The 72,089-nt window shown below is 38.2% G+C and overlaps 2 pseudogenes; one reads left to right on the top strand and one right to left on the bottom strand.

The window, feature by feature from the left end:
- Nucleotides 1–36,603: 36,603 nt before the first annotated feature.
- On the bottom strand, nucleotides 36,604–36,990 carry LOC148871779 (small ribosomal subunit protein uS12 pseudogene; annotated as a pseudogene).
- Nucleotides 36,991–48,580: 11,590 nt separating this feature from the next.
- Nucleotides 48,581–51,096, top strand: LOC148871778 (L-type lectin-domain containing receptor kinase V.9 pseudogene; annotated as a pseudogene).
- Nucleotides 51,097–72,089: the final 20,993 nt, after the last annotated feature.

The raw sequence follows: 72,089 nt of genomic DNA, 5'->3' as shown, positions 1-72,089 counted from the left end.
ACAGCAGGCCGACCGAACAGTCGTAGAGGTAGCCTCCGAAAGAGTGGCCGGTTCAGGGCACCATCCACGTGATAGTGGGAGGCTCGATTGTCATGGGTTGTACTTCAATGGCAACTCGGACGTCAGTTCATGAAGCTGCTCGGGTAGAACAGAATCCTACGAAGCGGTCGAAGATAGAAGAGCCAATTTTCTTCATAGAAGACGATGCACGCGGGGTCCACTACCCTCACGACGACGCGCTTGTGATAAAGCTGAGGATCAATGACTTCGAGGTTAGGCGCATACTCGTTGATTCAGGCAGCTCGACAGATATTCTCTTCAAAGCCGCGTTCGACCAGCTTCAGTTGCAGGGAAGTGACTTGAAGCCCGCAAACACTCCTTTGGTGGGCTTTAGTGGAGAAGAAATCAGGCCCCTTGAGAAAGTGATAGTACTTGTGGAAGTCAGCACATGACCCTACGTAGTTAGACTCAACCACGACTTCCTGGTGGTCGCGACCCCCTCCCCATACAATGCCATAATAGGTTGGCCAATCACCCATGTCCTAAGGGTGGTGGTCTCCACTTATCATTTGGCAATGAAGTTCCCTACAGACTTTGGTGTGAGGGTAGCGTGGGGCGACCAGCTCGAGTCCCGCAAGTGCTATGTCGCCGCCCTAAAGAGAAAGACCAAGGTGGTTGATGACCTTGAACTGGAGTGCCCTACAGAGCAAGGCGAAGAACGAGCTGCCCCCACGGAAGAAACAGTCGTTGTTCCGACCTCAGCCACAGACCCAACTCAGACGCTTCAGATCGGTGCTTCCATTCAGGAACCTCTACGATCCGAATTGGTAAGCTTCTTACTTCAAAATTTAGACATTTTTGCATGGTTCGCGGCAGAGATGCCCAGTATAGACCCCGGCCTTATAACTCACAAGCTGAATACTAATCCTGTAGTTAGGCCCGTTAGACAAAAGAAACGCAACCTACCCCTGAAGTGGTGGAAAGCGGTCAATGAGGAGGTTGAGAAGCTCCTCACAGCTGACTTCATAAGAGAAGTCTATTACCTAAGCTGGGTAGCCAACCCCATTCTGGTAAAGAAGGTTAACGGCAAGTGGCGCATGTGCGTCGACTACACCGACCTAAAACAAGCCTGCCTGAAAGATTGCTTCCCGCTCCCCAGAATTGACCGCTTGGTGGATGCAACCTTAGGGCACGAGTTGCTGAGTTTCTTAGACGCCTATTTGGAATATAACCAAAATCAAGATGGACATGGTGGATGAAGAAAAGACTGCCTTCATCACAGAGTTCGGTCTTTACTATTACAAGGTTATGCCCTTCAGGTTGAAAAATGCAGGGGCAACCTTTCAAAGGCTTGTAAATAAGTTGTTTGCACCATTAATTGGCAGAAAAGTAGAATGCTATGTGGATGGCATGGCGTCAAAACTCTATTTTTGCATGAATTAATATAAGACTTGCATTCTGTTTTTGAAATTTTGTGTAAGTTTAATATGAGATTGAACCCAAACAAGTGTATATTCGGTGTGATCTCGGGTAAATTCCTAGGGTACATCGTTAACCGGCTTGGCATTGAGGCCAACCCGGATAAGATCAAGGCCATCTTAGATATGAGACCACCCCGGAAGTTGAATGAGGTTCAGAGGTTAAATTGCCGCATAGCCGCCCTGAGCCACTTCATGTCCAAGTTGGCGGACCGCTGTCTGCCATTCTTTAAGGTTATAAAGAGCAAAGGGTTCAAATGGACCCAAGACTGCCAGCTCACGTTTGACGAGCTCAAGAGATACCTTGCTAGCGTACCGATCTTAAACCGGCCCGAGGAGGAAGATGTTTTAGAACTGTACCTCTCGGCGAATGACGAAGTGGTCAGTTCGGTACTAATAAAGGAAGTAGATCGGGTCCAGTAACCCATCTATTTTGTTAGTAAAGCATTGTAGGGAACAGAGACGAGATATCCGGAGATAGAAAAGCTAGCATATGCTCTGGTAATTGCAGCTCGGAAGCTTCGCCTGTACTTCCAGGCCCACATTGTTATTGTCCTCACCGACAAACCTCTGAGGCAAGTCTTACTTAAGCTCGAGGTCTCTAGTCGGTTGACGAAATGGGCCGTTGAGCTCAGTGAGTACGACCTCCAATACAAGCCACAAACTACAATTAAGGCTCAAGCCTTAGCAGATTTCATCGTCGAATGCACATTCGGCTCTGAAATTCCCAGGCCGATTGAGCATGAGGTCCCTAGTTTGGGTGAGCCCGAAGCTCCCAAGCCAATTGAGTCCGAGCCCCGTGAGGTAGCAGCCAGTGTGGCATCTCTCCTAGTTTGGCCAAGAGCGAGCTGGGATGAGGAGTCCTGGATCCTTCACGTAGATGGCTCCTCGAACCAACAGGGCAGCGAAGCCATAATAGTCGTGCACGGCCCAAGTGGCACAAAACTGGAATACGCGCTACACTTTGAGTTCGCGACATCTAACAATGAAGCAGAGTACGAGGCATTGATAGTTGGACTAGCCTTAGCCAAAGAAGTAAAAGCCAAGCACAACGTTATCTGCAGCGACTCCCAACTCATGGTCAACCAGGTCACTGGCGAGTATGAAGCTCGCGAGGCAACCATGGTCGCCTACTTAGCCAAAGTCAGAGAGGCCTTGCTCAATTTCCAGTCACACTTCATCAGAAAAATCCCTAGGTTGGAGAAAACTGAGGCCGACGCCCTGTCTAGGTTAGCTAGCACCAGCGACATCACCATGAGAATCGTGTACATAGAGAACCTGCCTCGGCCTAGCATTCTCGGGGGGGCAGAGGAGGTCGCTCCCGTTGTTCAAGCAGAACCGAGCTGGATTGACCCGCTCGCGAGATTCTTGTTACACAGGACCCTCCTTGCAGATCGCAATGCAGCCAGAAGGGTGTAGCGCCAGGCAGCCAAATACGTCAGGATAGACGACGAACGGCTATACCGGAGGTCCTACATACTCCCCTACCTGTGTTGCTTGTGACCTACCGAAGCCGAGCTTGTACTCCACGACACTCATGACGGTCTGTGTGGCGAACACTTGGGGGGCAGGGTCCTCGCCCAAAAGGCACTTTGACAGGGGTATTATTGGCCAACAATGAAGGTAAATGCCATTGCACTCGTAAAAAAATGCGACAAATGCCAGAAGCACACCAATATTCACCACCAACCTGCTGCCGATCTCAAGTATCTCACCAGCCCGTGGCCCTTCACACAATGGGGAATCGATCTACTCGGGCCATTCCTGCCAACAATGGGTGGGAGTAAGATCTTAGTAGTAGCAGTGGATTACTTTACCAAGTGGGTAGAGGCTGAACCCCTTGTAATGATCACAACCCAAAACGTCCAAAACTTCTTTTGGAAAAACATCGTGTGCCGCTTCTGGTTACCTCGGGTACTGATTTATGACAACGGCAAGCAGTTCGAAGACATCAAATTCCAAGACTGGTGCCAAGACATGGGGATCCAATAGAACTTTACTTCAGTCGCACACCCTCAAGCAAACGGTCAGGCAGAAGTCACAAACAGAGCCATCCTCCGTGGACTGAAGGTACGGTTAGACCGAGCTAAAGGGTTGTGGGCAGATGAGCTACCCAGTGTCCTATGGGCCTACCGGACCACGGAGAAGACCGCCACAGGGGAAACCCCCTTCAACCTCACCTATGACACCGAAGCAGTTATCCCCGCAGAGATTGAAGTACCTACGCTGCGACTAGAAGCATACAGTGATCAGACGAACGAAGATGAGTTGCGTACCAACCTCGATCTACTCGACGAAGTAAGGGACCTCGTGTACATCAGGACCGTAGCCTACCAGCAGAGAGTAGCTCGGTACTATAACGCCAGGGTCAAGAAGCGGAACCTCCGCGTTGGTGACCTGGTCCTTTGTAAAGTTATGGTACCTGAGCCCGGCGCTAGCAAGCTTGGATCCAACTGGAAATGACCTTACCGAGTGAAACGAGTGCTCGGGGAAGGAATATACGAGCTCGAGACCCTCGAAGGGAAACAAGTACCTCGGGCATGGAATATTGTCAACTTAAGACAATACTATCTGTAACAACTAAGTAGGCTACAAGCCACTCCCAGAGACTAAGGGCCAAAATACCGAGCTAATATGACCTCGGCGCAATAAGATCCAGTCACCTCTATGGCATGGGCAAACTCTAGGGGAATGGATTATAAGCCGCTCCTCTAGCCTAAGGGCTAAAGCGCCGAGCTAACGAAAGACCTCGGCACTATACAAGACCTAGTTGCCTCATCGGCATAGGCTAAGTACTTGCAATGCCTAAGGCACAGGAAGTTCGGGCGAGAACCTTGTGATGGATAGCCCGCCCTGGCATGCAACAAGTTAAACCCGTAGAGGACAACTGATGTCAACTTAACCCGGGTGCAAACAGGTCGGGCATGTACCCTACTATGTCACTCACCTCGGTGTACACAATGCTACCCCTACTAAGTATTGGAATATGGTTCAGGGCCACGACAGTTGAGGAATCCTCACTTCAAGTAATTAGCCTAGTAGCCTAACAGTTTAGATTAAGACGACCACTTTAGCAAGTAAAAGAAAATTGAACAAGTGTTTGGCAAAGTGAATTTTTCATTACATAAGCTCCATTACATAAATTTCATTACCTAAATATATTTAGTACAAAGGAGAAGAAAGTCAAGCTTGCAAGCCCAGAATACAAGGAGCACCTGGCTATTTGGGAGGCTCATTAGCCTTAGTCGGGGATTCTTCAGGGGTCTCCTTGGAAGAATCAGTCAGATCAGTAGCGTCAACCTCCCCGTTGCCACCATCGTCTTCAGAGTCTGGGTCATCCGCGGCCTGGCGTGCCATGTCATCCGTGATGTTGAAAGAAGTGAAGGCACTTATATCCAAGTTGGGGTAGGCATGCCTTATCCACCACTGGCCGAGCTTGAACCCCCTACGGTAGGCCTTTGACATTACATTATCGAACCTCAACGACTTGACGTAGTCAATGACGGACTAAACCTTGGTCTGCTCCAGAGTGTCATCGAAGATCTCCGTCTTCTCCTTGATATTGGCCTTAAGAGACTCCACCTCGTGCTCCAAGGCCTCCTTGGTTTCCTTGAGGGCTTGCATCTCGAGCTGCGAAGCCTTCTGGGCCATTTTGAGGCTTTCCACGTCGAGCTTCAGGGCTTCTTGACCAACTTGGAGCCCGTTCACCTCGGCCTCCAACCTGTCTCGTTCATAGGCTAGCTCCTCTCTCTCTAATGCCACGGTGTCATTCAAGCTCCTCTGAGTGGCGGAAACACTCTCCAACTGATGGACCTTGTCCTATGTTGCCTTCAGCTCGGCATGAGCCACACAGGACAACTCCTCAGCAGCCAAAGCGCGCCTCAGGTGTTTTTCAGATTGGAGAGTCAAGGCGTGCACGACAGTGTTTGCCTAGCAGAAGGAGGCTGGTTAGTACTAAACATATTGGAGAGTCAAGGCGTGCACAGTGTGCATGGCAGTGTTGGCTTATGGAATATGAACTTACCACCATGATGAGGGTTGCAATGCCGCCCCCGAGCTGACTCGGGGAGAGTTTTGCCCAACTCACGACCTTTGCATTGATGATGCCCCTCTTACTTCGGTCAAGGCTGACCTCGGGATCCAAGATGGACTCCTCCTATCCAGCCCCTGATCTAGATGCCACCACATCTACAGCACGGTGAGCTGACTTTTCGGTGGCCTCGGTAGCTGCCCTAGTAGAACTCGGAGCCTCAACGGCAGCCCTGGCTGGCCCGTCCACCAACCCCTCCACGGCCTCAGGCTTTTGGGGTGGAAAATCATCCTCCAGATCTATCACTGGAGGGGCATTGTTGAACTCGGGCTCATTGATGGGAGCCCAGGGATTATTGGGCTTGGAAGAGGGAGCCCTCGGCGGCTCCACACGAGCCTTCTTGGCAGCTTTCTTGGCAGCCCGCTTTTTCCTCTTTCTCATTTGGTTGAGGAGCCTAGGAGTCGTAATCCTCTCTTCTTCGTCCATGGGACCTGCAACAAAGTTGGTGTCAGTAAACCCGAAGACACCAAGCAAATAAAAGAAAAGCACCAAAAGGTAGAAATAGACCTACCCGGGCTCAAACCGGTCTGAAATGAGCTTCTCTTCGGTGATGTACTCCCGATGATCAAGCTTAGCCTGAGCCCACGAATGAAAGGTCTTCCATGTCTGCTGGTTGAGGGCAATGCTAGTAGCCTGGGTAGCCACCCTCCAACTAGTAAGGAAGGGCCACTCCGTGCTAGCCTGGACCACAAAATAGTCCTGCTTCCAGGCTGGGAACTTGCTCTGGAACTTATGCAGCAGCTTGAAGCCTGGGCGAGGAGACAAGTAGTAGACCTGCCCATGCTCGGGGGGAGCGCTAGAGGCACTCTTTTTTATTAGCAGTATGGAGCAGAGTATGTCTGTATCCAAAGAGAACTGCCGTTCGCGACAGAGGGAAATGGTTCCCACCAAATTCCGAATGGAATTGGGGTGAAGCTAATCCAGCGTGATGCTGAAACGCCCAAACACCTCGGGGATAAGGAGGTGAAGAGGGAGATGAAGCCCATCGATGAGTTGTTCACTGAAGGTCACGACCTCATCTGGACCATGCTCCCAGGGGAAATTATCAGTGGGAAGGCTGTAGAAGTACTCTGAAGGAAGATTAAACTGCTGAATGAGGTCTTGGAGCCTTTCCAGCGTCAGAGTAGAAGGACCGAACTGGTTCGGCATCCGACCTCGAAGAGAGGTGGACGCCAGTTTACTCGAAGTTGCCCATGCCTCGTGGGAAGGCCGGGCAACAGCAGGGTCACCATGACCTGAGGTGCCCGCCTCGGGTTCGTCTGAGAAACTGCCCCCACTAGACATAAGGAAGAATGAACTGAGAAAAAAGAAAAAGGGGAAGACTCGAGGGCTCACTAGAAAGAGATGAAACCGAGCTAGAAGACCTGAGCTGGAGACCTCATATGTGAGCTCAAAACGAGAAACACTTAGCAACGAAGGAAAATGGCCAGAATTCGGCTATTTATAGCTGCGGAGCCCGGTAGCCAACGGTCAAGATTGGATCAATCCAACGGACCTCAAAGAAACCGGCTGTAGGACTCTCAAGGCGAATCTGGTTTAGCGCATTTTTTGGCATCTACGCAGCATAAAGTGTGTGACGTCCGTGCGCGAATCGCATGAGACACGGGTTTTTTCCTCCGTGCAAACCGAATGCCCAACTGGTACAGCCACTAAACCGCCCAACATCACGGCGTGAGAACCGAGCCAAATCCACTCGACAAACCATGAACTCCTTGCACTGGAGCCCTGTCCCTAGCACGAGGAGTGGGGGGCAATTGATGGAGGACAATTTGGCCCGACCTCGTAGCACGGGAACACGTAGGCGTGACCTTGCTCAAACGATGACTTAGCGCGACAGTACAATAGGCGCAACCGCAACTCGGAGGGAAGATCCCGCCGAGTTCAGCCCGACAGCTCGATAGAATAGACTACTCATCGGGAGTCGCCTGGCCTGCACCGCCACCCCGGGGGCTAAGGCACCCTGAGCTACCTCCGAGCTCGGGGCCCCCTGACCTTTCCTGATACCCAAGCTCCTCCCAATAGATCTCGGACCACTCCCAGACAGTAACACACCGATCCATCTATAGATACCCCAAGGTAAAGACACCTCGGGCTAGACAGCTCAGCTTAGCTTGCCATAGGCAGCTTGCCGCTTACGAGATAGCCCGACACAGAGTAACTCATGGAAGGGTAGCTCGGCGTATCGTAGGAAGATCTCCTGGCCGACCACCGTACCCGAAAAATCTAGAGGCAACAACTATATCCCTCGTTAGACATCGTCGTGCTTGCCACCTTTAGAGGGTGCCTTACACCTGACAGGCACGTACCATGCAGTGACGGCCCCGCGCGTGCCACCTCAGCCCAGCCAGTAACGGCTGCGACAGACTAACAATGGTGGTTATACGTGCTCTGTCAGAGGTCGGTGGACCTGATACAATGGATTTCTGTTATAAGGAGCTAATATCAAGGGACGGAGGTATCATCTTCTACTCTCATGCTATCTGCACTCTTAGCTTTCATCTTCTCCTTGCTTCTCCTATAGAATACTAACTTAAGCATCGGAGTGTTCCCGCCAGACAAGCCCTCGGGGATTCTTCTTCTTCTCCATCTCAGGTACCTTCTAGGAGCCACGTAAGTGCAAGCTAGGAGTGACCGGATTGCGCACCATCAACTTTATTTTCAATTGTTATATTTATTTCTCTTATGTGTATACCATTTAGTTACTTATATTTTGTCATTGCAATAAAAATTATGTTAATTATTTGATTAATTTAACAGAATGGCATTTTATTCAGCTTTAATTTCTAAGATGAATTTTATTAAAAAGTATTGGGACTTCGAAGGTCTTATAAAAAAATTGGATATCCACACTTTCCAAAAAGATGATAATATTCAAAATGTGTGCAAATTGATATTTGTTGATTCTCAGGTATATTTGTATACCCTTATGTTTACATAACTATAGTTAATATTCATTCAATAAACTTACCATTTTTTATTTTTGCAGGGGATGATATTGAAGTCAAAATGCATGATGCAAAAATTGAACCATTTTGGAATGAGTTAACTGAGGTGTAGTATATTGCATTTCAGGGTTGATGATTGATTGTGCTATTGTATTTGTACATTAACACGTACTGATATAAAATTGTAATTCACTAGAATTACAAAAATTATATGTAGCGTTGACAATTGCATAGAAATCCCCCTATACAAGTACAACTTTGTCACGTTTGATCATATTCCAAAATATGCAAGCAAAAAGGTTTTTATAGGTATGTTTCAGTTTATTCTTTTCTTAAATATATTAAAAAGTATATCTTTTTTTCTAACATTTATATCTAATATAGATGTCATTGGAGCAATCATTTATATGGGTGATACTTCGCTGGTGTATCCAAATTAAAAAAAAAAAAGAAAATTCTTTTATTAGATCAACAATACGCTTATTTAATATGTTTTTGTATAGTGTTTAATATTATTTATTTAAACATTTTTTATTTGTGATGAAATGTATTGTTGATGGTAGATTGGTTTCAATGAGGTTCACTTTATGGGACAAATTTGCAGATATTGTTCATTTTTTGTGTTAAAGAAATAAAAGAATAATTTACAATTGTCATTATAAGTTGTGTGAAAGTAACCCATTATAAAGCTAATATTAAATTTATTTTTATTAAATAATATAAATTCTCTTCTTACATGTTAAACATTACAACAGGATACACGATTTCTACCATGAAGAATACAAGGTTTCCTTTCAACTCCTTCACTATAAAGGAGGAATTGTTTCGATCGTGGTACATAATGATTGATAATTTCTACTTTAAATAAATTAATAAGTATTTTTCTCAATGACTAGAAGTTAATGTATACGAGATTTTTACTTCACAGGTTCGATGATAATGAAGAGGCGGTCAAGATGGTTCAACGTTACTATAATGAGTGTTTATTTTACAACTTATTTACTTGATCAACATTTCATTAATGAGTGTTTGTTTTGCCATTAGGCCCATGACTTTTTATTCCAAAAATACCCTTAACACTTATTTTGTATAGAAAACAAAGTTGACTAAATGTAGCCAATAGAGTGGTTGCTTGTGTCTTATTAAGGGAAAAATGGTATTTTTATTTTTATTTTCTTTTGATTAAATTTATTTAAATGAACATTAGGGTCAACACTATCATTTTCCACTGTCATCGAATGAAAGATTGATTAAATCCATTGCAAATTATAAGTGGTGTTTTAGTAAATGCTAACTATAGGGTAGATTTTAGTAAATCCATAAAACTATGAGTATTTTAGTAAATGACCCTTCCTATTATTTAGCTTTCACTTAATAATTCCCATGCATCGCACGTGTCCCTGCTAGTGTTGTATATATATATGTTAAACAAGGAAGTCTAGAAAATTTCTCCTTTTTTTGAAATTTTTATTTTTTTAATTCTATGTCATTTTTGAAACAACCAATGAGACGCACTTTCCCAATAACCTAAATAAATAAAATTCAAATAAAAAATTTTAAATATTTTATAGATAATTTAAATATTTAAATAACTAAATATTTATCATAACTAGATTTTAAATAGTTAAAATAACGAAATTATGTAATAAATTTAAAAAAAATTCTTGAAAGTAGAAAATTAATTATAAAATAATATTGAAATTAATAATAATTTAATATACTACAAAATTAATAATGAAATTATGTAATAATAGTATAAATTATGATTTTATAGATAATTAAATTCAATAAATAATTAATATTTTAAAATTTAAATATTTTACATATTATTTAAATATTTTAAATAACAAAGTATTTAACATAACTAGATTTTAAATAGTTAAAATAAAGAAATTATGTAATAAATTAAAAAAAATCTAAAAATAGAAAAATAATTAGAACATATAAAATTAATAATAATTTAATATTTTTACATAATATCGTAAATAATTAATTTCTCTTATGTCAAGTAATAATTGGAAAAATAACTTTCAAAACAATAATATTTATTAATAATAATTTTAAAATCTAAATCTGTATTTATTATATAATCATATATATACTAAAACTAATGTTTATTGTTTTTTGTGATAAATATATTTTCAATGAATATGCATAAATTTATTTTGTTTTTTTATTTAGTAGAAAACTTTCAATAATTATTAGAGATTAAATTACTATTATTGAAATTTTTAAATTTAATTTATTATACTTATTGTATTTATTATATTTTTGTTATAAGTTATTGAATAATATTTATTAGAGATTAAACTATTATTTTGGATTATACTATTTATTGACTAAGTTAATATATTTTTCTTACTTATTGTATTTTTTGTAATTTATATAATTATTGTATTTTTCATTATCAATATATATTCAATAATTGTGCATTTTCGCTATAAATTTTCAATAATTGTTGGAGATTAAACTATTTTTATTTATTAGAGATAAGACTATTAATTTAGCTAAAATTATGAGTGTTCATGAGTTGGTTCGGTTCGGTTGTAGGCTGTTTGGCCAACCGAATTGACCTGGTCAGCTGAAACTGACTAACCTTTTGTAAAAATCGACCCACTCGAGTTTTATTGGTTTGGATCGATTTTTTTGGTTTGGTAAGTCAGTTCAAAAAATTTAAACTTAAAAATTTAATTTAATTTGAAAAATTATTGTGCAATTTTTAAAAAATAAAATTAAAAATTAAATTTATGATATGAAACATTTTAGACTAAGAAATATGGGAAAATTCTCACTTTTCATATTAAAAATTATATTTAAAATATAAAATATTTATATATATCCATGGTTAGGTCGTTTTATTTTCGTTGGTTTACAAATGGCCAAAGTAAAATTGATCCAACTTGGTTGAATTGGGAAAATTTTGAACCAAAGCCAACATAAAATACTAGAAAATTGACCAACTCGGGTCAAGTTAATCGAGTTGGTTGATTTCATCAGTTTAATGAATTAGCTTAACTGAAATTAATTATTTTTCTTTTGTATTATAAAAATTTTATTAAAAGTAGTATATGAAATATGAATAATTATTAATTATTTAAAAAGTTGAAAATATAAAAAAAAAATTGTATACTCTTATGTGTTTCTGTTAGGATCATTTACTAGGACACACCTTTAGGGAAGGCAATTTTCTCTATCCCGGATAGGGACCCGACTTCCCCGACCTAATGGGGTTATGGATGGGAATTGTTTTGGTGCGGTGGGGGTAGGGACGGGGATTAATAGGAATCCTTGGTTAGGGTCAGGGTTGGGGTCGAGGATGAGGATTGAGGTCCCTGCCCTGCCCTGACCCCAATTATTTATATATATTAAATGTTATTTATATTAAATTTACTATTATATTATTTATATTATATATATCAAAGCATATTTAAAACATTATTTATAATTTAAAATTTTTATTTATTTTAAATAAATTTAGTTTTTAAAAAAATACTATTATCTAAAAACATTTTGAGGATTCGGATCCCCACAGGGAACCCATCCTTGTCAAGGATCGGGGATGGGGGTTGATTTTAGAATCGGTGTTGGGGATGGGGAATATGATCTCCACCCCGTTGCCATTCTTGCACACCTTGTAGTTTTACATATTTACTTAAACCTACCTTATAGTTTTCATTTTACTAAAACATCTCATATATTGTACAACTTATTTACTTAATAAAACTTTCATTAAGGAGTGTTTGTTTTGCCATTAGGCCCATGATTTTTTATTCCAAAAATACCCTTAGCACTTTTTTGAGGATTCGAATCCCCACGGGGAACCCATCCTTGTCAAGGATCGGGGATGGGGGTTGATTTTAGAATCGGTGTTGGGGATGGGGAATATGATCTCTGCCCCGTTGCCATTCTTGCACACCTTGTAGTTTTACATATTTACTTAAACCTACCTTATAGTTTTCATTTTACTAAAACATCTCATATATTGTACAACTTATTTACTTAATAAAACTTTCATTAAGGAGTGTTTGTTTTGCCATTAGGCCCATGATTTTTTATTCAAAAAATACCCTTAGCACTTTTTTGTATAAAAAAATTGACCAAATATAGCCAATAGAGTGGTTGCCCATGTCTTATTAAGGGCAAAAATGGTATTTTTATTTTCATTTTCTTTTGATTAAATTTATTTAAATGAACATTAGGGTCAACACTGCCATTTTCCACTATCATCTAATGGAAGATTGATTAAATCCATTGCAAATTATAAGTGTTGCAAGTGTAAATCGGGTCGAGCCACGAGCGGCCTGACACGGCATGGCACGAAGGCCCACGGGCAGTGCCAAGCCCAGCACGGAGGTCTGTGCCATGCTGGGCCGGGGGTACAAGGCCCATAGGCCGACACAGCACGGCACGACAACATGTGCCGCCTGCAACTCACGTGTTGGTACGAAGCATGGCCCACCAGGCTTGTAGCGGGCCGCACTCGGCTTGCCCGGGAATATAGCTATTGGGCCCCCCCAAAGGGGCCCAATGACTAGTTTCAGCTTTTTTTTTGGGGGGGGGGTTTACAGAAAATACCCCCTAACAGCTTATAAACAGCCATATTAGGGGGGTATTTGTGTATTTTGCTTATGGGGGTTAAAAAAATGACATAAATGCCCCCCAGTAGCTATATAACAACTAGTTTAGGGGGGCATTTTGTGTAAATTTATAAGTAACTTTGCAATGACCAAAATACCCCTCCTAACAACTAAATAACAGATAGTTTTTTGGGCAATTGAATTATGTTAAATTCCTATAAATAGCCCCATCCTCCACCATTCTCATCACACCAATTCAACAATTCTCTTAATCTCTTCCCTCTCTCTCTCTCTCATACTCGTACATTCTCATTTATCTATAATCTGAGAAATTTTGATTAGCCGATTGCCTGATTCTACATTCTCCAATTCTCAAGTCTCAACTTTATCGAAGTTTCGACTTTCAATAAGAAGAATGCTTGCTCAACCAGCTCAAGTATCTCAATTCGGGAGGCTTGGATGTTGAAAGGCTACAACCGTTGAAATCAAGTTGAGATTTTGAACCGGCAATCCGGGTAAGTTGGATTAGATTTATTTTTATCTTTTTAGAATTAAAAAAATGGCCAGCTCTTCTAAAAACCAATTCCCAAACATTTTCACCATGGATGACATTCAATTGCATCACGATATTGTTAGCACTGATGCGATTGATGTCGATGGAAGTGGAACTCTCACCCTGATAGAGGATATTGATGGGAAGGGGAAAAGGGCCATTTGCCAAAAATGTAGGAAAGACTTTAGTTATTGTAGCAAGGGTGGTATGGGTCATTTGAGCAGACATCTGCTCACACATGAGCAGGAAGAAGATGAAGGGAGAGAAACAATCCAAACACAAATTGGGAGGGGGACTAGTTTTGGTACTTTTAGATATTCACAAGAAAAAATGAGACAAGAACTTGCTAAGTATATTGCACATGCAGAACAACCATTTATATTAGTTGAAGATCCAAAGCTAGAAAAATGGTTGTGTAGTTCTATAAACCCACAATATAAAAAAGTTTCTAGGAATACTATAAGAATTGATGCTTTAAAAATTTTTTATTCATACAAACAAAATTTAATTTCTTTGTTAGCAAATCCTAATTCTAAAGTTGCAATTACTTCGGACGTTTGGACATCCAAATTTGATATTAGTTATATTTGTATAACCGGCCATTTCATTGATGAAAATTGGCTTTTGAATAAAAGAATTTTAAGTTTTACTAGGTTTGAATGGCCTCATAGTGGCCCAACTATTACTGCAAGTGTTTTAAATACTTTGCATGCTTATGGAATAGAAAATAAATTGTTTTTTATTAGTTTTGATAATGCTAGCAATAATGATTCTACAATAAATATTTTAAAATCTCAATTAAAATCATGCTTAAATGGTAAATTATTTCATATTAGATGTGCATGTCACATATTAAATTATGTATTCAAGATGCCTTAAATATGAAATTGTATTTTATATATATATATATATATATATATATATATATATATAAATATAAAGTTCAGGGGCAAGAAAACAATAATTTAAATGTTTATGCCAAAATTATGGTTTAAAATATAAACATTTTATATTAGATGTAAAGCATTGGTGGAATTCTACCTATGCTATGTTAGAAAGTTGTATATCTCATAAACAAATTCTTTGTAATTTTTATAATTTAAAAGTACCTAATGGTATGATATTTGAGGAAGACTGTGAAATGACAGTCTGTATGAGAGATTTTTTAAAACATTTTTATGATGCAAAAACTGAATTATCTGGAATTTATTATGGAAAATAAATTTAAAAAAATATTGGGAGAACATTTCTCCCCTTTATTGTTTAGCTACAATGTTAGACCCTAGGATTAGGAAACATGGTTTAGATATTTTACTTGAAACATATTGTGAAAATATGAATATTGATATAGGAAATAAAAAGAAGAAATTAACAATTTATTATTTGAAATGTACAGTTTGTATGAATCTGAAGTTGTAGGAAATATTCCTACAACTTGTTCATCATCTTCTTCCTCTACTTCTAACCTTGAGCCAAGTAGTAGAAGAAAAATACTTTTTTATTTAATAAGTAGGAGGCAGAAATCTGCTAGTTCTACAAGTTCATTTACTGAACTTAACTTTTATTTACAAGCAAAATTTTCTAAGTTAGTTGAAGTATCAAATAATTTTGATATTTTAGCATGGTAGAGTGAACACTCAAAAAATTATCCGGTTCTCGCAGCCATGGCTCGCGATTTACTAACCCCTCTGGTGTCTATAGTTCCATTAGAGTCTTATTTTAGCCTACATGAACGATGAGAGCATAGAGATGTGCATCTGGTTCAAGGATTTTCTAGATGCAGAAGATAGGTTACAAGACAAGGGAGGGCATGATACAACATCGGATATTTCACCCAAAGTAGATGATGAAAGTCATGAATGATGATTCATGAATTTTGACTACTTTTATAGAATTTTTCATTTTTTCAAATTATTGTAAATCTTTTTAATTTTATTTAATTTATTTGATATATATATATATATATATATATAAATTTTAATTTTTTAACAATGTAATTTTGTATTTTCAATTTGTAATCATATTTTATTTTTTATATTTTATTAATTTATTCCATTTTTATATTTTATTCATCCAAGTATGCAATGATCCAATCATTGTATTTATAATTCATTAATTTGTACCATTCAAATTTAAATGAAATAAAATTCCTATTTTTTCTTCTAATTTGTTATTCCATCATTCTTATTTCAATTTGGTTAAGTATTTTTTTTTCATTTATGTGTTAAATAACTTAGATTTCTCATTTCCTAATTTTTTAAATAGTTTCCAATTCCCAAAGTTCATAGGAAAGTTAAATATTTTAGTTTTACAATTTTACTTATAAAAGAAATCAAAATTTTCAAAAAAAACAAAAAAATGAAAAAAAAACAGTGCATCCCGGTTCGGCCCAGGCCCAACGCACGCCCTGTGGCCCACCCCGGCCCGGCCCAGACGGGCTCGTGCCGTGTCGCCCCCCAAAATTTCCACTGAGGAGGATGGCATAGCCCGTGCCAGCCCGGCATGACCCACTTTACACCTCTTATAAGTGGTGCTTTAGTAAAATGATAACTATAGGGTAGATTTTAATAAATCCATGAAATTATAAGGGGTATTTTAGTAAATGACCCATTCTATTATTTAGCATTTGCTTAATAAATCCCGTGCATTGCACAGGTCCCTGCTAGTGTGTGTGTGTGTGTATATATATATAATGGAATCACTACGCCTCTCCTTGGTTCAAATCCCTGTTCCTAATTTCCTATTTTTTGAATTTTTTATTTTTTTAATTCCACATAATTGCCCATTAAGCCAATAAGAAAATAATATAGGCTTAACTATTTCTAACAACCGTAAAGGAAGAGGGATTTGCTTTTCTAATGTTTACCCAAGTTGCACCACTTTCCCCCACTTTCTCCTAAATTGTCTCTAATTCCTATTTATCTCCTAAATTATCTCTTAAACTATCTCTAATTTAGTAAAGATATCCCTATCTCTAATTCCAATTTATCCTCTCCCCCACTTTTTATCTACATTCTATATTTTTACAAAGTTCATCATGAAATTATATAGTAACAATATATATTATAATTTTATGAATTATTTAATTTAAATGTGATTCAAATAATAAAAAGTTAACATTCAAAATAAAACATTATTTAAATATTTCAATAACTAAATATCTTAAACAACAAAACATTAAAAATAGCTAAATGATTATATAACAAAATATTTATTGTTACATAATAACATTAAAATAAATAAAATTCAAATGATGAAAAATTTTAAATATTTTACATATTACTTAAATATTTAAAAAACGTAATTATGTAATAAATTTAAAAAATTCTTAAAACTATAAAAATAATTATAATAGATTTCATAATATTCATATTAATAATAATTTAATATTCTACAAAATTAGTGACGAACTATGTAATAATAGTACTAATTATAATTTTATGGATTATTAAATTCAATAAATAATTAATATTTTAAAATTTTAAATAACAGTATTATTTAAATAACTAAATAATATTGTAAATAACTAATTTCACTTATATCAATTAATAATTATAGAAAATAACTTTCAGAAAATAATATTTATTAGTAATCATTTTACAATAATAGTGTATATTCATTGTATAGTTATATATATATGTACTAAAATTATTATTTATTTTATTTTCAGTAGTTATTTATTGTATTTTTTGATAAATTTGTTTTTAATAATTATTTATAAATCCGTTTTTGTTTTGTTATTTAACAGTAAATTAAACTGTCAATAATTATTGGAGATTGAACAACTATTATTTAACTTTTGAAATTTAATTTATCATATTTATTGTATTTTTGTCATAAATTTATTTTTAGTAATTATGTATTTTTATAATTTATTGATTAATATTTATTAGAGATTAAACTATTATTTGAGAGTTGAGATTATACTATTTCTTGACTAATTTAATATATTTTCAATATTTATTGTATTTTTGTAATTATTGTATTTTTATTAGATATCTATTGTATTTTCATTATAATTTTATTTTTAATAATTGTATATTTTTGTTATTGTATATTTTCAAAAATTATTTGAAATTAACCTATTGTTATTTATTAGAGATTAGACTATTAATTTAGTTGAAATTAGGAGTGTTGAAGGATTGGTTCAGTTCGGTTGCAAGTTGTTTTGCCAACCCAATTGATCTAGTTAGGTCAGGGGTTTGTCACCCAAAAGTGATTGGCCATTAGTGAAAATCCACCAACTCAAGTTGTATTAGTTTGGGTCTATTTTCGGTTTTGGTTGTTTGTTCAAATGATTTAAACTTAAAAATTTAAATTAAATTTAAATTTAATAAATTACAATGGTATTATTAAAAAATAAATTAAAAAGTTAAATTTATGATATAAAATATTTTAGACTAAGAAATATGGGGATTTTCCCATTTTCATGTATTAAAAAATGATATTTGAAATAAAAAATATTAATATATAGTTATAATTGGCTCAGGTTAATTTTGTTTGATTTGCAAATGGCCAAACCGAAACTAACCTAACTTGGTTGGGTTGGGAAATTATTGAATTGAAGCCAACTGGAAATATTAGAAAATGACCAACTTGAGGCAAGTTAGGTGATCAGTTTGATGAACATCCCTAGATGTTCATTACATAATAGCTTCAAAATATTTATTAAAAACACAAAAAATAATTGTAATAGATTTAATAATCTTCAGATTATCAATAAATTTTTATGAAATTCATAACAAAATTATCTAATAATAGCATACATTACAATTTTATGAATTATTCAATTTTATAAATAAAATATATTTTAAAATTTTAAACAACAAAATCATTTAAATGTTCTTTAAATAATAAAAATTAAAAAATAAAATATTATCCAAATATTTCTATAACAAAACATTTTAAATAACAATATACTAAAATACTAAATAATTATGTAACAAAATATTTAATATTATCTAATCACTTTAAAATAAATAAAATTTAAATAACAAAAAATCTAAATATTTTAAGCATTCTTTAAGTATTTAAATAACTAAATATTTAAAATAATGAAATTTTGTAATAAATTTAATAAATCTTCAAAATGGAAAAATACTTATAATAGATTGCATCATATTTAAATTAATAATAATTTTTTTTTATTTTAAACAACTAACAACTTAATTATGTCATAATAGTATAGATAATAATTTTGTTGATTTTTAAATTTAATATATAATTACTATTTTAAATTTTAAGTAACTAAATAATATTGTAAATAACTAAATTTTATATTTCAAAAAATTAATAGATATTTTATAATAGATATTAAAAAATATAGTAGTAATTGTAATTATTAATGTATTAATAATAAAAACATTATTTCACATATCAATTAATAATTCTAGAAAATAATTTTCAGAAAAAATAATATTCATTAATAATAGTTTTAAAATATTTATCTATGTTTATTATATATTTATATATACGAAAATTAATATTAATTTCATTTTTAGTAATTATTTATTGTATTTTTTGATAAATATATTTTCAATAATAATGTATAAATCTATTTCTGTTTTGTTATTTAACAGTAAATTTTCAATAATTGTTAAAGATTATACTATTGTTATTTAAATTTTTGAAATTTAATTTCTTGTACTTATTGGATTTATTGTTTTTTTGTTATAAATTTATTTTAGGTAATTATTTACTTTTGCTATAATTTATTGATTAATATTTATTAGAGATTAAATTATTATTGGAGATTATACTACTTATTGATTAATTTAATATATTTTCAATATTTATTGTATTTTTGTTATAAATTTATTTCCAACAACTGTATATGTTTGCTATAAATCTTCAATGGTAAAATATAAAAGCCTCCATTGAGATTTCACTGTCATAAATACCTCCCCTATAGTTTACCAAAAACCTGTAGTTACCTCTCTTCCTTCTTTGTTCAGTAATGAAGACTTCAAAGTTACGAAATTAGCCATACAACTTATTAGGAATCTTTCAATATAATTTAAAATGCCAGATTTGCCCTTCTAAACTTCACTAGACCTAACAATTTTATAGAGTAAAATTACTTTATTCTTTTCAATCTATCTCAAAGATCTTTTTTAATTAAAAGTGAAAAAATCTTTTGGGGATATTTTTGTAATTTTTCATGTGAATTGATAGATGTAATAGTAAAATGGTTATTTTTTATAAACTAATGCATTAGACCAACGTTTTCTGTCCATGACAATAAAAAAAGGGAGGTAACTGCAGGATTTTTCAATACCACAAAGGATGTTTTTGTATTTTACCCAATTTTCAATAATTATTGGAGATTGAGCTATCGTTATTTATTAGAGATTAGACTATTAAAAATAATATATAAAAGATAAATAATTATTAATTATTTAAAAAGTTAAAATATAAAAAAAATTGTCTACTTTTATTATATTTCTATTGTTTAATTTTCACTTAACAAAGCCCATGCGTCACACAAGTTACCACTAGTATCTACTAAAATCATCTAATGGAATGGTTCTAGTAGCCACATTAGGACAGAAGGGCAAAGCATGACTCATTGACTCTTGGCAAGTAAGTAGGAGTAGAACTCATCAATATTAGCATGCACGGGAAATTGGTGGGAGCGTAGAAGAACATAAGTAGAGATGAAGGATGTCGTAATTGATGATGCCAGATAGATCTATTCATGCTCGGGGTTTTACTATGTATCAACAGAATACATTTAGGCCTGAGCCCGAGCCCGACCCGACCATCGGGTCTAGGTCTTGAGCCCAAGCCTGACCAGAAATTTGAGAACATTTTTTTTTTCTTTTTTATTCTATAAAAATTTCTTTTATTTATAGTAAAAACCTTCTAAACTCAAAAATAATAAACATCTCACTATTACTTGAAGAGAAGAGAACAAAGAAAAATATATTGTATATATTTTATTATTATTTAATATATAGTATTAAGTCGGGCTTTGGCTCAGGCTCAGGCTGGGCTTTCCAACCCAAAAAAACTCGGGCATGGTGCTTTGGGCCCAAGCCCGAATCCAAGCCTGCGGGCCTAAAATTATGGCCAAGCCCGACTTGTAATGGGCCAGGCTGGGCCGGTCTGTCAGGCTACCTGGCCCATGAACAGGTCAAATGCCAGATAATAGGGTTTCTTCGTCCACCAACACAGGCAACTAGCAAACAAGCTTTATTCAGAAGAGGAAGATGTATAGTTTGTTCCTGTTCGGACCCTACAACTCATATGAGCAATTGGAAAACCTGAGCCATCATTGATAGCAAGATGTAGTTTTCCAAATTAGTAGTCAAATGATGAGAAACCCCATAGTTAGGAAACTAGATATCATTATTACGATTAGTAGAAGTTGCAGCAGCGAAAGCAATAGTAGGAGATCGCTTATTGTTCTTCAGACTTTCAATACGAGCAATTAATTTCTAACAATATTGGTAGAACGATTGTGACCCCACAGATCTAGCATGGATTATTACTGTATATGGATGGTTTAGACAAACCAGATATATAGGGAAGATCCAAATGATTTGTGGAGAAGATGACTTTATATTCTGTCTTTGAAGCAAGGTTAGTAGACATACTAGATCCTGAGGAGTCATGCGATAGAGTAATAAGAGATTGAGTGAGCCATTGCTCATGTGTGTAAGAAGCATACATTGCAATTTGGCAAAGGAAATTTCCTCAGTTTGGGAGAGAATAGCGATGAAAAATGCATCATATTCCAAGCCCAGTCCATTAATAGTGTGATAAATGGGTTGTGAATTTGTGAGAGGTCTGCCCATAGTAGCAAGTTTATCATTGTAAACCTTAATTTTCTACAGATAAGTTGTCATAGAAAGATCCTTCTTATGTAGTGCGGCAAGATCATTGTGAAGACTAGCTGCACTTGCCATTACTCGAGGTGAGTATATTTTCTCAAGTATGCTATAGACATCTTTGCTAGTCTTACTTCCAACAACCTTTGCAAAAGTGCCTTCAGTAGTGAGAGAGACCAAAATCCATCTAAAGATCTAGCGATCTTATTGGACCCATTGTTTTTAGTCATCATTAGAAGATGAAGATGTTGAAGAATCAATCAAAGTAGTCAAATGAGGTGGACAAGGATTGATGAATCCATCCACAAAACCGAGGAGCTCATTGTTCATAAGGGCATTTTCCACTTGAAAATGTCATACAATATTGTTCAACCCATCGATTCGAAAGGAAATAAGTTGTGGAAATTGATTTCCCGAAGAACCAAAATTAAGTTGGCTGATCATAGAGTTTGAGGTTGTGGAATTAATAGTTGACATGGTGAAGTAGGATCAGAATGATACCATATGAGAGTTTGAAAAGAGGACAACATGGTGTATTTGATTGAGTTAGTAATATATATAGGTGTAAATATCTACACAAAGAATTTGAAAAATATAAAATACAATGAATGATGGTTAATGTTTTCTAGTTAATCGGTGTATGGGTCATGTACAATACTAGGATAATGATTACCTTTACAATTTCATTCTGTATGCATGTATTTTAATGTGTACAATTGTTCATATATGAAATTTTTTACAATTATTGGGTCTTCGAGTTCCATCTTCTTCTTGGATATTATTTGAATCTTTCAATAGTATTCTACTGGATGAAGTATCATGTCCTCCTCGATCTTGTACTCTATACTTTGTGTTTAACCAATCTTTGTGACATATACACATTTCCAAAGTTTTATCCATCTTACGCTCATCTAATGCCTTGTTACTAGCACTAAAACAAAACTCTGATGTGATTGTGGATGCCAGAGGGGTTAGTGGATGTTTCATGATGGAAAGCACAAAATATATTTTCATATGCTTTTTATAGGCTAAAATATTAAAAAAAATTGAACTCCTCAAATGTGAAAAAGTTTATAACATCATTTTGTAAATAAAAATAAAGTTTATAAAATAAATTTGAAGAAGGGCTAACCACTGATTGGTGCTTGCTTCTATTTATTAATAATCATGTCATATTAGATGTACTATTACTACTACTACTACTGTTGGAAGGTTAGGATTCATCATATGGATGGTCGAACCATGCTAGATGGTAGGGCAAAATTTCAAAAATTTTCTAATTATTCAGAGAATCGAATTCTCTATATTTTGAAAAAGTACATTTTTCAGGATCGATTTTGCATTGAATCGGACTAGATTTGAAACCAATCAAAGAGGGAGATGTATAGCTGATACGGATACTACAAATGCAGATCCCAAGGTAGAAGTTCATGCCCAAATCAGTCCTAAAACCAGCCTCCACTAAAAATGGCGTAGTGTATTCCTGAAGTCGATTTAGCAACACAATTTTCTACAAAACTGAGATTCAACTGCTTAGATCGAACTGAGAATGGTGAGCCTGATATTCCCTGAATTTTCTTGCAAAAATCAAAGGAGAATTGATCTAAATCAGTCCCAGATAGCTGATGCCAAACTGGGAAAAACTGGGAAGCAAAAGGGTGCAAAGAGAACCAGAAGCTGCAAAAATATGAGTCTTGGACTGGTCCACCCCCTCCTCTTTTATAATCTCTTATGGAGCTATCTCCTAACCTAATTAGGAGATAATCCAGATCTAAATCAGATTTGGACTCTAATTAGAGATATACATTGTCTTCTTATAAGATTAAGTGCTGCATACCCAGATCCAAATTCAGATTCGCCCCATGTCACATAACAACTTAAACTGCCATGTGACAACTTAATTAACCATATTAACTATGGGCCTTAGGCCCATCAGCTATAAGGCTTAGGACCCAAGGGTGTTGCATGTCCAACTTAGGCCTAATTTGTATGGTGTGGGACCCCACAATGAACTCACATAAGACCACATGGGTTCAGCCTAGTCTTTGTGAAAAGGCTTGGTTGAATTCACTACCAAACGCAGTGGACCCCTGAGCACATCACTATAGACTCACTATGGGCCCAACATTTATACTTAAATGATCTTTGAATTCAGCAATTCTATGAAGACCCAAGGATAATGGATTTAAGTAAGATAAATCTCATCAGATAATCGGCCCTTAATGGTCTCTTACACTTAACCTCTCGGCCCATAATGATCACAACATTGCCCGATAGGGAATGACCTCTCCCTTGGTTGCAAGGTATAGTGCCACACTCTTTGCTCGGATGGATCCTAAGAATTAAAACCTTTTGCAAACATTTTTCATAAAACATAATATATATATATATCATATAAATATATTTTGCAAAACCAAATCTCAAACACAATTTAAATCCACTACTAGTAGTTTAGGTTTCCATTAGAGAGAGTGTAAGCCTTATCATTCACTTTGTTCGATAAAGAGGTCGATCCTATCACTATGATCATCAACTCAAATGAATTCTTAGACTGCCCCAGCATACCCAGGTTTTGACCGTTGATGGATATCACTTATTGCCATATCAAAGACAACCCAATTCAACACCTAGTGTAGTACCATAATCAAGTCTAGGGGTTATGTGTAACTTTCCAATTTTGCCTATCAAATTCCAAAGTCCAGGGCATAATTGGAAAATGGTCTAGGTTCAATGTTTCAACCAAACACACATTGCATGTGCTTTGGGTCTAACCCTAGCAGGTGAGACAAGCTGCCCCAACTTCTTTGGTAGTACATCAGTGTCAGCCTTGGTAGAATAAACTCCCCAAGTCTATCCAATGGCTAAGAACATTCTAATCTAACCGAGTATCATAATTGTCCAATTTAAGGGGTAATTTCATAAAAACATACAAATATCAACATGAAACAATAATGTACTTTTATTCATGTACATCAATCTAATTGGAGCTAAGCGCCTACACTATCTAACAACAACAACAACTACTACTACTACTACTACCAATTGGTGGCACTAGACAAGTCTTATCATTTCCATATTGTGATTCATATAAACTATACATTTGAAATTATAAATAATTAATTTCATTTTTTCTTTAAATGTCACTTTGCAAAATTTCATGGTAAGAATCAAGTAAAACATTTATACCTTGCTTAATCCTAGGGTCTAATATTGTAGATAAATAATACAAAGGAGAAACATTTTCCCAATATTTTTTAAATTTATTTTCCATTACTTCAACAATATTCTCAAAATATAATTCTATCTCTATGTTGTGAAAAAAAGAAACTAATTTCACATTATTGGTTAAGTAATGCACAAAAGTTGAGTAACAAATACCAACCTTCTAATCATCATTTGTTATTATGTCATTGGGCATTTTTTTATTATAAAACATGGTAAGAACTTCCTTATATGGGGTGCAACTTTTTGACGTAAAAAAGGTGGAGTTCCACGAATGTTTAACATCTAACATAAATTTAAAATCCATTTTGAAATAATGATCAAATCATCTTAAACACATGAATTTAAAATATGACATGCACATCTAATATAAAACATTTGTTTCTCAAAAAATAGGTCATATTTGAGATTTAAAAATAACGCCATAATTTCTAGCAATACCAAAACTTATAGAACAAAATTATTCTCAATACTATATGAACATATAGTGTTTAAAATTATACAAGAAATTTTTGGGCCAGTATGTAGCCTTCAAGTTATATAAAACTTAAAATTCTTCTTTGTAACAACCATTGATCATCAATGAAAATTCCAATGACACAAATGTAATTAATATTAAATTTGGAAGTCCAAATATCTAAAGTAAGTGAAGCTTTAGAAGTAAGACTCAAAAAGATGGAAAGTAAATTTTGTTTATATAAAAGAAAAAATTTATATGCATTCGTTATTGCAAATCTAAAATCCTTTTTTGAAATAGTGATTTATAGATTATTCTAAAATTGTTTCTTCAAAAAATATAAATGGTTGTTATACGTGTACAATATACTTAGCAAGTGTTTGTCTCATTTTTCGATGTGAATATTGAAAATTTTCAAAAAGACTGGAAGTGTGTGCAATTTATGTTTGTTTTGAGTCATGTTGTTGATTATCTTTTTGCTTGTATCTTCTTAAATTCTAGTACCACTGTTGGATCGGCAACTAAAATATTATTTTTTTTTCATTTAAATGGCTCTAATAACCTTTCCATCAACTTCTTTCCCTATAAAGTAAGTTCGTACATACTAGTTTTTCTTTTGGTTCCTGGTTTCCTAGGTTCATTAGGGCCAACATCGTTCAATGCTATCATATTGTGACTAAGAGCATGCATCATCAAAGCCATGGCTATAGGGAAAGGGTGTTTGGAAAAAAACTGACCATTTCAATAAATGTAAAAATACTAAAACACTAAAGATTAGAAAAAGAGAAAATTAATTGCTCCTTACTCGGTAGTCTAGTCTTGTATCCCAACTTGATTTCAATAGATGCCTCTTAGCCACCCAAATTGCTATCTTGAGAAACTTGCAAGCCTCCTTGTTGAGAAAAAGTTGAGAACTTGAGAATTGAAATTGATTATAAAGATTAGAGAGTAAGGGAGATTAACTGTAATATGGGAGTCTGAAAGAGATTGATTGTTGTTGTTATGGAAATGAATAAGGGTATGGGTATTTATATGGGTTGAAAAATATTGAACTGACCAGAATAACCTCCTAAACTAGCTATAGTTGTTGGGAGGGTATTGTGATCTGCATGGAGTTTCTTTATAAAAGTTTCTTTATCACTTAACCAAAATTCCCCCAAACTAGTTGTTTTTAGTTGTTGTGGGCATTTTGAGGATTTAGAGCATTCTAATGGCTTAAGTACATAATATCATTCTGGCTCACTCAGGACTCTTTCCCCCTTTTTTATTAGTCTTATTTATTTGGTAAACATCCTATTCACAATGGGACAAATCCCGACAAATCGAAATCGTGACCAACATCTCTCTAGGATCATAAATCAATGACATCAAACAACTAAATGAACTCAACATTCTATTCCTAGTCTTAAGAGAATAGACTAGGCGGCCATTGAATCCGAATTACAAAACAAGGATTTGAAACATTCTATTCCCACTCTATGCTAACATTAGTTTTCAAACATAGCAAATGTAGCAAATTATAAACCGATAGAATCATTGAGAGAAAGGGAATTATTCATTAGGATTTGAAACTTATTAGTTCTCTTGTTCCAAATTGAACTTCAATCTTCGCAGAAAGGGAAAAGCCATTGGCACAAAATGAATGACACTTGCAGTGGCAATATCAGATAAGGAAAACATAATAAAAAAATTAAAGAGACAATCATCTATTCATCGAAACTCATTGTAGATGGGAGAAAAACAAAACACAAGAAAACAACTAAATTAAAAAAATAAAATAAAATAAATTTACAACTAGATCAGGATTAATTGGGTTGCATGTCAGCATGAACTCGATGATGCAGTACAATATCAGAACTGTTTCTTTAAATGGCAATGGTAATTGGGGGTGAATGAAAGAGAGTAATAATGGGGAAATGAGAGGAGAAATGTGAAAGAGAGTTTTAAGGGAAGAAACTTCGCCGCTGTGTCTCGCGTGCCGCTCTAGTGGTTGTTCCTCTGCTACCTGTTTTTTGTGCCGAGATGTTAAAAGACGAGTTATGGATTATGGGGGATGAAAAGAGCAATAAAAAATGGCAAGAGATCACTGAAAATCGTTGCCGCTCCCCTAGTTCGCCGTCGCTGCTCACCACTCTACCACAGTGTGTCTAAGGGAGGAAGAAGAGAGTGACTAGTCAATTTCTGTGACTTTGGTCAATTCGATGGAGGAATAAGGAGAATGAGAGAGATTGAGAGAGAGAGTGATTGGAAGTGGAAGATCGGCTCTGGATACTGCCGAGAGGAGGGGAAAGGTGAACAATGTATTCGAGGGGGAGTAAATGGAGAAACTTTATGGGTAGGTGTTTTGGTGTGCCTGTAGTTTAATGGTGTGGTTTGATTGATTTGAATGTATCAAGGTCAAGTGGATTTGGATTGTGGGTGTCTTGGGTAGCTAGCGAGAGGGCTAAAAAGGGAATCTTGGTTTGATGAAAGGGTAAACAAAGGAATCTTTAGTTCAAATTTTATGGGGAGGTGTTTTGGGAGGTCTTGGGTCTGATGGTTGTGTCGGATCTAGTAGTCGAGGTGTTGGTAGGGATTGATTAAGGCCATCAGACTGGTATCGGAGAGATTTAGTGGTGGATTTGGGAGCTTTAGGCTAAAAGTTGGGATTTTTGGGTTTTTGAGTGTTTTAGAGACATCAAGAATGTTTGATCGAATGTTCGAGGTAAATTGGAGGTTTAAACGATGAACCAAACAAAAATTGGATACTAACAGCAACAATACAATGAAATAGCAATACGCCAGTGTGAAATCACATCGTAGTTGTTAACAAACCTACAATGTATTCGTTTCTTAGTCTTTGTCCCAACATCATTTTTTATAACATATCACATCACAACTCCCTGTCGTAGTCTTGTGTCACACTCTCCCATCGCAACCTTACAACCTCGTTTCATTGCTGTCTTTCAATAAATCTCTCAACTCACATATCATGCATGTATACTTGACTTTTTCACTGCATCTCCTTATGGCAGTTTTCATAATGACAAACTCCATGATATCATGTATTACAATTTTGTCCTAGGAACATGTATTGCAATTTTACCATAGCTTTACATCACTCATCACACAAACAAGTTAACATTTAAGCATTCTTAAGTTAAGACTTTCCCTAGTGTAGGCACACTAGAGAAATAGCAATGCTCATGCTTACGTGCACACATCGAGAAAAAAATGAGAACATAAGTACTAAGGTAACCACATGGACATGTGGCAAAACTCCAACTATTCCATGTATTCATAGTTCATCCTTGCATAATATCTGCTTCTCTGAAAATTGAGAACCTTGTTCTTTTGACATTCAACTTCCTTCTTAGATCTCAGATCTTAGAATGGAGAAACTTCCTCTTACAACCTCTTTCTCTCTCTCTCTCTCTCCTTCTCTCTCTTTCAACCTCCTTGAAACCACTTTCATAGAGCCATCTATCATCTTTTAGGTGGACTTTTGTAGTTCATTTCCCTATACTTACATTTAGAATCTTTGGTTAGTTCCTTGATCACAGAGATGGCATCAAAGAAGATGAAAACCTTTGAAGGAAACCTAACTCCCATCCATGAGGATCTAGTGGAGAATCAACAATAAATAATATATAGAGATGACAAAAAACTAAAGATTCTTGCCTATAAAATCAACAACCTCACTGATCATGTGGTTAGAATTGAGAGCAAAATAGAAGGAATAACCAGAAGGTGGAGTAGATGGTTCAATTGGAGCAACAATACAATGAAAATAGGGAAATGCTTATCCATATTCTCTAGTGCCCCCAGCCTTAGACTTAGCCATCATCATATCTATTCTACCAAACTCAATTAACTGTTTAATAGGAATTCTACACTAAACTGCCATAGACTTCCCAACCAATAGTTTTAGAAACTTCTTATCTAGCATTCTAGACACTAGATACCTTTAAATCTATATTTTTTATGTGAAATACAACTCAAACTACCATATCCACACCACCACCACCAATAATTGTTAGAATAGTAGGGAGATCGGGGCGGTCTGATGGAGGTGCCACTCAGCCATGTAGAGTTGCATGACTATGTGTAGGGGCTGATCAAAGCCAATTAGGGGAGGTCTCGTGCCACTACCGTACTATAGAAATTGAACACTAACCAGACCCTTGAGAAATTGTGTTAGGTAGGCTACACCCTCCATAACAATGGTGCCTACATGATGGACAATCTAGAAGCCTGCAAGAGTATGTCAGTAAATTTGAAGATTCACTAAGCCCCTTCACACTAGATAGAGACCTTAAGGTGTGTGAATTTACTAAACTCCAACTTATTCTTAGTTTGTGAACTTGGCTACAAGGAATATGGACTGGTGGAGAAAATTGTCATGAAGTGGTGTTGGAAGAGTTCAAAACTCTTAGACGTCTGTGATATTTGGATTTAACTATCCTATGAAAAACCAAGAATAATGGACTTATATAAGATAAAACCCATCAGGTTATAATCCCTTTAATGGTCTCTTTCCCCCTTAACCTTTCAACCCATAATAATGAAAACACTACTTACAAGGACCTCTTCCTTGACTACAAAGTGTAGTGTCACACTCTATTATCAGATAGATCTTGGGATTAAAACCTTTTGCAAACATTTTTTTTGAAAGTAATAATATAAGGTATAAGTACATTTTGCAAATCAGATTTCAAATATAGTTGAAATTCACTATCGGTAGTTTAGGTTTCCATTAAAGAAAGTACAAACCTCAATACTCACTTTTCTTAACAAAGGGGTTAATCCTATCACTATGATCACCCATTCAGGTAGTTCGCTAAACTACTCGAACATGCTTAGATATTTGACCCTTGATGGATCTCATTGATTGGCATATTAAAAGCAACTTAGTCTAAGACTTAATATAGTATCATAATCAAGTTTGGGGTTAAGTGCAACTTTCCAATTTTTCCCATATGTCTCCAAGGTCCAAGGGATAATTAGAAATTGGTTCATGTTTTTTCTTTTTTCCAAACACCATTTGATTGTGCTTAGAGTCTAACTCTGATAGCTATGACAAGCTGTTGCACCAATTTAGTAATGCACCAATGTCAATTTTGTTAGGATAAATTCCCTAAGTCTATCCAATGGATAAGAACATTTAAAACTAATACAAGTCTTATATGCATCCATTTTAAGGAATTATTCATAGAAACACATCAATTTGAACATAAAACAATAACATACTTTATTTATATAGAAATGTTTATTTACATCAATCTAATTAGAGACAAGGGCATACATTGTTTAATGGCTTCCACTTGTGCTTAGGTCAAATCAGGTATAAGCCTCTGCCCTATACTGCTCACATGTCCCTCAAACACTTTCTATGTTAGTGGCTTAATCAATGGGTCTGCAACATTATCCACTGATGTTACTTTTTGAATCTGGATGCCCCCTTTACCGACAATCTCTCGTAGGATTTGATATTTCCTCTCAATGTGCTTTGACTTTGAAGCTCTTTACTCTTTAGCTTGAGAAATGGCTCTAATGTTGTCACACAACAATGGAATGTAGGATGTGATGTATGATACAATTCCTAATTTTTGGTCAAATTTTTTCATCCAAACTTTTTCTTTTGTAGCCATACTTATTGCAGTAATGTACTTGGCCTTGATCGTAGAGTCAACTATGGACCCTTGTTTGCTACTTCTCTAACTGGTAACACAAGATTCTAACATAATGATGTATCCAAGTGTAGATTTTCTATCATCTAAGTTAGATTAAAAATCTCCAACATCTTTCATGGAGAATTACTATGAGAGTCATACCTTTACTGTTGTTCACATCTCTACATCATTCCCAATGAGCATAATATCATCTATATGTAGAACTAAGAATGCAACATTGTCTCCCACTATTTTTCTGTAAACAAATGGTTCATTTAGATTTTGCTCAAAATAAAGTTGTTCGACTATTAAGTCAAGCCAAATGTTCCAACATGCTTTAATCCATATATGGATCTGTTAAGTGTATACACCATGCGTTCCTAACTTTTGGCTGCAAAGCCTTCTGGCTGTTGCATATAAATATCTTTAGTAAGATATCCATTTAGCAATACTTAACATTCATTTTTCAAATCTCATAACCATAGTGTGCAGTTATAGCCAACAATATCTTAAGCATCACCATAGGCGAGAAAGTTTTCTCATAGTCGATTCCTTCTTTTAAGTATAACCTTCTGCTATAAGTTGAGATTTGTAGGTCTCAACCTTCCCATTAAGACCCTTCTTCTTCTTGTAGATCCATTTGTAATCAATTGTTTTTACCCCAAGAGGTTGTTCTACAAGAGTCTAGACTATGTCTAACATAGATTCCATATAAGTTGGGAGATCTTTACTGTCCATGATTTTCATTAAGTAACTTTCTTGGTCATAACCAAAATGAACAAGATGCCTAGACACCCGAGTAAATCTTCTAAGTTGGGTATTGGTATTTAAAACTTATGAGTTATCTCCCACTACCCTTGAACCATTCTCATCAAGAATAATTTCTTGATGATGATTTCTTAGGATGTAGTCCTCTTCTAAGAAGTAGGTATTCTGACTAATAAATACTCTTTGTTCATTTAGGTCATAGAAGAGATACCTAATATAGTCCTTAGGGTGGCATTTAAATAGGCAACGACTAGTTTTGGATTCTAATTTTTTCTCACTTGTTTTTTTGACATGCGCTAGACAACTCCATACCTTAAAGTGTTTTACACTTATTTTCTTGTCAGTCTAAAGCTCATATGGAGTCTTAGAAACTGACTTAGTCAGAACCCAATTGAGCACATAAATCACAATTTCTAGTACGTTCTCCAAAAGGATATGTGTAACTCTAAGTAGACAAGGAATGATCAAACCATATACAATATAGTTTAATTATTTCTTCTCTCTGATACACCAATTAATTGTGGTGTATCAAAAATAGACAATTGTAATATAACCTCATTATCCTTTAATTTGTGTTATTAACTGTTTCTTGACTCTATGTCTGAATTCTTTGAACATTTCAAAAGATTCAGATTTATATTTTATTAGGTACACATACTCATACTGAGAATAATCATCGATAAAGGTTATAAAGTATGAATGTGAATTACATGTCCTAACATTTGAGGGACCACATAGATTTATATGTATAAGGTCAAGTGTGCTTGTACTTCTTTTAGGCTTACCTATAAATGGTTTTTTAGTTGTCTTGCCTTATAGGCAAAGTTCACAAGTTGGCAGATGAGATTAACAAGTTCCTGTGTTCTTTTCATGGGGTTGTGTTCTGGAGTTGTTTTAGTCACATTTGTTTGTAGAAAATGGTGGAGTACAAATAGAACATTTTCAAGTTCTCCATAGGAAATGAACTTGTTATTCAATTTAATTGTAATATTATTACTAAATAAAATGGAATAACCATCCTTACAAATCTTAGAAACTGAAATCATTTTTTTCTAAGTTGTGGAACACAAAGACAATCTTTAAGACTAATGACCTTCCCTAAAAACTAAATCTGTCATTCCTATACCAACAGTTACAACTATTGAAGGTGTACACATGTAGAGAATGACCTCATCCACAATCAACCTTCTGCTTTCCTTAAGCCCTTGTAGTGTATTACATACATGAGTTGAAGTATCAAAGTAAATACACCAGGAGGTAGAAGTAACCAACATAGTGGTTTCTATTACCTGAGTTTCAAAATTGTTTTCTTTCTTCTTCTTGAGGGATTCTAGATACTGAGAATAGTTCCTCTTTTAGTACCTGATCTTGTAAAAGTGACACTCATATGACAAATTATCTTTTATGCTTCTTTGGTTTACTATCATTCTTCTAAGGCCTCTTCTTTCCCTTATGTTACTCCTTGCCAGATTTGCCTCTTTCAGTAAGCATAACAACTAGTTTGTCCTTTATAATTAGTTCCTTGACCCATTCCAACAAATTATTGAGCTTTTGTAAGTTAGCTTTAGCTTGTTCATGTTGTAGTTAAGGACAAGCTGATTGAAGGATATGGGTAGAGAGTTCAAGATGACATAAATTTTTGTTTCAACATCTAATTTGGAGCCAAGAGCCTCCAATTCATTTATAAACTCTATCATCTTCATGACATGGTCATGACTTGATTGGTTCTCAAACATCCTGGTGGTCATCAATAATTTGAGGATCTTTTGTCATGCAAAACAATTATACTCATCATACATGGCCTTAAGACTACCAAGGATTTCTTTGTAAAATGTTATTATATTGAACTGTCTTCAGATATAATTGTCTAGTGAGGCGATGGTGTAAAAATGGGAAAAAGAGTTCTTATCTTCCCATTTCACTAGGACACTCTGGTGCTTTCCAGTTAAAAATTTCGTCTAATTTCTTGGATGTGAGCATTAGATTAAGGTTGTCTATCCAATCCATATAGTTGTTTTATTTTATCTTATTATCATTTAGTAATTTAGTGAATGGTCCGTGTGTCATTTTAATAAATTACACAAATGAGTAATTAGTCCATTACCTTTATTATTTTATCTCTTTAAATATAGAATAGATTTTTATCTATGTTCAATTTCCATGTCTTCATCTTTGAGACTTCCTTTAATCTCAGGAATGGAGACATTGTTCATGTATCTAGAAATGTGAGGAATCACCTAGGTGAATAGGGTCAACTATTTCAGCTGTATAATCCCATCACTTTTGTGAAAGATCACAAATCCACTCATGTCTCATGAGTTTTCCTTTTGGTCCATCAGACAAGGTTCATATCCATTTTATGTTAAACCTCTCTAAGTGGTAAGTGTTGATCCATCATATTAGGAGCCCTAAGATATTGTGAGAAGGTCTTTCATTTTAGAATAGGCCCATCCCACTAGTGTATGATGCCCCTATCAATGTATGAGACAATTCAACTAACTGTCTTGGTGAATTTTTATTCAAGTAGTGTATGATGCCCCTATCCCATCAATGTATGATGCCCCTATCACTGTATTAGACAATGTATGAGACAAGGGTTTATCCATTTTCTTTCTATTTCTTTTGTTTTTATGTTAGAATTTTTATTCAAGTAATTTGATGTTTTTATTCTTTTGTTTTGATGATTATACTTTGATTAATAAAAATAGTATTGTTAATATTTTTGCGAAGGTTGATAATCGATGGCAGATCTTATTTTGTGTCGATGTTTTTATCTTCATTGGAATCTGAATTGAATAGGTGGTGAGTAGGTGCTTGTTTTTTATGTGCAAGTTAGTGGATTATTAGCTTTTTCTTTATTTGATTAATTGATTGCTATTATTATTTGCCCTCAGTTTCCCATGTGGGTCCCACTTTTGGATCCAGGAGAGGGGTGCCTAACCCCTTTCCTCTTCCATCTGAGACTTACTCGGACTGGTTGGACCAGCTAGTTCCTTGGGCTACGGGAGTCACTATTGTGACAAAATTATTTTGATGCCATTCTCAGAGGTCCCATCACCTCCATTTCTTAAATTGATGGGTGGCGACTCCATTTTTAGCTCGAGAGGCAAGTGAAATGGATTTTTCCAATATTGACACTAGGTCAAATCAACTAGTTTTAGCCGATTTGATTATTACTACAAATTAGGTCAAGTTTAACGTAAGAATTGAAACTAGTGCGCTGATACATTGTTGGAAGAGTTTGAAACTTAATTAGACATGGTTGTAATTGTTACGATTCTAGCAAAATTAGATTTAGATTAGGACTTATCAATGTTTAGACAAGCACATTGTAGACACCCCATTTCTGCGCTCTTCACTCTCTTTATCGCACTTCAAGTTTCAAGCATGTTTCGAGTAATCTCTCAATTGACCTAGGGGCATTTTTTAAATTTTATAAAATTTGGGCCCCAAGGATCCGAGACCATAGGTAAGATAGAGCCCAAAAATCCAAATCTGATGACACCAAGATCATCCAAATCTGACACCATTTACCCATTCATCTTAAGACCCAAAGTGGGAATCGATTTTGATTGTTCGATTACAATCATTTAGATCCTGAACCTCATCTCACATCAAATCAGAAATCCAACACCATAAGTACGTAGAGCATAAAAATCCAAATCCGATGACACCAAGATCATCCAAATCTAACAATATTTATCCCTTCATCTCAAGACCCAAAGTTGGAACTGATTTCGATCATCCAATTGGGATCATTTTTATCCTGAACCATATCCATATGAAATCTGAAATCCAACCTTCTATATGGATAGAGCTCGAAACTCCTAATCCAATGGTACCAAGATTGTCCAATTCTGACATCGTTAACCCCTCCATCTTGAGACCTGAAATTAGACTCGATTCAAGTCCTCCGTTTAGAATCCTCTTCACTACAACTTCGAACCTAGGGACCCTCATGGCTAGATCTTTCTCTTATCCTCTAGAACCATCTTAAAATTTAAATGTAACCAGTTAAGGAGCCTCCAATCAATCAAGCAGTCACCTAAACATGAAATGCTCAATTTAGGCAACTTATAAAAATTTCCTATAATTGTCTTCAATGATTGAGAGGATTTCTCCTAAAGCTATCATGACAGCCCCTTCTCTCGTTCAATTTCCTTCCAAAAAACCCTTTAAACCTCATCCATTTATTTCCTTAGTCTCTTTATCTCAGCCCTCCATTCCCTTCTAAAATCCTTCCCAAAAATCTATAAATACCCCCTTCTCATACACAAGTACACGCAATCTAACCTAGAGGGAGAGAACTCTACCCCAATTAGCCTAGAAGATACCCCCTTCACGTCCCAAGCAGCTCCAACCTTCACCCGCTCACGTCCAAGGCCTTCCCCACTCACTCTCCAACATTCCTGGAGTCCTCTCATACTGATATTATAGTCAAAGAATCCCCAGGTTGTGTTTATGTCCATGAAGTGAAGCATGAAGTACTCTTGAAGTAATGGTAGCATAGTAGAAAAGTTCCAGTCACCCAGCATGCTCCCCACCACTTTGGCCACATCCCATCACACTGAAATGACTCTAGATCTCTTGAAGATTGAATTAAGGAGCTGGTTCCAGTGTGCATTAAATCAAAGTGAGGAACTAGAGAGATTATGAGGTCCAAAGTTTGTTGAAATGGACGATGAAGAATTCAATGGCGTTCTACACCTATGGGCTGCATAATTCAGGCCATTTCTCTTTTTTTTTTTTTTGGCAACATAAAAAATGAAGCTGATCTTATCCATCGGTTTGTTTTTTTTTTTTGGTAAAAATCCATCAGTTGAAAACTAGAAACAATAGATATAAAGGCATCAAAAGGAAGAAGACGACCAAGAGGGATTGTATCTGAGAGAACTACGACAGAGAAAACATATTGTTCACAAAATCCAAACTATTATCTCCATCAAGCATTTCTAAAAAGAGCTGAGGGAAGGAATAAAATTTTTCATTAATCCTACAACTCAATATCTAAAGATCATTTTCACCTTCGCTTAGGACCTTGGCTTCTCCTTTTTCTCTTTGAAAAGAGCTAAGAGAGACACTCCAAATACCTTAACAACCTTGAATCGAACTCCTGAAATATATCCCACAGCATGCCCCTTACATCCAAATCCAACCATCAATACTTCATAATTCTCTTCTATGAAGTTTAAGTAACCGTCATTGGGCACAATGGCAAAAATCTTTTTCCCATTATTTATCAACTGAACTAGACCACACTTTCTGATAGCAAAGTTTGGCTGCTTAAATCCAATTCCAAATGGCTTCTTCCACTTGTTGCCAAGGTGGGATTTCTTATATACTTTATCAGCCCACCTTTGCCTCCTACGATGGGACTTGAGCTTGTGACCAGCTCCCATTCCCTGAGTTTTCCCCATGGTGGTTGGAAGATGGCAAAGGCTAGAGTGCTTCAAAGATCGCCGAAGGAACTCAAGTCTGTTCTCATCCCCATCCCCTTTTATAAATCATGTTAGTTCCCTCTTTTGGTTTTGAAGTAATATCTTTTTCGTCTATGAATTGATTGCATGATCGACAATAATCTCTGTTTTAGCATGTACATGTAATTTGGTATATGGTAGTGGGAACATGTTTGATATATCGTTGAATACACTACATTTCTTTCTCTCCTAATATGTAATTATTTTAATCTTTTTTTTTATCATTACATGTTTGATTTTTTGTGTAGTTTTTCTTTTAATTTACATTTATTATGAGGTTTATTGTCTCTCTTTTTCCTATTAAATGATTTTTGTTCTCTTTTTCTTATTTATTCCCCTGAAGTAGTCTAGTAGGATTGGCTTAATGGCCATTCGAAAGATGAATAGCATTTTATTTTATCTTACATATGCATTTCTAGCAGTACTATTTTCCTTTCACTTTATAGAATAATAATCACTCTACTAATTCTCTTATACAACATTTATTCTAGATTCATTCACTTGCAGTCCACTCTTTCATAGTTTTGGTTATTAGTTGTAGCACTGGTCATTTAGTTGCATATTTTAGGTTCACCTCTTTCATTAATGTGGTCAAGTAAGATGCATTTAATAGATGCCATTAAAACTCTAGCACCCAAGGTAGCATTTTTTGATAGGTGTATGCCCTAAGAGCTGGTCTAGCATTTCCCTATAATACCTAAGCCATTTTGACAACAATAAAATTTGTGTGTATTTCCATCTTCATTGATTCCACATTAGTTGGTCTCATATTTTGCATAATCAAGTCAAAGAAATTTCTCCCTTTATATCAAGGACAAGTGCCAACCAATTTTCTTTCAAAAGAAATAATGGAAAAGTCTTTCTTATAGTCTTCTAATTTTAGGACTCTCATTTAAAATAGTTAAAAATCTAGGATTCTTCAGTTCCTATTTTTATGTCTAGGTGTAACTCATTTAATTCGTTAGAAATTCATTCATTATTTAGTGTTAACTTTTGCTTGTGTAGTCTATGCTCTCTTGCTTTGTTATTGAATTAAATAGTTAGAATTTTAGCATTTGATTATGATCTCTTGTTAGTTTAGTGGGTGTGTGTTAATTTCCGTATAATAATTCAAACCTAAAATTGTTAAAATCATCCTTAGAACATTAGTGAAGTAGAGGTCGATTTAACTGATTGTCTGCGGGGTGCCTAGCACCTTCTTACAACATACCTTGGTCCCCAGACCCTAAGAATCTCAATCCCCATTGGGCAATGAGTCACAAAGAAAAAAACATTTGTTTTCCTTGAAAAATCCCATGTTTTCCTAAATTCACATTTCCCAAGAAATTAGGCGGTGACTCCTTACTCCACTCAATCCATATTCCTCCATCCCCCTCTGTGTCGAGTAGCCACACACATTATCTTTTTAAGAGAATGGGTGCTCCATATCCATATCCATACCCATATTCGATCCATGTTAAGTTGTCATGTGATTACCTAAACTAATCTTATTAGTAATGAGCCTAAGGCCCATATTCTTAATGGTTCATTTCTCTAGGTGTTGCATGGCCTTTTAGGCCTAAATATTGTGTGGTGTGGAATCTACAAATGTCTCACACAAGTCCACAATGGTTCAGCCCCTCCCTTATAAAACAGTAGGCTGAATAACTACCTAAGGGTAATGAACCCCTGAGCCAATCAACTTGGGCTCAATTGGGCCCAACACTTAGACATAAGTGATCCTTGCATTCAACCACCTTATGAAGACCCATGGGTAATGGACTTATGTAGGATAAGTCCCATCAGGTTATCAGCCCTCTAATGACTCTTGCCCTTAACCTCTCAACCCATAATAAGCAAAACACTGCTCATAAAGGACATCTTCCCTGACTATAAAATGCAGTGTCATTCTCTTCTCAGATAGATCTCGGGATTAAAACATTTTGCAAATCTTTTTTTTTAATAATAATAGAATATATAAATTCATTTTTCAAATAAGATTTTAAACACAGTTGAAATCTACTATTGGCCAACAATTTAGGTTTCCATTAGAGAGAGTGCAAACCCTGTTGTTCACTATGATCACCCACTCAAATACTTCCCTAAATTGCTCCAACATGCCCAAATATTTGACCCTTGATGAATCTTACTGGTTAGCATATAAAAAATAGCTTAGTTTAAGACCTAGTGTAGTATAATAATCAAATCTAGGTTTAAGTGCAACTTTCCAATTTTGCCCACCTGTCTCTAAGGTCCAGTCTATAACTATGAAATTGGTCCAAGTTCAGTGTTTCTTCCAAATACTCACTGATTGTGCTGGGAGTCTAAACCTAGCAACTGAGACAAGATAAGCTCCCCAAGCCTATCCAATGGATAGGAACATTTTAAACTAGCACAAGTCTCATAAGTGTATAGTTTAAGAAGTAATTCATAGAAACATACCAATTTAACATGGAACAATAATGTGTTTTATTCATATACAAATGGACCTTATCAATCTAAACTAACATTGTTTAACACGTGGACCTTACACCTGGCTATTGGCCTAAGGATGAAGAGGCAATGAGCCACCCCACCCTTTCCACTAACTATTAGATGTAGTAATAACAATGTTTTCTTAATAATAAATAAGTTATCCAAAGATGTAGTGATTGAATTGCCACCACCACCACCCAATATCAACCTTAATAGAGATAGACATGAAGGGCATTGGTGCGATTTACACTAGTCCACTACTCATGATTTGATAGAATGCTTCACCTCATGGAGGATATTTGTAGCCAAGGTGAAGCTTGATATGTTCTTGAAAAGAGACCAATAAAAGCATACAAAAATCACCTCCTACACCACTTATAGCGGGAAGTATCTATGTAGTTAGTGTTGTGAATTAACCTCGACATCCCTAGACATACTAACTTTGCTATTCCAGTAGTGTGATAAGCTGAATCAATTTTCACGAAGCATGGAGCCAATAATGCAATGCAAAAGATAGCAGTAAGAGCACTAGTAGAGCTTTTCAGATATTTGACCCAATATACAATAACACCAGGGGTACAATCAAATTATCTTTAGATGATATGTTGGGAAATGACCTAAATCACAATAGACCCTTGAATGTCATAGCCAAGGTTAGGGGCAAGGATAAAAATATCAGTATCAAGTATTGCATTAGACAACTTGGATGTGGATATGGATATGGATACGGGATACGCTTTGGAAATGCATGGATACAAACAAAAAATATGGAAACACTTGGATACACTAGGAAATGCATACAAATTTCATATACATTAATAATACTAAGTTTAAGATCAAATAGCCATAAATAATTAATAAATATATAAGAAGTATATACATTTAAATAGTGCACATGAGAACATATATTACAATTAATATAGTAGAACACTAGATATTACACAATGCATTAATTAAGAGTCCAAGACACAAACCATGTAGACCTATTATATTTATCCTAATTATTCTGCCAATTACTTTCAATCTATTATTTTTAATTTTTAACATTAAAAAAGTAAACCAAATATTAAATTCTCAAAATATAAATTAAATTATCATTTAAGATTTTATAAATGTATATAACTTTAACTTAAAATATGTCAAATCTGTTAAAATTTTTAGAATATATAATATGATTTAATTAATAAAATAATTATTCATTATTAAAATTTTTATTTCTATAGATATTTTGAAATTAAAAACAATTTTTTCATATAAATGTAAATTAGCAGATTTGATAAATTCAATTTAATATTATATTCTTTAATATTTTTTGTAAACAAATTAAAAACAATTTTTGAATGCAGATATGTGGTTATGTGAGCTAAAAATATAAAACACATTTTTTTCCTAAAGAAATGACCATTGAATTTGATGTCACTGCACTAAAAATGGACCCTTTCCTCGTATTGGTTTATTTCGTTGGAAGGAAAAAATCATATTTGTTTATAAGTTTATTGTTTGAGTTCTTTTATTTTTGTTATGCAAGAAGACCATTGCACGTTAGTTTGGTAAAAGATCTAGGGATTTTTTTATCTCTTGTTGGTTTGATGAGTTGATCCTTATGGCTAGTTAGCAAGATCATATTCATTTTGAGCCAAAAGGAAGGAATTTTAGTTCCATATGTACAATTTGCATCCTCTTCTTTTTTTTTGCATTACAACTTGTCCCATAAGAAGCGTGTTGCCCATTGCTTAACTAATGAGTCCACTAAACAGCTTGCACTGTGCAAATCTATTTATCCAAGTATAGTAGCCTTAAGTTCCTTAGCAAGAAGCTGACATCGATCATAGTACGCTAGTGCTACTACATCCCTTGATTTTCTCCTCTTCCAAGCTATCACTACCCATGGATCCCCTCCAATCCTCCATTATGATCTTTCTCAGCCCAAGGATCCTCCCCAACCTTAGTCCTTGCAATACAACTAACAGTTTTTCACTATATAGGTACTATGTATAGGTATTGTGTAGTGATAGTGGATGCAGTGAGTAAGAATAAAATAAAGAGGAAAATAATAAAATATTGCAATACAACTAGCAGTTTTGTATGCCCTTAGCTTCAATCAAAATGATGTACTTTATGAGTTTATTGTAAATGAATAAAAGTGCATATTTGATTCATGTTCCCTTGGTATGTTTCTGCATAATACCCTTAAACTGGACACTTTATGAGACTCGTGTTAGTTTAGAATGTTCACAGCTGGTGGATCGGTCTGGGGAGACCTATCCTGACAAGGTTGATACTGTGGTGCCACCAAGTCGGTTGGGGTGGCCTGTCTCAGCTGCCAGGGTGAGACCCTAGGCACATACAATGTAGGATTAATTGAATCTTTGAACTGGACCAGATTTTCAATATTGCCCTGGACCTTGGAGATTGATGGGCAAAACTGAAAAGTTACACCCGACCCCTAGACTCGATTATGATACTGCACTAGGTGTCGGATTGGGTTGTCTTTGATATAACAATCAGTGAGATTCTTAGCGGGGGTCAAAACCTGGGTATGTTGGCACAGTATGAGAATTCATCTGAGTGGGTGATCATAGTGATAGGATCAGCCCCTTTGTCAGACAAAGGTAATGATCGGGGATGCACTCTCATCGATGAAAACCAAGACTACCGGTAGCTGATTTCAATCGTTGAGATTTGTTTTGCAAAATATATTTTATATGAGATATGAAAGTATATATATCATGGTTTTGAAATGATTTGCAAAAGGTTTTAATTCTCGGGATCCATATAAGCAGAGAGTGCAACACTGTTCCTTGCAGCCGAGGGAGAGGTCCTCTCTTGCCGGGCAGTGTATGATCATTATGGGCTGAGAGGTTAAGTGTAAGACCATTGAGGATAATACCTGATGGGCTAATCTTGCATCTGCCCACAGTCCCTGGGTGTTACAAGGTGGTTTGGCCCAGGGACCACTTAGGGTAAGTGTTGGGCCCATAGAGCCCATGAGATGGATCTCAGGGGGTGCACTATCCATAACAGTGTATTTGGCCAGGCCTTGTAACAAAGGTTGGGCCAAACCCATGTGGCTGATGTGTAGATCAATGTTTGGGTCCCACACCATACAAGGAAGCCCAACTAGGTAACAGTATGGAAGGCTAAGTGAATACATAACCTTAAATGGGACTTAAGCCCATTTCGAACTAGGCTGATTTGATTAGTCACTTAAAGGGGCGAATTCTGAGATGGATCAGCTGATAGGATTGGGCCCAGACCCTATCCACTTAGAGAGTCCAAGATTTAGATCTAGAAGCCTCCTAATCAGATTAGGAGATGGCTGATCTAATCTGCAGATAAGATAAGGGTTATCCCTTATCACTTAAAGGGACTTCTTATCCAAATATGATTTGGATTAGCAACTCCTAATGGGATTAGGAGTTGATCCCTTTAAGATTATAAAAGGAGGAGGGGGCGGCAGCCTTTAGACATGCAATACACAACTCTTGTCTTCAGAGCTGAAATCACAAGAAGAGAGAATTCTGCTCCCTGCGAATACTCTCTTGCCGCCTCCTTCCTGCAGCCGCTGCCTCCAGCAGTTCGATCTCCTCCTCTCTACAGGAGTAATCAAGATTCGATCTTGATTTGGAGCTGTATTCACAAGTCATCTAGTTGATTTTTGCGAAGGGTCAAATTCTTTTGGAAGAACACTACTGATTCTGCTCCATCCTACACTACGCCATTTTCAGTGGGAGCAGATTTTGGATCCTTCCTTGGGCATGAACACCTCCATTGGGAGATACTGTTTCTCCGTATCAGGTATAATCCCTCCCTACTCCTTTTGGTTCAGATCTGGTTTAGTTTATGATTCAAGAATGATCCTTGAAAATATGATTTTCTAAATAGGGAATTCGATTCTCAATTGAAGGGAGAGAAAATTTTTTTTGAAATTCGCCCCTTTATTCCACAATCTTTGGGCTTCCATGTGATGGATATCCTATCCCTTCAGAATATACATCAAATGAAAAATATTAGCATCATCATCAAATGAATATACCTCTTATTGATCAACTTGTAACAAATCACTTTTTTCCAAGAAGTGATAAAGATGGTCTTCTACATGTTGCCAAACCATCTGAATTTGCTTTCTCTCATTTTATACATCACTAGTGGATGGCCCGTGTGATGCATGGGATATTTGATATTGATGGTGATATTTGACTATGCTTTTATATATTGGGTATATATTTTGTAATTTATGTTATTTTCTTCAATTTTTATATTTTTTATTTTTATAATTTTTTTATGAATTCCTTGGTTTTTTTATAAATTATATTATTTTCTTCATTTTATGTGTTTTTCATAATCATTTTGCAATAACATATATATAATGGGAAAAATAGAAAGTTTATGGTAAAGTTGGAAAGTAAAATCAGAGTGTTTTGACCAAACCAATTGCACCATTCTCATTATATATAAGTTAATATGATTTTCTACACTTTTTGTATATTTTCAATGTATTTCTTTGTTCTTTGTAATTTATATTGTTTTCTTCATTTTATGTTTTTCATAATTATTTTGTAGTGACAATATATATAATGAAAAAAATAGAAAGTTGAGGGTAAAGTTGGAAAGTAAAATCAAGGTGTTTTGACCAAACCAATTGCAACATTCTCATTTTTTAGTATATAAGGTATAAGGTATACATGGTATAGAAATTTTTATGATTTTCTATATTTTTTTGTAAATTTTTTGTGTATGTCACATTCTCATTTTTTTAGCATGGTATAGAAATTTTTATGATTTTCTATTTTTTTGTAAATGCTTGTGTATTTCTTTGTTCTTTTTTTTTGTAATTTATATTATTTTCTTTATTTTGAAGAGAAAGGTGCATAGGATAAAGAGACACCATCTTTATTTCCTCCTTCCTATTTGTGAAGTAGGGGGAATGGATAAGATATACACTATACAGAGAGGGGTTTAAAGGAGAGAAATGGGATTTTAGAATTTATTTCTTCGCTTCATGTGTGAATGATAATATTTGGCATTTTGCCTTATGTCATTCTACTTGTCAATGGTGGGGCTGTTATTTGCATATCTAATGGCTAGCATTTGGATATAGGTTGATCTTGATTTGTTTATATTCAGATTTGAATTGAACACCCGTCCAATTTTTGTAGAAGAGTCTGGATCTCCTACCAACAAAATACATTCCAAACCCTACAACCCTACCAAGTACCAAACCCCTACAGTATTACGTTGGTAGGGTGTTAGATTATTGGACTAGCCTGATGATTATCGAAGAAAAAAACACCCTAAAACAAATCAATATAATGAACCTGAAATCATTTCTCGATCCAATACAACTTATTATGTTAACGGAGACAATCAAAATAGAGGGGAAATGGGAAAAAATACCTGAAAAAATAGGGAGAAAACAAAAAAATGCTTCATTTAATCATCTAATTGATTGTTCGATGATGAAAATAGAGAGGTTGAAAAAATACATTCTTCCCTTCAATTTGAATTCGTAGGTTTTGGGCAAATCATCTGATACTTGACACATGTTGGCTTTAATCAATGAAGCGGTTCATCAGGTAGGCTTGACGGGAGTAGGCCTGTCAATAATACCCAAAAATCTGAACCTAATTCATCCAATCTGATTATTTTGGATTCAGATTACATATTTATGTAATTGGATAAGATTCGAATGTTACAATATACATCCAATTAATAATCAAACTGGATTTGGATTTGACCCAATATGATTTGATTAAAATTTGAATATGATTATATTATAATATTTATTAATTTTAATATATAAATTCTATATAATTATATTAAAATTTATAAAAATATATAATAAATATTATATTATATATGAATTTATATATAATAAATTTAGTATGTTATATTTATATTAATTTATTATATATAAAAGTTAAAAAATATATATATTTTTTAATTTTGCTGGTATTTTAGAGAATTTAAAGTGGAGTCGGATTAGATATGAGTTTGTTAAGATTCAAATTTGAATTTGAGTCTCTACATCCAATCGAATTTTTGATCAAATTTGAAGGTAGGTTCTTAATATTCAGATCGGATGCGGATTTTGCTTCATCCAATAAGAACCCGATCCGATTGCAGCCCTATTGGGGAGAAGATCAAATAAGGCCTAAGGGGAGAGAGAGGAGTAGGTTCCATAGCAGTTTTATTATTATTTTATTTGTTACAAGCGTGAACCGTTAACTAAATAAAATTGGAAAAATAAAAAACTATTATTATTTTACTTGTTTTATCCAATTATAAGTGTTAACCATTAATTAAATGAAATTAGAAAACTAGAAAGGGTAAAAATGGAAAGTGAAAGTCAGGCTTTTACATGAAACATTGTCACCATCCTCATTTTTATAAATGGTACAGACAACATTCTTATTTTTTAGTATGGTATAAAAATTTTTATGATTTTCTATATTTTTGTAATTTTTTTGCGTATTTCTTTATTTTTTCTGTAATTTATATTGTTTTCTTCATTTTGAGGAAAAAGATGCATAGGATAAGAGAGATGCCATTTCTGCTTCCTCCTTCCTACTGTAAAGTAGGGGGAGTGGATAAGATATACACTATGCAGAGAAGGGTTTAAAGGAAAGAATTGGGGTTTTAGGATTAATGTCTTCGCTTCATGTGTGAATGATGACATTTGGCCTTTTGCCTCTTGTCATTCTGCTCACCAATGGTGGGCCGTTATTTGCATATCTAATGCTTAGCATTATGATATAGGTTATTCCTGATTCATTTATATTCAGATTTGAATCGAACATCTATTCAATTTATATAGAAGAATCTGGATCTCCAGCCAACAAAATGCATTCCAAACCCCTACGTCCCTACCAAGTACAATCCCTACGATATTACGCTGGTAGGGTGTTAGATTACCGAATTGGTCTGATGATTATCAAGAAAAAACACCTAAAATGAATCAATATAGTATATGTTTGGCATCGATGTTGTAGTTGCAGCACTGATGTGTGGCTTGGAGCACCGTTTTCTTAGAAAAATGGTGCCTTTTTTGTTTGGAATCATTGCTGCCAGGTAGGATGTTTCCTAGAGCAACAACTTTTTCTGTTTGGTACCAATGCTCTAGGAAACATTTTCTGCACTTCTACCCATTATCCACTACCACATCACTGCCCTTTTGGCAACAACGAGCTGCAATCTAGGAAATGCCAAATTTGGTGTTGCTCCAAGCCATGCCTTCATGATTTCCAAGGCATGGCTTGGGGCACCATTTTCTATGGAAAAACGGTTCCAAATAGATGGTTGTTCCCTAGATTACCGTTTTTTCCTACATGGCGCTGATGTGGCACCATTTTTCTTGAGCAACAACAACGATTCCAAATAGATGAATAATGAACTTAAGAGCATTTTCTGATTCAATACAACTTATTACGTTAAGAGAGACAACTGAAAAAAATAAGGAGAAAAAAAAGATTCATTTAATCATCTGATTGTCCCTGATGAAAAGAGAAAGGTTGAAATAATCTATTCTTCCCTTCAATTCAAATTTGTTGTTTGGGCAAACCATTTGATACTTGACACGTGTTAGCTCTAATTAATGAAGAGGTTCATTAATTAAGTAGGTGCTTCGGGAGAAAATTAGATAAGGTGAGGAATAGGTTCTACAGTAGTCTTATTGTTATTTTATTTGTTTTATCCAATTACAAGTGTTAACCGTTAATTAAATAAAATTGAAAAATAAAAAATATAACAAAGAGTAAAAATGGAAAGTGAAAATCAAGCTTTAAAATAAATATATATATATATATATGATAAAGGGTAAAAATGGAAAATAAAAATTAGCCTTTTTGACAAAACATTGTCACCATTCTCATTTTTTATAAATGATGAGATACATAAATTATCCAATTACAAGTGTTAACTGTTAATTAAATAAAATTAGAAAAAAAAACATAATAAAGGATAAAAATGAAAAGTAAAAAATAAACTTTTTCACCAAACATTATCACCATCATATATATATATATATATATATATTTATATATTTCAGGCATTTTAAGAGAGAGTAGGATTGGAAATATATTAGAAATATAAAATCAGAGTGGGGTAAAATTAAAAATATAAAATCAGGGTGTTGGACGATGGACAAATATAAATGGGTAAGAAATGACAAATATAAATAGAATAAACTTTTGAATGGGGAAACCATTCTGGGGTCATGCCGGATAGGAGTGGATTACATGATCCTATAGGTTGGTCGGTATTCCTGTTGTACTTTATATTGGGTTGGGTTAGCCTCGAACTTCGCGGTGTGTTCTGTTCAGGATTTAGCCAAACAACCCATAACATATAAATTGTCCATTTGACATTGACATCCATGTGCCTCAATTCTTGAAAATGTTATAATTCAATCCACGCCGTATAGGTGGGATAAATCGTGATCCTGTATCGATGCCAAATTCAGGAGGCTATTCATAGATTAATAGGGGCTGTCATTTCAGATTGGACAGTGTACTTATCCCCAAAAAAAATTCAAACTTCTCTTTTTCTGGAAACGTCTTTCAACATTCAGGCTTTGAAAGCTAAAAACTTTCAATTTTCATGTTACGTGAAGTTTGACTTCAGAGTGCATATGATAATATAAGCCTCAAATTACACTTTCTGGAAAAGAGTTACTTTAGTAGGCAAATTTGTTCTGTAAGCCTTGCAAGTCCATCTTATACCACTCGTCCGGAATATCTTCTACGTAGAACCATTTATTCCAACAGTTGGATCACCACTTGAGATGCACGGCTCATGCTGCTTTTCTAAGAGTTAAAAGCATTGCCCTCTCTGCGCAAATCTCCAGGAAGCAGACACCAACTCAACTCGCTTACTCAAAGAATAAGAAGAAAAAGAAGAAAGTCAAAGAAGTCCAGAGATTCTACTGTCCACGATGATTGCTACCAGAAACATGTTCCACGTTTGCGTCTATCAGTAATCAATTTACCAAATTTCAGTATAACAGGAGGGAGGAAGCTCTGTCCATCCAATTCCCATATCCTTCCATTTGTTTCAACCAACTACAGATATAGCTCAATAAGCTCTTCCAAATTCAAACTCGAGAGAAAGTGATCAGAGTTTCGTCCTGATCACACTTAGCCATGTCTTACATGATCTTGGTGTTTTTCCTACTCCACCTAAAGCTCGCACAATCCAGTACTACTGCTAGCGATGATTTCATCTTTTACGGATACAGCAACAAATCCTTAGAGCTGCATGGCGATGCTAGGGCCCGGGCCGAAGGCTTTATTAAGCTGACCGATGATGGTCTTAACCAGGAAGGCTATCTCTTCTACTCCCAACCTCTCCGGTTCAAGAACGCAAACAATAGTGCTTTCTCCTTCTCTACTTCTTTCCTCTTCACAATAATCTCTCACGATCAATCACTAAGTGGCCATGGAATTGCCTTTGTCATTTCACCTTCAAAATCATTCCCCGGAGCCCTACCCAATCACTATTTTGGGCTATTCAATGACACCAACAACGGAAATCAGTTCAATCATATTGTTGCAGTTGAGCTAGACACCATCAGAAGTCCCCAGTTCATGGATATCAACAATAACCATGTTGGGATCGACATCAACGGCTTAGAGTCCATTAATTCCAGTCGAGCAGGTTATTACACAGACGGAGTTGCAGTTGCAGATGGGTTTAGAGATCTAAGGCTGGTAAGTGGAGATCCAATGCAAGTGTGGGTGGAATATGATGGTGTAGCTAAACAACTTAATGTTACAGTAGCTCCTTTCAACATGACTAAACCCCATTTTCCTCTCCTGTCCTTAGCACTTGATCTTTCACCATACATCTTGGAGAATATGTATGTAGGTTTTTCATCATCTACTGGTTCTGTTCCTGCAACTCATTATTTACTGGGTTGGAGCTTCAAGATGAACGGGCAAGCTCAATCTTTTAATCTTTCACTCCTTCCTGATGATCTCCCTCGAAATGATAAGATTCCTACAAGTGTACAAGCAGAGGAAAAACACAAGAAGAAGCCGAAGGTTTTGGCTTGGCTGCTGCCGTTGACTGCAGTTCTCTTTCTGCTGGCAGCCATGGCCAGTGGCCTTTTGACTTATCGAAGGAAGATAAAATTCAGTGAAGTACTCGAAGATTGGGAGGTCCAGTACGGGCCTCACAGATTCAGGTACAAGGACCTGTTTGTTGCCACCAAAGGCTTCAAAGAGAAAGAGCTTCTTGGGAGAGGAGGTTTCGGTGAGGTCTATCGTGGGGTATTACCCAGTTCAAGGGTCCAAGTAGCAGTGAAGAAAGTTGCTCATGATTCAGCACAAGGAATGAAAGAGTTCATTGCAGAGATTGCGACGATCGGCAGGCTCAGGCACCCAAACTTGGTACGCCTACTGGGCTATTGCAGGCGCAAAAGAGAGCTCCTCCTGGTTTACGACTTCATGCCCAACGGGAGCCTCAACAAGTTCATCTTTGATCAACCCAAGATGATACTGAGTTGGGAACAAAGGTTTAAGATCATCAAGGACGTCGCTTCTGGGCTTCTCTACTTGCATCATCAATGGATGAATGTGATCATTCACAGAGATATCAAGGCTAGCAATGTCTTACTAGACAGCGAGATGAATGGACGGTTGGGGGATTTTGGGCTAGCCAGATTATGCGACCATGGAATTGACCCTCAAACCACCCACCTAGCAGGCACTCTGGGTTATATTGCACCAGAGCTTGCAAGAACAGGGAAGGCCAATACAAGAACAGACTTGTTTGCGTTTGGTGCATTTCTGCTCTCTGTCGCTTGTGGGAGAAGACCAGTACAACGAGAAGCGGCACCGGAGAGGATACTTCTGGTGGACTGGGTGACAGAGAGCTGGCGGAGGGGAACCATTTTGGAGACAGTGGATCCAAAGTTAGGCATGGAATATGTGGTGGAAGAAGCTGAATTGGTGTTGAAGCTTGGGTTGCTTTGTTCACATCCTGTGGCCGAAGCTAGACCGAGCATGTCTTGTGTGCTGAAATATTTGGAAGGTGATGCTCCGCTACCAGAGGATTTCAGTGCAGATGTTCTTGTGCGGGGGGGAGAGGAGGTTGTCTATGAAACGGCCTCATCGTCTGCTTCCACGCTAGAGAAATATTCTGTCCCCTCATTAACAATCACAGAACAATTCATCTCTGGAGGCCGTTGACCCATGGCCACAGCCTGTGGCTCTTTAGCTAAGGATCTCTTGTTTCAGGATTTTGTGGCAAGTCCGGATGATCAATTGCTCTGAATCTAATTATTTCAGTTAAGCAATTGATGACACCTTCAGTAAGGAGAACATATAGGTTATGTATTTCTTTTGGGGTTTGGTTAGAGCGAATATGGATCTGATTGAATTATCTGTGTGGAATTCATGTAATTTTTGGTGTTTCATTCACTAATCAACTCCATTTGCATTTTAATTAGACTGGATTGGACTTGATTTGTATGGATTTGTACTGAATAATTGGGTTAGGTCCATTTGTAAATGAGCCTACATCGAATTAGACCAAATCCGGTCCAATTGACAGCCCTACAGCCATATGTCTCTTAGTCTTCCTTATCCAGACAGCACCTATTTCTGTCAAGTGGAGTCCACAAGATTCTTTGAATTCGCCATGTGTCTACTTTCCTCATCTATGTCACTCCATGCACTATCTCTTGTCGGGGTTTTCACCAAATAGTATTAGCCATCTGTCCAAGCGCTTAGATCAAACAGTCATAAGTGCTCTGGGACTGAAACTTGTCTTATGATCATAGAGAATTTTATGAAAAAGAAAATCCAGTTAATTTAAACTTCTTCCATAAATGTATTGACTGGTAAATCCATTCCCATATATGAATCAAGAAAGCAAGCAAGAATTGTAGTGACAAAGGAAAATTTATAAGATATATGACCCTCTTCTTGAATCTCAGATCAAGGTCTCACCAATCTCCAACCGGCATGTCACCATTAAGATATAGGCTGACCATCACACATTCAGGTACTCTTGAGGAAAGAACCTCTTAAAAATATGGTGTACGACTTCTCAAGCTAAACTAGAAATTAGGACTACACCTGAACCACTAATTATATAATGATAATAAGAAAAGACTTGTTTCAAGCTCTTCCTATCATCACTATATATAACTTGGAAAGCAAGAAATACTTCCTTTCTTGAAGTGATCAGATGTTATCTAATTGGAAAAAGAAATGATGAACACACAAATCGAGTTAGGATCTGCGGCCCATTGACTACATATGAGAACCAATTGTTCCATATGGCCGGGCTCGGACATAGCTTTTTGTCAAAATTGGAATGGACCTGACTCAAAGCCCAAACCAAAGCAGTGTAAAATGTTCATTGACTGTAAAACCCCGCCCATGAACAGTTCTATACATAATTGAATCAGAAAGGAACTTTGGGGAATGAGATTGCTTCAATTCCCTTCTATGGAAGGAATAAAGAGGATTCTACTTTTATAAGTGAGGAACAAATTAAAATCACCAGCTTGTACCTGCTTTACAAGGGCAAGTACATTTGTTAGTTGGGTTATTTGGACTTTGGATTGGAGGAGTTCAAATCAGCCCCCCACAACATCCCACAGCACATCTTCGTCGTGTATTGGAAACATTTCCCAATGATGACATCATCATTTTTTATATTATCATCGAGAGATGTTCCCAATACACGGCGAGAATGTACTGTGGGACATTGTAGGGGACAATCCTGTGGGGGGCTGATTTGATCTCGAATTAGAGAGGTCTAAACTCGAAAAACCCTAGGAATTTTCAGTGTGGGTGTGGAGAGATGGTTTTTCCTCTAATTATTGGGATCAATTTCAGCCCATAACCCTTGCGACCTATTAGAATTTAGAATGAGTACATGTATTTGTGGGAAAATTTAAAGTTAACCAAAAGGAAAAAAATAAGGCCTTGGAATTCGGATTGCTCACATGGAGCTTGGGTAGACATGGACGTGAGCCCATCTAGTCCCAACCAAAGCTTGTACATGGCCTGGAAAGTAGGGCTTGTCCTCCAGTCCTAGGCATTGAATATCGTAGGACCAGGAGAACCCAACCCAATTAACTGTGTTATTGATTCAAGTTTCATAAAAATTAATTTTAAGTTATTTTATTCATGACACATTTTAGTTCATTTCGTTAATAATATATGCTATTCTGTTCTTATTTCTATTTATTAATGGTATTCAATATGCTGCAAGTCCGATTAGATACAATGGATAAGATCCGATTCTAATTCAAATACTAAGGGGGCATTCTTTTTCTGGATTTTGAGAGGGGGAAAATTTGGTCAATGGGATTTTGACTCCTCTTAACAAAGAATCCCATGTTCTTTTTTCATATTTATGTGGGGATCAGGGAAAGTTTGTTTTCCTGGGTATTCCTAGGGGGGTAAATAACTTTCCCACCTTGGGGGAAAGTTGCCAACACCTGAATGGGACAAAAATGCCACTTGTAATAATGGATTCTTATGGCTAAAATGGTTATTGTCTTGTTTGCATGGGAAATAAAAGAACATGGGTAAATGCACTTACCCGGGTAAGTCTTTCCTGGGAAACACTTACCTGGGTAAGTGCATTTACCTGGATAAGTAACTTACCAAAAAGCAAACGGGGCCTAATAATTTATTTTGGATCTAGACATCTGATTCGATCCAATCCATTTATAACACTATTTGGGAGGGTAGAGCATTCTTTCAAGAAAAAGAGAGAAAGAGAGAGAAAGAGAGAGAAAGAGAGAGAGAGAGAGAGAGAGAGAGAGAGAGAGAGAGTGGCAGAATCTCTTGTATGGGCCAATTGATTGGGCTCCTAAGCATCCAAGAAAGATACTAGGCCTTTAGAGTGAACAAAACGATGTCCGCAGACAAGTGGTTCTCTTTCAAATACATGGTAGCCTTAAGGGTTAAATAAGTTTTAATTCAAAAAAGTAAAAAATTGTATGTTTATTGTTTAATTGTTTTGGGGGCGAATTCCACTCCGGCTCACAAATTGTATTATTTCTTACGCTCAGTTTGGAAGGAGTACAAATGCAAAAATACATACAATTTAATACAAAATACATAGTTTTGCACTCTACATATTTGTATTCGTACTCTTAGGCTCAGTTTGCAAATATGTAGAGTGCAAAACTATGTATTTTGTATTAATTTGCATGTATTTACACTCTACATATTTGCATTTGTACTCCTTCCAAACTGAGCCTAAGAAACAATACAATTTGTGAGTCGGAGTGCAATTTGCCCCCAAAGCAATTAAACAATAGAGATACAATTTTGTACTTTTTTGAATTAAAACTTATTTAACCCTTAAGGCTACCATGTATTTGAAAGAGAACCACTTGTCTGAGGACATCGTTTTATTCACTCCAAAGGCCTAGTATCTTTCTTGGATGCTTAGGAGCCCAATCAATTGGCCCATTTAAGGCCCATACAAGAGATTCTGTCATACTCTCTCTCTCTCTCTCTCTCTCTCTTGAAAGAATGCCCTACCCTCCCAAATAGTGTTGTAAATGGATTGGATCGAATCAGATGTCTAGATCCAAAATAAATTCTTAGGCCCCGTTTGCTTTTTGGTAAGTTACTTATCCGGGTAAATGCACTTACCCAGGTAAGTGTTTCCTAGGAAAGACTTACCCGGATAAGTGCATTTACCCATGTTCTTTAAATGAAAATACATACAAAATACAAGGTTTTGCACTCTACATATTTGTATTTATACTCCTTCCAAACTGAGCCAAGGGGTACAAATCAGATTACCCAAGTTGAGAAGTCTCAACTACATTGAACTTGGATTTGGGCTCAGACCTATTCAAAACTTAACAAAAGTTGCACCCTTATTGTTTCCTAACCCGAGTAAGAAAGTTAGCTCATATCTCTTACTAACGAACCAAATTCAATTTGAGTATCCTAACTTACAAAAGATAAATAAATAAGTTTCAAGGCTTTAAAGACATTGCATTGATATAATTAAGCAAATACAAATGTTGTCATTTTCATGAACACTTCATGTTTGTTTTAATATAATTAAGCTTAAATGCTTTCACATTTAATTCTAAATAGTGCGTCCCAAACAAAACAATTGCAGCGTAAGTTTCCCCAAATGGTTCAAAGTTTTGATACACATGCTCATATAATATAAGAGGGATTAGAATGTTTTAAACAACTATTAAATCCCTGAAAATTTTGGTGGGTTTAAATCCATATACACATTGTACATATACATCAATACATTGTGATAATATGAAACCTAATTAAGTGGGAAATGGGATCTCTATCCACCTCGCTTAGGGGTGCAGCTTGGACAAGATCAGGTTGGGCTTTTGTCAAAATTTGAATGAGCCCAGCCCGAGAACCCAAGCTCAAACCAGTGTGAAATACTAACATGGACCAACCCGAATTACCTCTAATCTCACCACAAGACTGGGGCCCACATGTGTGTGGACAGGTCATGTTAGAATGGATTTTTGTTAAGAGGAGATCTGGACTTATTAAGTGCAGGGTGATTCACTATTATTATAATAGAAGGGATTCTTCATAATATAGCACAATGGTAATATATTCATCAACTTGCTGATGCAATCAGCAGAAAATCTTTGAAATCACCCAAACCAATGAACGTGATTCATACCCACATCAAAGTTTCAAAAGCTTGGTGACTGTTATCCATGCTTATGAAACTTTGCTTTCAAAAGCAATAAAAAAATTATTGCAAACCAATTCACATCAATAGAAAAGGAGTGGATCAATATCTCGTTTTATGAAAGTAATAAAACAGACAAGAAGTTTTCCTTTCCAATGCTATCTCCACATCTCAATGCCAACAAATTCAATAATCATAACACCAACTATTGTACTACAGAAAGAAAATATGTTGGCAAGTTGAAACCCTAAATGGATATTGACTAAAGGAATAACAGCGGATACATGAGATGTATAAAAAAAGGATAGAATTGTGATAATAACCATTAGAATAATAAAACTGAAACCTGAGAAATATTTTTTGAAGTTACAATGAAATTCTAAATCAGAAGAAAGAATGTATATATGACAAATTAACCCAGCTTCCATGAGGAGAAAATTAACAAGGGTCATTTTGCTTTGTTTGGTTTTGAAATCTCAGGCTGACAAGTATTTGGACATGGATTTGTGCTTATATTACTAGAGATTTGGCCTGTATCAAATTCACCCAAGACCCTAGATAGCAGCAGGAACCAGCATAGGATAATAGTATCTATGATCTAATCTCTAAAATCACAGTATCAGTACAAATAATAGTAAAACTATAATACGTATATAATGCCATATATTGAAAACTGCTGATTAATAGAACTCCACCAAGCCTTAGCACAAAGTTCTTTATTTATTTATTTACTTACTTTTTTTATTTGTATGCCCAAGGGCAGTATATGCTCTTAAATTGTTATTAATTGATGAAACTGGAGAGAGATTACATGGAATTTAAATTTATGAACAAATACCTTATAATTTAGAAACACGAGTTTTTAAAATATTTGAGACAAGCAAAGGAATGCAAAATTTGATGATAATAGGAATACTCATCATGATACATATTAACCTGGAAAAGAAAGAGAAAGAAACAAAAGAGAAACATAAAAGAGAGAGGACAGAAAGAAAAAGAAAAGAGAGATCAGATAGATTGAGAGGCAAAAGTTATGTTGGCGTTCCATGCTCTAATTAAGAAATATATAGTAAAAAGACAATAGTACCCTTGTGGCACTATATTTACAAAAGTTAATACCTTTAGCACTCTTCAAGTTGGGACATAGAAATCAATCATGTCCAATTTGTCACATAAATCATTATGTCGCAAGTAACGTAAGTCCTTCGTGAAGATATTTGCAAGTAAGTCTTTCTTGAAGATATTTACAAGTTGCTCTTCAGAACTAATATAGAGAGTGCAAATTTCCCCACTTACAAATTTCTCTCTCTCTCTCTCTCTCTCTCTTAAAAACCAGAAGGAGCTACACTAGATGGGGGGTAGTACATTTCCTCAAATCACTAGAAAAGATAAAAACTAGATGCCAAGGAAGATTATCAAGATTAAGATAAACAAAACCTTGAACATTTGAAAGGGCTCTCTGGGCCAACCTGTTTGTGGCCTGGGTTACTTCGTAAAAAACATGCTTGTAGATAGCTCCTCTCGAGAGAGAGACTCCCTCAGCTCCAATCAATCTTGAATGACGTTTCTGAGACACTATGGCGGATCGATCATAAGAAGACAAGAGATCACCAGCTTAGGATTGCCCTTGATGATGATCATGCGATGATCTCTAAAATTCAAAGCTAGGTTATGAACTTCCCACACTGCCCAAGCTTCCGCCAAGTTGACGGTTGTAGTTCCTAAGAAATAAGATTTAAAGTCCACCATCTCTCCCAAATGATTTCTCGCAATGCATACCACCGAAAAAAGGTTACCATTGATGCAAGATGTGTTGAAATTGATCTTCATAGATCCAAATTTAGGGGGGGTGTCAAGATATTAGCTGGCACGACTTAATAGTTTTACTTGGCCCTTGACTATTATTATATTTATAATTCTCTAGAAAGGAATTTACTAACCTTTCTAGAATAATTTGTGGGGAGGTCGAGGAGTTGTTAAAAACCTTGTTGAAGAGTCGCTAAAAACCCTTACAAGCTAGGTTCTCTTTGATAAAGTGTTTGTCCACCTCTATGTTTTATTCTATTTGTTAGATAGTTTATGCCCTTAGCTCCAATCAGATTAATGTATATAAACATTTATTAATAAATGAATAACGCATATTATTGTTTTATGTTTAAATTGGTTTGTTTCTATGAATTAATCTTTAAACTAGACACTTATGAAACTCGTGTTAGTTTAGAATATTCTCAGCCATTGGATAAACTTGGAGAGTTTATCTTGACAAAATTGACACTTGTGTGTTGTCGAATTGGTGGAGCAGCCTGTATTAGCTGTTAGGGTTGGACCCTAATCATAGTCAATGGGTGTTTAGAAGAAACACTGAACTAGGACCAACTTCTAATTATGCCCTTGACCTTAGAGATAGATGGGCAAAACTAAAAAGTTGCACTTAATTTTGATACTGCCCTAGGTTTTAGACTGAACTGTCTTTGATATGCCAACCAGTGAGATCTATCAAGTGCATTCTTAGTCATTTCAAGCATCATCAGGAGCAAGAAAAACACCACATATACTCAAGCTCGTCCAGATCAAGTACATTTTTAGCCTCCAACTACGAAAGGCCAACCACCCGCCTTATGACAAGGTCCGGGGATTCACAATTGGTTGCACCTCTCGCTTTCTATGGAACTCAAGGGGTTCCTTCAAAAGTCCGAAATGCCAAAAGGAGACCTTCAAGGTTGCTGATGGTAAAAGACGCTAATACAAAAGGGCATCCAATATTTCTAAGACATCCAAGTGGAGGAATGCCCATGTCAGATGTGGAATCAAGTATCGGCTCAAGGTCCGGCTCCCATCCCAACTCTCCTAAGACTAAGGGTCTAATTACATGCAAACTCACTCTTACACTTCAGTAGCACCCGTCATGATGGCGGGAGCTACTACGGTGGAAGAACAACTTGTTGAGATGCCCATGGCCATCGCTAAGTTAACAAAGATAGTTTTAGAGAAGGACCACGATACTTAGTTGACATTCATAAAAAGCCATACACTGAGCACATTGATCATATGCCTATGTTGTTAGGGTACCAGTCCCCAAAGTTTCAACCATTTGATGGCAAAGGTAACCCCATGCAACATATTATGCACTTCGTGGAGACATGCAACAATGCCAAGACCTATGATGATTTGATGGTAAAGAAATTTATACAATCTCTACGAGAAAATGCTTTTGATTAATACACTGACCTCCCTTCTGGATTAATTGATAGTTGGGATCAATTAGAAAGAGAGTTCTCGGATCGCTTCTACAGTACTTGACGTACTGTAAGCATGTAAGAACTCACTATCACAAAATAGAGAAAAGAAGAACCAGTCATTAACTATATTGACAGGTGGAGAAATCTCTACCTCCTGAGTATGAGTATAAACTATTCAACTTCTAAAGTAACTCAAATATGCTCCCGGATACGAGCATAAACTATTTACAATAATCTTGAGTACGAGAACTTCTAAAGTAACTCAAATTTGCTCCTGAATACAAACATAAACTGTATACAAGATTCCTGAGTATGAGTATAAACTATTCAACTTCCAAAATAACTCAAAGTTTGCTCCTGAATGCGAGCATAAACTATCTATGAGACTCCTAAGTATGAGTAAAAATTATTCAACTTCCAAAATAACTTAAAATTTGCTCCTGGATACGAGCATAAACTGTTTACAAAACTCTTGAGTATGACTATAAACTATTCAATTTCCCAAATAACTCAAAATCTTCTCTCAGATACGTGCATATACCATTTGCAAGACTCCCGAGTATGAGTATAAATTATTCATCTTCTAAAGTAACTCAAACGTGCTCCTAAATACGAGCATAAACTTTATGCAAAGCTCTAAGAGTATGAGTATAAACTACTTGTCATTTTAAAACCACTCAAAATTTGCTGCAAAACTCCCAAGTATGAGTACAATTTGTTCACCTAATAAACAATTCAAATGCACTCCTGGACACGAGCCTAAACTATCCACTAAGCGTTCCTAGATAAAAGTCTAAATTATCTACAAAGCCCCAAATCGCAAATACAAATCACTTTGTGAACTACGTCATGACGTGATCCCTTTAACGGTACATAGGCAACCTGAAAGGTACACTTACAAAATAAATTATTTGTATTACTCCTGGCCTACATGAGTATAAACTGTGAACAACCAAAATCAAAAAAAAAAAAATCATACTTGTAACCTACAACAGTATGAACTACTAATGGCACAAAAAAAAAGAGAAAATTCTTTACTCCTATGTTACAAGAGTATAAAATTTACAAGTCGATGGTTGCATTGCCAATTACAAAAACAACCACCAACTTGGGGGCATTTGTTGGAATGTAAGCTTTTTGGCCCAAGAAGTTAAGTAGGGCCCAATATGAAATAAAATCGAAAGGGGTTGTTGGGCCCACTAAGAAGAGAGATTTTTTAAGAAGTTAAGTAGGGCCCAATATGAAATAAAATCGAAAGGGGTTGTTGGGCCCACTAAGAGGAGAGATTTTTTTAGGTGGAACCCTATGTGTTGGCCTATTAGCCCAAGGAGATACTAGTAGCGTCTAATAGAAAGGCTAATTACAGAAAGTGAATTAATCACTTGATTTCCAAGAGCACCGGTCTTATACAAAGATCAAATTGGAAAGAAAATCACAAATTGGAACTTGTTACTAAATGATAGATTAACAAAATTTTAATTATGATTTGGTAGATCCCATTTAAAATGAAACTAGAATTTGATATGGGCTTAATTGATCCAATATAGAAGGAAATAATGGCCGGTTAATAGAATCAATGATACGTGGGCCCAACCCCTTTTGCCAAATGGCACTTGATCCCAAGTATTGGGATTTTAGTCAAACCCACTTACCTTAATAAGGCATGTTGGGGATTAGTAAATCGATCACCAAATCACCAAAATTGGTGGGTCCCATGTCAATCAACCTTTAGCATGGAAATTTAAATCAATTTGAATTAATTGGGTGGATTCATTTAACAGGGAAAACATTATAAATTAAAGAGTATAAGGAAAAGTCCCTCCTTCGGCTCTCTCCCTTGGAGCTCCCCTTCGTCCACCCAATTCTTCCCCTTTACTTCCGCTGCTTTTGACAAAGAAGAAGAAGAGACGGGCTGCACCAAGATCAGGGGAAGAAGAATCAGAGTTTCGGTTCCTCAATTATTCAAGCTTCGAAACCATTACAGCTCCGTGCAATGTCGGCTGAAGGATTCCGGTTTTTGAGTTGCTGCAATCAAAAGTTTCATCAAATTACTACAAGTTGTCAAGTTTTTTGGATCGTGTCCGTGACAAGCTACAAGTACAAGTTCGGGTTGTGTTCATGACAAGAGAATCAGAGGGTTTTCTTTGCCCAAAAAAAAAAAAAAAGAATTTATATCGCACTTACATTTCTGCAAAAAAGAATTAAATTTTTTTAAATTTGTCCACATTTTTTGTGCTCCATATTTAGCGCAAAATTTATAATAACACAGTAGTAGACATGGTGAAGAAGAATTATAAAAAACTAAGGTGGACATTCTGTTGTTTCCCTTTATTCCCCTTACCATTTTGCCAGAACAATTAACCTGAAACGTACTTGCTCGAATCCATAGGGTTCTTCCAAGAAACATTGTCTTTGTTTTCTCTTCTCACTTTAATTAGATCCTTTGTTCTTCATTTTGTTCACTTTACCACCTAGAATCTGACATAGGCAACTCATCAAACGGAGAATCCCCAATTCCCAGAGATCGATTTGTGAGATTCTCCCAAAAATGTATTTTACATGAGATACCTCTAGATGCTAAGTGTAGTCCAGTTTTTCACGTTGAAGAGGACAAGACAATCTGATTGAAATCGACATTTCTTCCATCGGAAATGATGCTGTGCAATCTCGCTGCTCCCTGTCGGAGGTGATCTGACTTCCAAGCGAACGACGGACTAAGTTGATCTACAAGAGAAGGATCAGAGAACCCGGGGTTGCTAACCCGGTGAAGTCGTTTCATTGCTTAAGTTAGTATACTTGTTGTGAGCTGAAATAGCTTAAGAATGCAGAGAGCTAGAAAGCATAGAAATCACGCGTACCTTGAACCTCCGGGGGTAGAGCCTTTATATAGTCGAGTCCTCACGGGTGTCGCAGATTAGTTCTGGGACCTTCATCACGATAAGACCCGTTTCTGCGTTAGTTGGAAGATAATGCTGCCAACCAAAAAAATTCATCACTTCCACCCGAATCGGTAGGGGAGATAATGCTAGCTGTTACGCGACGTGGTCCCGTGAGGCCCGGGATCCATTGGAGGGGTTTTTGGTACCACCACGTAATGGCATATCGGTATCCCCAAGCTGATGTCTTTAAGTCCCAAATTTGGTTGAGTGCCGAAGTGCCTTGGCATCGAGGTGTTCTTGTTGCGATCTGGTACCGAGGCGATCTCATCTCAAGGTAGCCTTGTCCCAATGTCACTTTAGCTCGGGGTGGTTGGGTACCCGAGCTCTCAGACTGGTTACATTAAGCTGAGTTGTCATCTCTTTGTCAGGTCATGTTCACGTGTCCCCTTTTTATTAGGTCGGGCCAAATCACCCTTCATCAGCAAATGATGGTTTTTTTCTAGTTAGTGTGAAATTCAATTAACACGGGTTAATTAAATATAGAAATGATTATTTGAATTTCCAACTTTTCTTCATAAAGCAAGGATAGACGAAGAAAGTTTTCAGAATGGACGATTTCAATTAATGTTAGAACACCTAGATCAAATTGGACGATCAGGCTGTAAGACATGAGAACTAGAGACCATTCTAGTTTTTTAGAACCAACCCCAAGTTTCAAATTTCTAAAAAGTTATTAGAACTAATCAAAACCCACTAAAACATTGAAAACCAATTGGTTTTTTATCATAATGCAACTAGTTTTAACGCCCCACCCGAGTCAATAAAAGTCAATAAATGCTCCAAAAGCTTAAAATATCTATATCATGAAATTCAAACTCAGCATCTTGGTAGTTGTTGTGGTCAAATATTATATATATATTTTATATATATATATATATATAAGTAGTAGGTAGGCTCTATGAGCGAGATTTGTAAAAGGGATCCATGTCACCATGTATGTCCGCTCATCCGTTGGAGACGTTTCTTATAGTCGAGCAACAATGGACATTGGATCTCTGCGAGTACTAATAGTAGTTGAATTGGAGCAATTGCCTGGAATGTTTAGTCTCACCCTATAGGTGGTATGATTCTTGACCGTGGATTGATGTCAAACCCATACAAAGGATGCGATATATAGGGGGGCTACTAATAAACTATGGATGGAAGGTTGTAATTTTAGAATTCTGCAGGGATACAATGTATTTGTCCATTTAATAAGCAAATCAGTTATGATGATACGTTCTCAAACTACTACGTATAAATTTGTTAACAATACATTTTAGGGAGAATGACGATTCAGCCCAGGGTCAGAATTCTTAGGCCCAAAATACAGTTGGGGAAGGTGCCAGTTCGGAATTGATGCCAATTCATGAGTAGGCATTGATAATTGATGAAGGAAGATTTGGCCCGACCTCACAGTTATGCGACGCATGGCAGGAACAACAGTTCGGCAAAAGGGCCAAGCCTAAGGCGTGAACAAGGGGACACCAGCGGACCGAACTCCCTACAGGGGCCCAAACTCACCCTTGGCCCAAAACCAGAGTAATCCGAACTGGCCAACCTTGTAACAATTCGGGATATACCTCGCCGAACTGGCCGACCTTGTAACAGCTCGGGATATACTCCGCTGAACTGGCCAACCTTGTAACAGCTCGAGATATACCTCGCCGAACTGGCCAACCTTGTAACAGCTCGGGATATACCTCGCCGAACTGGCCAACCTTGTAACAGCTCGGGATATACCTCACCGAACTGGCCAACCTTGTAACAGTTCGGGATACACCTCACCGAACTGACCTGCCCTATAGATACCTCCGAACTCAAGACTTCGCCTCGCTCACCACTCCGCATCACCTCCTAGGCACCAAAACCAAACAAGTCGTACCATGCCTGACACTGAGGAAGTCCGTGCCCGAGGGCGCCGCACCTGACTGACTTGGGATCTGATGCTTGGCGGCCGCACTCTAAACGGCCACCTGCCACTACCACTGACACCGCCATCTCCAGTTAGAGAGACGGTTAGGCAGTGATGGTAACCATACCCGACCTGACAAGCGCAAGGGTAACCATACCCGACCTGACAAGGTCCTCGGAGCGAGTGCGCGAAGTGATTATAAGAGCCCCCTACCCCCCAACAAAGAAGGTATGCAAAATTTTGCGCTATCTGGTGTTATCTTGCTTTTGAAGGATTCTAACTTGAGCTTCGAAGCCGTTACACCGGGTTCCCCCCCGGAGCTTCCTCATCTCCTCCGTTTCAGGTTCCCTGCTACCCCGTTCAGAAGCAAGGTCATTGACAGCTAAGACCGGTCGGATCGCGCTTCATCAATTGGCGCCGTCTGTGGGAAACGCTTCAAAAAGACTCCCTCCAAACTTCCATAACCCCCTTATCTTCAAAAAACCCAACACTCATGGCCTCCTCTAGCAACGTCGGACGTGGCACGGAGACAAACACCACCGGGGAACAACTTCAAGTCCCCATGGTGTGCGTTGGACAGTTCACCATCCCCCTTTCGGTGGATGGGATCCCCAGCTTGAACACACCACAAGCAGTGGCGCCCGTAAACATTCCTACCACAAGCATCCCCTTTCCTCCCCCTACTGAGACAACCTTTACTGAACCAACTACCGTCCCCTGGCAGCCAGCCAAAACCGATTAGACGACCTGATGCAGTGCATGCGGGCAATGCAAGCCCAAATGCAACAGTTCCAGCAACACCAGCTTCACCAGCACCAAGTACTACACAACATCTCCCAGTATCACTATCAACAGCAGTTCCCCCAACTGCCGTTGAACCAACCACTACTTCCACCTCGCCACCCCGCTCCGAGGCCGGTCAAGGCCTCCCCGCAGGATGGACGCCCCCACCAGGCGAAGGCCTCCCGGCCCCAAAACCACCCTAACAACCAGGCTTCGTCCCCAGGCCGAAGAGAGAAAAATATCATCCCCGCCTCGCAACTCGCAAACGGGTCGGGAACCTCGCCCGCGAGGTTGGCATCCCGGCGCTCCAAGCCCGAGTTCCCGCTCACGGAAAACCGATTCGGCGGCAGACTACCAGCATTCCGGGCCCATCGAGCTCGGTAACACGGAGGCCAGCAACGCCAGCACAAGGCCCACTCAACAACGAAGGCGCCGGCGAAGTCGCCAAACCGCCACCCGTGTCTTGTCAGAGCTCAGAGGCAAAGAGACGAGCTCGGATGAGGTAGGAGCTGCCCCGATTCTCTCGGTTCCTTCCCCCCTCGCATCAGAACTCCTGGCGGTCCCCTTACCCAGAAATTTCAAGCTCCCACCTCTGGACAAGTACGACGGGTCCTTCGACCCCAACGACCACGTTGACGCTTTCCAGTCCCAAATGCACCTCGCCAGGGCCAGCGAATCGTGCATGTGCGTGGCCTTCACCACCACCCTCAGGGGAGTAACCCGCACTTGGTACAGGAACCTGGCCCCCGGGTCGATAAAGTGCTGGGCTTAGTTCGTGCTGGTCTTTACCGCACACTTTGTCACCAGCCAACGGTGCCCCAGAACAGAGGAAAGCATCTTCGGAGTAGTCCAAAGGGAAGGAGAATCCATCCGGGGCTACATCAAGCGATTCAATGAAGCATGCTTGCAGATACCACAATTGGACCCCGCAGTGCAGCTCGCGGCGGCCAAAAGAGGGGTAACGCACAAAGAATTCAAATGGCACATGGGGGCTAACCAACCCGCAACCGTGGCCGAATTCCTCAAGCTCGCGGACAAGTTCATGAGGACAGAGGAAGAAATCAACCAACGAACCGAAGGCGGGAACGAGAAAAGAAAGAGGGAAGGCAAGCTCTCCAACCCGGTCGACAGAAAAAACCCGCCCCGGGAGCCGAAGCCGAACCAGTCGTTTCGAGCTCCCCTAGCAGTTCGGACGGATTACACGCCGTTAAACACAAGGCGGACCGAGATCTTAATGACGATCAAAGACGCCCCGTACGTGAAGTGGCCACCTCGCCTAAAGGGAAATCCGAACGAGAGAAATAAGAATTTGTATTGTAGTTTCCATAGAGACCATGGTCATAGTACTGAGCAGTGTAATAACCTCCGGGACGAGATAGAGGGGCTCATCCGTCGCGGATACTTGAGAAACTTTGTACAGCACAACAATAATAACAATAAGGCAGGTCGGCAAGGGGAGCACGAAAAGGATGCCCCCGAGTCTAGCAGCAGACCTGCCGAACCGTTGCAGCGACAGCCTCCGGAAGAGAGGTCAGTTCGGGGAGCCATCCATGTAATTGTGGGAGGTTCGGCGGTAGCGGGGTGTACCTCGACAGCGGCCCAGACTTCAGTTCGTGAAGCGACCCTCGAAGAACGGAACCCCCCAAAGAGACTAAAGACCGAAGAACCAATCTTCTTCACGGAGGACGACGCGCGAGGGGTCCGCTACCCCCATGATGACGCGCTTGTCATTAAACTAAGGATCAGCGACTTCGAGGTCATACGCGTACTCGTAGATTCAGGCAACTCAGCGGACATCCTCTTTAAATCAGCATTTGACCAGCTACAGTTATAGAGGAGCAAGCTAAAGCCCGCGAACACTCCCCTGGTGGGTTTCAGCGGAGAGGAAGTCAGGCCCCTCGGAAAAATAACAGTACCTGTGGAAGTCGGCACATGGCCTTTCTGCGGTCAGACTCAACCATGATTTCCTGGTGGTCGCGACCCCCTCCCCATACAATGCCATAATAGGGCGGCCGATCACGCATATCCTACGGGCGGTGGTCTCCACCTACTATCTGGCCATGAAGTTCCCTACGGACTACGGTGTGGGGGTAGCGCGGGGCAACCAGCTCGAGTCCTGCAAGTGTTATGTTGCCGCCCTGAAGGGAAAAACCAAGGCGGCCGACGACCTCGAACTGGAGTGGCCTGTGGAGCAAGGTGAGGAACGAGTTTCGCCCACAGAGGAAACGGTCACAATCCCGACTTCGGCTACGGACCCAGCACGCACACTTCAGATCGGAGCTTCCGTCGAGGAACCCCTACGAACCGAACTGGTGAGTTTTTTACTTCAAAATTTAGATATTTTTGCCTGGTCCGCGGCTAACATGCCCGGCATTAGCCCCGGTCTGATAACTCACAAACTTAATACTGACCCTGTAGTCAGACCCATTAGACAGAAGAAATGCAACTTAGCCCTAGAACGCTGGAGGGTGGTCGACGAGGAGGTCGAGAAGCTCCTCGCAGCGAACTTTATAAGGGAAGTCTATTACCCGAGCTGGGTGGCCAACCTGGTGTTGGTGAAAAAGGCAAACGACAAGTGGCACATGTGCGTCGACAACACCGACCTGAACTGAGCTTGCCCGAAAGATTGCTTCCCCCTCCCCAAAATTGACCACCTAGTGGACACGACCTCGGGAAATGAGTTGCTAAACTTCCTGGACGTCTACTCGGGCTACAACCAAATCCGGATGGACCCATCTAATGAGGAAAAAACCAGCTTCATAACCGAGTTCGGCCTATATTGCTACAAGGTCATGCCCTTCGGATTAAAAAATGCCGGGGCGACTTTCCAAAGACTTGTAAATAGGCTGTTTCGGCCCCTGATTGGCATGAAGATAGAATGCTATGTAGACGACATGGTCGTCAAGACTCAGTTTTCACAAGAATTAATACAAGACTTAGATTCTGTCTTCCAAATCCTGCGTCAGTTAAGCATGAAATTGAACCCCAACAAATGTGTCTTCGGCGTCACCTCGGGCAAATTCCTAGGGTACATTGTCAATCGGCGTGGTATTGAGGCCAACCCGGACAAGATAAAATCCATTCTAGATATGAGACCACCTCGGAAAGTAAAAGAAGTTTAGAGGCTAAACGGCCGCATAGCCGCTCTAAGCCGCTTCATGTCCAAATCAGCAGACCGCTGCCTACCTTTCTTCAAAGCAATCAAAGGCAAAGGGTTCAAGTGGACCTAGGACTGCCAGCTCGCGTTTGGCAAGCTAAAAGGTTACCTCGCTAGTGTGCCAACCTTAGCCCAACCCAAGGAGGGCGAGGTCTTAGAACTGTACCTCTCGGCAAGCGACGAGGTGGTAAGTTCGGTACTAATAAAAGAAACAGACCGGGTCCAGCGACCCATCTATTATGTTAGTAAAATTTTGCAGGGAGCAGAGAGAAGGTACCCGCAGATAGAAAAGCTAGCCTACGCACTAGTTACAGCAGCTCGGAAACTCCGCCCATACTTCTAGGCTCACCCCGTCATTGTCCTGATTGACAAACCTCTGAGACAAGTTTTACTCAAACTCGAGGTTTCCGGTCGACTGACGAAATGGGCCATCGAACTCAGCGAGTACGACCTCCAGTACAAGCCAAGAACCGCTATTAGGCCCAAGCTTTGGCAGATTTTATCCCCGAGTGCACTTTCAGCCACGAAGCCCCATAGGTCGAGCCCGAGGTCCCCAGTTCGGGTGAACCCGGAGCTCCCGAGCCAATAGAGTCTGAACCCCGTGAAGTAGCAGCCAGTGTGGCATCTCTCCTGGTCAGGCGAAACGCGAACTGGGATGAGGAGCCCTGGATCCTTCACGTGGATGGTTCCTCGAACCGGAAAGGCAGCGGAGCTGGAATAGTCTTATGCGGCCCAGGTGGCACAAAATTAGAATACGCACTACGCTTTGAGTTTGCGGCATCCAACAACGAGGCAGAGTATGAAGCACTGATAGCTGGGCTGGACCTAGCGCGAAAGGTAAAGGCAAAACACTTGGTCATCTGCAGCGATTCCCAACTCGTGGTCAACCAAGTTACGGGCGAGTATGAAGCACGCGAGCTCTCCATGATCGCATATTTGGCCAAAGTAAAAGAAGCCCTGCTCAACTTCCAGTCACACTTCATCAGGAAAATCCCGAGGTCAGAGAACACTAAGGCCGACGCTCTGTCCCGGTTAGCCAGCACAAGTCACAACAACATGAGAACTGTTTACATAGAGGACTTACCTCGGCCTAGTACTCTCGGGGGGACAGAGGAGGTCGCTCCCGTCTTGGGAGCAGAGCCGAGCTGGATCGACCCACTCGCGAGCTTCTTGATAGATGGAGCCCTCCCTGTAGAATGCAATGCGGCCAAGAGGGTGCATTGCCAGGCAGCCAAATACGTCATAATAGACGAACGGTTATACCGACGGTCGTACACGCTCCCCTACTTGCGTTGCCTGCGACCTGTCGAAGCCGAGTTCATACTCTGCGACACTCATGAAGGCCTGTGTGGCGGACACTTGGGAGGCAGAACACTCGCCCAAAAAGCACTTCAACAAGGATACTACTGGCCAACGATGAAGGCAGAAGCTGTCGAGCTCGTCAGAAAATGCGACAAGTGTCAGAAGCACGCCAATATCCACCATCAACCTGCCTCCGACCTCAAATACCTCGCCAGCCCATGGCCCTTTGCACAATGGGGCATCGACCTCCTGGGGCCATTCCCACCAGCAACAGGTGGAAGAAAATTCCTAGTTGTTGTAGTAGATTACTTTACGAAGTGGATAGAAGCCGAACCTCTGGCAACTGTTAAGGCCCGAAACATACAGAACTTCTTTTGGAAGAACATAGTATGTCGCTTCGGGTTACCTCGGGTACTAATCTCCGACAACGACAAGCAGTTCAAGGATATCAAGTTCCAAGAGTGGTGCCAGAACATGGGGATTCGGCAAAACTTCACATCAGTCGCGCACCCACAGGCAAATGGTCAGACGGAAGTAATGAACAGAGCCATCCTGCGCGGATTGAAAGCATGTCTGGATCAAGCTAAGGGATTGTGGGCCGAAGAGCTACCAAGTGTCTTATGGGCTCACCGAACTACAGAAAAAACCGCCACGGGAGAAACCCCCTTCAACCTCACCTACGACACTAAAGCAGTGATCCTGGCGGAAATCGAAGTACCAACATTGCGACTAGAAACATACGACGATCGGACGAACGGAGATGAGTTACGTACCAACCTTGACCTATTGGACGAGGTAAGGGACCTCGCGCACATCCGAACAGCAGCATACCAGCAGCAGGTAGCTCGCTACTACAATACCAGAGTAAAGCAACGAAGCTTCCGAGTCGGCGACCTGGTCCTTCGTAAGATTATGGTGCCCGAACCCGGCGTGAGCAAACTTGGACCAAACTGGGAAGGTCCCTATAAAGTAAAAAGAGCGCTCGGGGGGGCATACGAACTCGAAACCTTGGAAGGCAAACAAGTACCTCGAGCGTGGAACATCGTGAACTTAAGGCGATACTACCTATAAACCGCCAAGCGAAGTGGACGAAATCAGGTCCTATGTGCCACGATGTAGAGCCAAGAGGAACCTCGGCGTAAACAAGCAAAGAAAAGTCGAGCATATTATCAGCTCGGCAAAAAATCAGTTCGCTGCAAAAAGCCTTCGCGGCAAAACAGGTCACGGAAAGTATAATAACCCGGACAAGTGGCATATTCAGTTCGACAAAGAATCAGTTCGGGGAAAAGGAACACTTGGGAAAAAAGATTATCTATTCTGTTGCAAGAAATAGAAGTACATTGGCCATCAGAAGGGACTTACAAAAAAAAAAAAAGGTTGTTACATGCCCGGAGCTACTTCTTCGCCATCAGAAGGCACTTCAACAACACCCGAAGGCCCTGCCTCTCCTTCAGAGTCCGGCTCGCCATCGGCAGCATTGGCCATCTCCTGAGTTATAGGCGAAGTGGATATGGCACTAACATCGAGGTTGGGGTATGTATTCCAGATCATCCACCTGCTCAGTTTGAACCCCATCCTGTAAGAATCCACCATCAGATCGTCAAAACACGGAGAGGCAATGTAGTCTTCAACGGCCTTCTTCTTGGTGTCTTCAATGCCTTGGGAAAAAATCTGTGTTCTCTCCCTGATGTCCTCCTGAAGATATTCGACTTGATGCTGCAAATCCAACTTCAAGTCCGCCATATGCTTGACAACTACCCCCATGGCCTCGGCGTCACGCTGAGACTTTGCCTGCCTGGCCATCGCGACGCGAGCAACCTCTTTGGCAGCATAAGCGGCCACCTCAGCAGCCCGGGTATTCGCCTCTGCAGCACGGAAAGATTCTTCAGCAGCATGAGCGACAGCCTCAGCAGCTCGCACCTGTCGCGAGCTCCTCTCCACTTGGGCCGCTATGGCATGAATTGAAGAATTCACCTACCAAAAGAAACAAGTGAGCAATAACGGCAAAAGTGACAAAAAATGAAAAAGGTAGACGGAATCTAACTTACCACCATAGCATGTGTTACGGCGCGGCAGGCGACCTAATTCAAAGGAAGATCGGTCCACACCGCGACCTCCTCAGGGAAAGTAGCCTCCCTACTCTTTGAAGAGCGTAGTTCGGCGTCAACACGCTCCTGAACTCCCCTTGAGCTCCCGAACCCGAGGGCCCAGCCCGCATATGAGCGGACCTAGAGTGAGTAGGAGCACTTGAGTATGCAGGAGAGCCCGTATGAGTGGTCTCAGCGTAAGGCGCCCCGGCAGTTTCATGCATCGGTGGAGTCACCTCGGGCTCCCTGGGCAGATCCTCCGGCGTGTGGTCTGGAACTTGGGGCACCTCATCCAGGGGCAGCTCGGTACGAGTTCGCTTGGCGACCCGCTTCCTCCTCTTCATACCTTAGAACAGATGCCCCCCACGAGTTCTCTCCGCATCCATCACACCTTCAAAACGAGTTCGACATCAGAAAAAATGAAAGAACAAAGCAAGCAAGAAACTGCATAGCTAGAAACCTACCCGAACTCAGGCCGGCCGCAATAAGCTTGGCCTCCGTTAAGTAGTGATGGCACTTTAAACCTTGCCGTGCCCATTGCCGGAGGCCCTTCACCGTCTCTTTATCGAGAGTAACACCTGAATCAGGAGCGGCCTCACCCCACCCGGTCTGAAAGGGCCATCCTTGTGCACTTCGCACACCGAAGTAGTCCCGCTTCCACGCCGGGACCTTATTAGGAAGATCGTGCAGAAGCTTAAAACCCTGGCGAGGAGAAAGGTAAGACGCTTGTCTTCCCCCAGGAAGAGAACCCGCCTGTCTCTTGAGCATCAAGATGGAGGAGAATATCTCTAAGTCCAAGGGGAAATTCTACTCGCAAAAAAGGGAAACTGTCCCCACCAGGTTCCGAATAGAGTTCAGATGAAGTTGGCCAATGGTGACACCAAAGTAGTTTATGACTTCGACGAGAAGGGGGTGGAAAGGAAGTCACAACCCTACAGCGAGCTGCTCTCAAAAAATCACGATCTCATCAGGACCGTGTTCCCAAGGAAAGCTACCCGAAGGAATAAAATATGTATACCCCCTGGGAAGGTTGTAAGACATAAGTATGGATTGAAGCCCCTCAGGCGTCATGGTCGAGGGACCAAACCTGTCTAGCATCCGACCTCGGCGGGAGGTAGACGCCAAACTGCCCAAAGTGGCTCGGCCTACTGGTTCATAGTCCTCGATTTCCACCTCAGGATCACTGAGGCAGTCGGGGGACACGGCTCGGTTGGTAGAACCTACGTCGGCCCTACTTGAAGAGTCGTCTGAGCTATCAAAGCTAGACATCGAGGAAAAGGTGGATTCAGGAAGGTACTCACCGGAAGAAACTTTTGAAGGCTCCAGAGACGGGAACAAGCCAAAGAACCTTGAAGGCTATGTAACCAGCCTTGACGTGAGCTAGAAAAAACTTGGACGCGAGCTGAAAAGTTGGACACGAGCTCAGTAGACAAACCGCAGAAGTGACAAATCGACTGGGGTCCCCCACTATTTATAGCTACAGTAACCAAGAATCGACCGTGCAGATCAAAGACGATCCGA

This window comes from Nelumbo lutea, chromosome 2 (assembly GCF_056320005.1).
Source record: "Nelumbo lutea isolate HS-2025 chromosome 2, American lotus-T2T, whole genome shotgun sequence".
Taxonomy (NCBI): domain Eukaryota; kingdom Viridiplantae; phylum Streptophyta; class Magnoliopsida; order Proteales; family Nelumbonaceae; genus Nelumbo; species Nelumbo lutea.
This window is presented reverse-complemented; position numbering and strand designations above follow the sequence as displayed.